Here is a 69,891-nt window from a genome sequence, read left to right as displayed (position 1 = left end):
CCCTCTTTCCATCAAAACTTTTAGTGCACTGGTTAGGCTCATATAGAGAGGGGTAAAAGTTCTACCTTGAGCTCGGGTCGGGCCAGCTGTTTGTAGGGTTGGTTTTGAAAAAGGGTCAGCTGTGGCGACTATATTGATTCCAGTGGGTTCAGGAATAGTGCTACTACCAACATTGGTACTCCCTGCAAAAACCCTCCTTATCGGTTCACTTGTTCTGGGAATGATCCCACTGTTGAATGCATTCTCGACTTGAACCCCCAGTTCATGCAAACTTTTGAAAGTGAATAGTGGAGCGACTATCAACTTTTGCAACATATCATGCTCGAGGTTTCGCACCACTATCTACACTTGATCCCTCTTAGAGGGGCGATCTGTCATCTGTGCTGCCTTTGCTCTCCACCTCGCAACAAATTCCACAAAAGGTTCTGTAAGATTCTGGTGGGTAACTTCTAGCTCTTGAGTGGTCATTTCAACTTGGGTATTGTAAGAATACTGATCAACAAAGGCCTCAGCTAACTCTTCCCAGTTCTATTTCACTGTATTCTCCAACTTGGTATACGAAGCGGCTGCTACACCCGATAGGGTTCTTTCATACAGAGAGAGTTTCTGTGGCTTAGTCAGACCCATCGGCTTGAAGACATCCAAGGAAAGCCAGATATGTACCATAGGATCTCCAGACCCGTCAAAACGGTCAATACGTGGCATTTTGAATCTTTCTGGGAGCCGTACGACAGCCTCAGTGTACCCTTCCTCAATGTCGGGAATGGTATTAAGGCCCTGTGCCTTTTTGAATTGCTTCTCAAGGTTCGCAATTTTCACTGTAGTGGAATTGAGCTCATTAACATCAAGGGGATAAAGCCTCTCATTAGGATGGACTAGGGGTCTGAACCCCTGAGCTTGAGTCAACCTTTTTCGGGGATTTGGACCCCGCAAATCTTCAACGGGCGGAAGTGGGTCAAAGTTCGGCTGGGGTCCCGAAGCTGGATGTGAGGCAGATGCCCCAAATGGGCGTTGCGCTTGAGCATTGGTCTCATCCTGTATAGAAGTTCCCTAATTTAATGCCGCTGTCATGGCCACAACTTCTTTCGAACTCTGTGCCATCATGGTTTGCTGAGTTAGAACAAAGGTGATGTGGCTGGTGACTGTCGGATCAGTTGAACCGATGAGCTCTGACTGGCATTTCTTTGCCTTGCCTTTGGCGAAGGTAACACCAGTTGCCCTTGAACTGAATCTCTGATGTGACAAAGTCTATCAACACAAGTCCAATGTACTCGGGGATATCGGAGCCTTCTGAAACTATGGTTCTAGAACTACCTTGTAAAAGAGAAAACAGACAACATCTCAGCCTAATTTCACCAGAACAGATATGAGCATAACTGAATGACCGTGCTCTCTACTGAATTCTGCCCAAAATTCTGCCTGAAAACTAATACCCTCAGGCCAATACTCAGACTTGCAACTGATACATACATTCCTGTAGAGACACACACCCTAACAGCACATATCAAGCAAGTAAGAGCCAAAACACCCCTTTGGTAGGGTAAGGTTTCCCTGTGCTATTTTGTCAGGAGCTAGGGTTTCACTACGCACGCATGCGGGTTCAAACAACCTACATTCGGGTAAGCAACCTGTCCTAGTTTCAAATAGTCTCTAAAGTTTCCGATATGCACTAGATCGAATGGTCAAAAAGGGAGCCTTGGGAGAATTAAGGTTTCTGTTCCCATCGTGGCAGAACTCGTAACCGGTTAGCCTTATGTCATGCTTTTCCAAGCAAGCCTCCGGCAAACCGTTCAGGAATAGTAGATGGCAAATACTGTGACTTAAGTGCACCAATTCAAATGCAATGCAAAGAAACACATAAGTGTAGATAAAACAACATATCATGATGTTCGAGTCAAGTTCTCTAAATACCCAGCAAAGTCGCCAGAAACTATAGACCGCTCGAACTCGCTCTGCACGCCCCCCTTTTCGGAGAGGGCACAGATTGAGGTTCATGCTACTACAGTTCAGACTCCTATCACGGTTTTGAATCTAATCTCACAATGTGCAATGTAAGACTGATAAATCACCGAAGAGTCCAAATCCGGCAAATCATTTTGGAAAATAGATTTTAATCAAAAAGCGCCAAACATGGACTGCTTTGACAGATTTCAGAGTCGCCACCTAAATATTTTGTTTTGGGAAATTTAGGAAACCCTGACTCGTGCCTAAGGCCATGTGTCTGTCAACACCAAAGTTGCCTCGGCTCAAGAACATGGGTACGAGAGGGGAAGGTCCTGAAATGAGCACACCCGCTAGCCCGATCAAAGATCGGCCTCTACTAACATGATATGCTGTTTTTGGAAACACATGTGTTCTTATTCCAGTTATCAACTAACATTACTACGTGATGCGCACAGTACACAAGTATAGACTCAATCGCAAGAATTGGAACGAAACATCTCATGTTTGTTTTTCGAAAATGGTTTGAAAGATGCTAGCGTCAAGTAGGCTAAGACGCGGATTTGCCACCCTCAAGTGGGCTTAGAAACATGATTTGCCACTCTCAAGTGGGCTTACAACGCACATTTTGATGAATTGTTCCAATTCAAGCAATGAAGCCTTCACCCACAGGCATTCATGCAGTTAAACACTTAAGCAGTTAGCCCCATGGGAAGTATGCTATCATGGCAGTCACATACACACATACAAGGATGCTAAAGCATAAACACTCACAGTGTACTCCAAGCCAAAACTGAAGCTAATTAGTAATCAATGCATGATCCTAGCTATACAAGATGCCTAATGCAACACATGCAAAATGCAACTAAATAGGTTCAGCTATCTAAGATGGCATATTAATGTAACTCTCGATAACATGCTTTGAAACACATATTCAAGTAAGTATTAAAATACAATGCAGTTTGAATGATGCGCCGAGCCCCGTACATGCAATACGAATGAATGATGCACACATGCAAGCCTAAGGATGCTAATTGAAATATGCCCTAAACTAACCATTAAAAACTGATAAGTAAATGGGAGAAAGAAATGGGGGTTGGAAGACATGCACACACACATGCACCCTTATTACAACAACGTGCCCTCTCGACCGAGGGTCCGAATGAAATGAAAGCTAACTAGCTATGCTAATTAAGCTAACTATTACAAACCAACTAATTAACTAACTATTCCTAGTTAACTAATTTTTACAAAACAAATCGATTAATTAAGCACATTAACTAATTAAGTACAAAATTGACGAATTAGCTAACTAAGTAAAGCAGCTAAAGTAGTTAAAAGAGGTCATCGGGGCGAGGGGTGCATGCATGCTGGATCGCCTCGCTCGAAAATTCATTGCTACGTCCAGAATTGCCTCTGTTTGCATCTGATTTGATCTTTGAAAAGTGCACTAACTTCCAGATTGATTCTGCTCTAGCATGGGGACCTCCTGGAGGGCTGTCGACTAGAAAAGGGGGCTGTAGACTAGAAAAAATGGTTGTAGACCAGAAAAAGTGGTTGGTCGACCATCCCTACTGGTCGGCCGACCAGTAAATTTGCCAAGCTCTAGTTTTGCTGCAAGAGAGAACAACAAAGGGCATAGTAGTGCATTGCAAGATATGTGTGCACAACCACCCTCCCTATCATTTCTCAAGCTCAAGGGAGTGCGGTACTTGACTCTCGGGTCACCAACCGAGCATCGCAACGCACAATGGATGAGAAGCCAAGTTTGCATAAGTCAATGTGTACGAATGCACAAATAACACATAAGAGCCTCCACCTCTATCATGCTTGATCAAGAGGGTCGGCGACCAAGAAATGCTGCACGTTTCATCACTTTAAGTATGAAACGTGCGACATTCCTCGTGTTTGGATTAACGTCCAATCCAAACACATGCAACGCAAAAAAGATGATCAACTTCCAATGCTAAAGTGAGATGCGCAAGACTCTATAATGTAAGCAATGCATGCGAGACATGTTTAGAAGCTAAGGCATCAAAGCTAATGAAGTAAATTACACATGAGGGATGCACTACAATGCTTAAATGATCAAACCACATATGGACAGACCTAAGATGCTCCAAAACAATGACCAATACACACCAAAACTTAGGCACAAAGGCAAGGAATGCATGCTCATCCATTTGCCCGCAAGCCAGGCACAAAACTTAACTTTCAAAAGCATCAAAAGAGTGACATATTTGGGAGCATGGCAGAGGTACAAGCACTGAAATCATATATCAAATGATGTTATGTCACACAAATGTCAGAAATAAGGCATGCTAGGGGTCTCAAAACACAAGACTAGCAAAGCCATTTGCACTATAGCCCTACAAGGCAAGCAATACATGACCAAGACCACTTAAAACAGACCTCAAGCATGTTAAATCAGTGGCAAGAATGTACTGGAGCAAAGCTAACACATGCTAGAATGATGAAGAAAAGCATGACGCATGTTAGGCCAACAAGCAAGATTGCACTACAAGTACCAAAAGCATGCAAGAGGTGACCAAATCAGCTAAAAACAGAGTTATGGCATGGCAAATAATGGCTGAAAACATGCTTGAACTAAGCAAATTCAAGGCACAAAGACATGGTACTTTGCAAGGCTACAAGTAGGATTAAACTACAAGTACAAGAAGTATGCAAGAGGTGACCAAACTAGCCCAAAATAGAGTTATGGAAGGCCTAAAAAGTCACAAAAAAGTGCTTGAACAAAGCTACAAAGAAATAGAAACACATGCTCATTTGGTGGGCCATTAACACAAGCAAGCAAGACAAGAGGAGGGGGACCACCCTCTCCTATTTGAATCCTCAAAACAAGCTTTCTTCCACTAAAATTGCTTCGGAATTCAGTGGTTTTAAGGCCAAAAGGACCTCATTTGAAAATCTTGAAAGTTAGCTTAAAAGGCCTTACAAGCCAAGAAGCAAAAGGGAGGAAACACCCCCTAGCCAAACAAGGCTTAAACCACCATTTTAGAACCTCAAAAACAGAGTTCCTAATAGTTCAAAACCAGCCCCAAAATAGTCCAAAACAATGGAAAAAGGATGGCGAAGCAAGCATGCAAAATAAGCTAAAAGGGAGAGAGTTCTTACCCTTGAAGCATAGCTCCAAAACAGGTCTAAATTCTGACCTAAAACCACCTTAGGAGCTCCAAATGATCCTCAAAGAACCTCAGCCCAATGGTGGTTAAGTTTGATCAAGGGTCTCTTTGCAAAAGTGTAAAGGATTCTAAGCTTAAGGCTCAAAACAAGAAGAGAGAGAGGCTTCTAGAGGAAGAGAGAGTTTTCAGCTCTAAAGTTTCTAGAGAGAGAGAACTTTTAGTGTGAGAAGCTCCCGCAATTACTAACCTTTTCAAAATTAGAGATAAGGCTCAATATATAGCAATATATGAGCATTGGTTGAAATATCTCAATTCAAAAATATCGAGAACAGCTTGGAATAGGCAAAATATCTGCAAATTCTGGGCTTTCTGGAAATTTCTGGCCGACCGGCCACCTCAACTGGCTGACCGGCCACTTTTTCTGGTCAGCAAGGATCATTTTTGGTTGGCATATGGTCGGCATGCTCAAAAAGTGGCCGGCACACTCCCATAGGGGCCGGCAGCCAAAATCAGTCTTGGTCCCCGACTTGAAGCAAGCTTAACTCCTTCATCTGGATTCCTTTTTAGGTCATTCTTCCGTCCAGAATCAAGCCCTGGAAGTAAGCTTTCCATTGGTGGAAGCCTCACATCAAAATTCCAAGTGTGATCAGAGATATCCCTCTTTTAGTGAAGACTACTTAGTGTCGATTCAACCGGATTGATGCCTAACTTCAACCGACTATACCTCTCCTGTCCGGACTCGGCTTCAGGATATTTTTTAGTGCAAAATGAAGCCCCAGAAGTCTTCTTTCCAATGGTTGTAGCCTCATAGCTGAAATCCAAGAGTACAAACGAATAGGCCTGATTCAGCGAGGGCTGCTCGACTCTCTCTTAACGATTTACGCCCAACTCCTTCCCCAACTGGGTTTCTTCCCTCTCCTTTTCGTTTCTTTAACTCCAAACCCCTAAGCAAGGTGTTTTGAAATATTTTTCAGAGATTTCACCTCTCTTTCATTCATTTCCACTTTGTCCTGGCTCGGTTTACCGAAAAGCGCAACATTTAACGAAATGTGAGCCTCGGAGTATCGCAAAAACCTTTTTAAAATTTTTTTGAAAGAGAGGGTTTTAAGATCTAAAATCTTTTGATCAAGAAATGGGGTGTGAGGTTTGGATTTGGAGTTCTCCTTGTCGAGGAAATCGAACCTTTGTGTAGCATAGCCTGCATCACTAAGTAAGCAATCAGTGGCGCCCAAGTGTTAAGGGCGGTCAAAAATGGGGTGTCTATACATATACAGAAAAACTAAACTTTTGCCACCAGGATTCTCAAATTTTTCTCTTTATTTTTTATTTATTTATTTATAGACTGTGAAATGTCCTAATCCATTAAGCTTTCTAATCAACCCATGTAGCAAGCATTGGGCCAATGACTCCATACCAGACCGTTTTAGGGCACTAGGTGATGAAGACACCCCTATGGGCTTAATAACTTGAGCTGAAAAGGCTATGGATCTAAATAAGTCATTATTTTTCCTTAATTGTGCAATGTCTAGGTCTCGTAAGCATTCTAATTGACCCATATAGCAAGTATTGGGCCAATGACTCCCAAACCAGACGGTTTTAAGGCACTAGATGTTGAGACACCCCTACGGGCTTACTAACTCGAGTTAAAGAGGCTACGAATCCAAACATGTCAGGTTTGCTTTGTTTTTTTTTGTTTTTTTTTTCTTTTTGTTTTTGTTTTTGTTTTTGTTCTTGTTTTTGTTCTTGTTTTTGTTTTTGTTTTTGTTTTTTTTTTTTTTTTGTTGAGAATCAAGGCTACTCATTTTTTTTTTTTTGCAACACTAGTAATTATCAATTATGTATACCAAGGATTAGAATAGAGAGGTCACTGCAATGATAGTGTGTTCTTGTGAATCAAGGCATAGTCATGACAAGTGCACTGATACCACAAATCTAGTGCATACATCACATGCGAGTATTTACATAATAAACCATTTTCATACAAGTCTACCATGTTCTCCAATTAACATATGCTTATATCACCACCATACTGGCAAAAAGCTAACATCAAGTGAAGTGATGCAATATAGTTCAGCAAGTACAAACATGAACTGTAAGTATAAATACCCTCATCCCCTAACTGGAATACCACATTGTCCTCAATGTAAGAAATTGCAACGTAGATAGTAAAATGAGAGAGAGAGAATCTTACCATACAGCGTTGGCGCACATCTAGGAAGGCAGGGACGAACCAAACACACACACACACACAAACATTGTTTATTTTTTTAATTTTTTTGTTTTTGTTTTCATTTTTGTTTTTTTGTTTTTGTTTTTTTTTTTTTTGTTTTGACTGTATAGTATAAAAGGAAAATAAAAATAAAATACATAAATAAATAAATAAATAAAACAAAGAAAATAAACTGTATATCACTGATTTGGATCCGGCAGTGGTGGAAATTGCTACTCGAATAAGGCATGCATTAGCGTCCGAGTCTTGAATTCCTCATCATGATCCCTAGTGCCAAGCTTATCAAAATGCTGCTAGCTGGACTCTCGGTATGCGTAGAAGTCAGTTTGCAAAGATGCAACTGATTGCTGATATTCGAGCTGACGGGCACTAACTTGGTCAATTGTCGTCTATGAGTAATCCCAATATGCCTGATAGTCTGTCTGGAGATCAACCATAGATTGCTGAATGGTGGCTTGATTATCCAAAATAGTATGATATTGCATGAGCGCCATACGGAATGGCAGTGGCGCTGGCGTGATGGCGGGCTTTGCTGGAACATCATTAGAATTGGCCGAGGCATTAAGGAGAACTAGTGGAGGTGACAAGCGAGCAGTGGTTTGGCACCATTGGGTTTTGGCATAGTGTGTTAGCAGTTGAAGCTGCATCTCATTAGGGTCAAACGGATAAGTCCCTTGGCCTTTGATGAGTACTGTAATAAGGTTGGCGAAGGGGAGGGTCCATCTAGAACCTCCTCGGGTGTTGCGCAATTTGACTTCGTTCAATGAAGGGATGTCAACCCAAAACCTAAAATCAAATGGATACAAGGTGCGGAGGAAGTCCTCTCGCCGCTCTTCCTTGTGATCTAAAAGTATGACATTCTTTTTGAGAACCACATCAAAGAAGAGGAGGCGGCGTGGTAAGTTAGCCCGACGGATGCTGGTGCGATTGTTATCATCCTGTCGCCCCTCATAAAATTCAGTCACTAATGCCGGGATTGTGAGTTTCTAAGTGAACATCGGGAATTGCTCCGCATTGATAGTGTCCATTGAGCAGTTTAGAACCTCAACAATGGAAGCTAGTGTGACCGCTAACTCTATCCTATCAACATTGGAAAGAAGGGCTCTCGGGGCCTCGTCACTGATATACATGTTCTGGTAAAAGACTTGCACAATATGAGGATATGCAGGTTCAGTGACGTTGCAAACGCCAGGTAGACCCTGGTCTTCGAGTTGTTGCACACTCCACGTAGTGGGTTGTGGCATTGGAAGAAGGCTAGGTCAAAGGGTGTGTTAGAGGCAATTTGTTTGCCGGTCTAGACGGTAGTTGGCATATGTTGGCATGTTGCTAGCTGCTATGTTGGCATTGCGAAGCTCTTTGGGTGCTCAACGGGACGATGAAGCCATACATGCACAAAATAATACAACGAACACAATAAAAAATGTAGAACTATTATATCAAAACTCATCAAATATCGCATGCATGCACGAATCACTCAAAACCTCATTGTCATCACACCACTCGATTTTTATTTTTATTTTTATTTTTAATACTACCCTAAATTAATTTAGACTAAGTTAGGAAGAAAAAATTGACAAACGAAAATATGAAATACAAGGAATAAATAAATAAGTTAGTAGAGGAAAAGAGAAGAAAATTAAATTAAAAATAAATTAAAAAATACAGAAAATAAAAACAAAAATTAAAATTAAATCACTAACCAATTAAACTAACAATTAAATTAAAGTTAAAGAAATAAGAACCACTAACTAAATAACTAAACTAAACAACTACATTATACAAAATATAGGCAACCACGAGCTATATTACTATTATTATTATTTGTTTTTTTTTTTTCTAGGCTACACGTGCGTCGGAGATGGCCGCATGTGTAGTGGTCGGTTTCTTTGATGCCCAGAATTTTTTTTTTATTTTTTTTTATTTTAAGGGTAGGCCGCACGTGCGGTGGTTGATTTTGGGGTTCCAGCAAATTCTTTTTTTTTTTTTTTCACACGGGAGGATGATGATGATGAACAATGCTCAAAAACTACCATTAAACTACCAATGTACTGATATTACAAGTCAAAACTAGGAAATCTTAACAAAAAAAGGGTGATTACCTTGAAAAAGTACGAAGAAAAATGATGAAGAAGAGAAGACGCAAGATCCACCGGAAAAAATGGTCGCCGAAAGGTTGCTGGTCAGAGAAGATGGTCATACTTTGGTGGGAAGGTGGTGGTGGAAAAAAAATTGAGTGAAGGTTGAAGGAAGAATGGTTGGTGATGGTGGGGTTTGGTGGGTTTCTGGAGTTTATAGATAGAGAGAGAGAGAGAGAGAGAGAGAGAGAGAGAGAGAACAAAGAAGATGATAAGAGGCAAAGGCAAAGTGTTTGGAAATAGATAATCAAAAGAGGGCTAGGGTTTGGTTTAAAGTTTTTTTTTTTTTTTGAAGAAAGAGAAATAAAATAACTAAATAAAAATAAATAAATAAATAAATTTGCAAGATGTTTTTTTTTTTTGGAAAAAAAATAAAATACGTAAATAAAAATATCAGCATGATTTATTTATTTATTTTTTTTGTTTTTTGAAAAGACTACTCGTGTGCCTTTGTCGTCCACACATGCGGTGAATTACAAGCTACACCAGCGGCAAAATTAGGTCGCTCCCGCGACAGTGAAGCAGAATGGTTTGGGGCCTGGGCCGCTTCTCGTGTGCCCTTTTTTTTTTTGTGGATGGATGGATCGCTCGTGTACCCATGTGGATAGCACATGCAGTGAATATTAGACCTCTCTAGTGGCAGAATTGGGCCACTCAAGCAGCGCTCAAGCAGTATACTTTTGAGCTTGGGCCGCTTGTGCGGCCTGGTCCTCCGCTCATGTGCTCTATGTGGGATTGGTTGCTCGTGCGCCCACGTGGACCGCATGTGCAGTATGCTTGTGTTTTTTTTTATTTTTGTCTTCTTTTTACAAACCCAATTACAACCCCCCCCCCCCGGAAAAAAAAAGGGGAAAGAATTCAAACCATTTCTACCTTCATTGCACATCTAAAATAAAAATAGCACTTCGAAAACATCTAAATGCTCAACAAAGGTATAATCTTCACGCAAAAACCACGGGTACTACTTTCCTCCCTAAAAATGTTTTTAACTTTCCCTATTCTCCAATAGGGTGACAGACTAGGTTGATTTGGTATCTATAATCGAGGTGCATAAAGCTAACTCGACCTGTGGGGCTACCACACAGAGTTCAAGCCAGGATGGTTTTGAAGCAATCTCCACACCCTTGGGTATTTAAACCAGACTTTGGTCTTGGAAATTCAAAACGTTTATGTTCTAGGCTTTGCTATTCGAACTCTAGTTTCCACCGTCTTAGTTGGACTTTGCCATTTGAACTCTGGTTTCCACTGTCTTAGTTGGTCTCCTAGGAACTCACTACAAACACAGTTAGGTGGCTATGACTAACCCCAAAGGAATTACATGTTTAGAGGATTTAAAGTCTTCTAGACTCAAAATAATTACGATGGAAGATATATTAGGTCCGTCAAGTGGACAACCTCAGTCATCTCCCATTTCTCAATACCATCCAGATAATGTTTCAATCTTTGGCCATTTAGCTTGAAGGTCACACCATCTTGTGGATTTTTAATCTCAACTACCCCATGCGGAAATACTTCAATAACCTCATATGGGCCATCCCACCGTGACCAAAGTTTACCAGGAAACAACCGTAATTTGGCATTAAACAGCCAAACTTTTTGGTGAGGCTCGAAGGACTTACGAGAAATGTGTTTATTATGAAATGCTTTAGTCCTAGCCATGTAAATTTTGGAGCTCTCATATGCATCATTGCAAAGCTTCTCTAACTCATTAAGTTGGAGTTTTTGATGGTCATTGGCTTTGGCCATATCAAAATTGAATTTCTTAATGGCCCACAAAGCTCGGTGTTCTAACTCAACAGGGAGATGACACGCTTTCCCGAACACAATCCTAGATGGGTGCCTTATATGCAGTGCGATAGACCCAAAGTGCATTAACCAACCTAGTGGACCAATCTTTCCTATAGGGCTTCACAGTTTTCTCAAGGATGTGTTTAACTTCTCTATTAGAAAACCTCTACTTGACCACTAGTCTGGGCGTGATAAGGAATGCTAACTTTGTGAGTGATCATGTATTTGCGCATCAATGCCTCGATGAATTGGTTACAAAAATGTTTGCCACAGTCACTAATTATGGCACGTGGGAACCCAAAATGATAGAAAATTGTCTCATGGAGGAATTTAACCACAACTTTGTGGTCATTTGTTCTGGTGGCCACTGCCTCAACCCACTTGGAGACATAGTCCATGGTCACCAAAATGTATTCAAATCCAAAAGATGGCAGAAAGGGAAGCATAAAGTCTACGCCCCAAACATCAAAAATCTCAACAATCAAAATAGGAGTCATCAGAATCATATCTCGTCGTGACATAAAGCTATGCGTTGACAACACAGATAAGCTCTACAGAAGTTATGTGCATCTTTGAAGATAGAGGGCCACTAGAACCCACATTGTAAAACCTTGGCAGCCGTTTTCTGCCCACTGAAATGGCCACGACATGCATGAGAGTGACAAATGCTGAGAATGTTATGGGTTTCACTCTTAGGCACACAACACTGAATCACTTGTTTCGGACAATACTTGAACAATTCTGGGTGTTCCCAGAAATAGGGCTTGACTTATGAGAAAAATCGGTCTTTGTATTGCTTAGACCAAGTTTTAGGAATTTGACCAACCACCAAGTAATTCACTATGTGAGCAAACCATGGGAAGGTCACTTGTGACACCGCAAAAAGTTTCTCGTCCGAAAATGAGTTGTGCAAGGCTAAGGGATCACTCATGTGCTCAATAAGGATTCAGGATAGATGATCCGCAATGACATTCTCGGATCGTTTCGTGTCCTAGATTTCTAGGTCAAACTCCTGGAGTAGAATCCACCTAATCAACCTAGGTTTGGTCTATTTTTTGGACAATAAGTATCGCAAAGCAACGTGGTCAGTGAATACAATAACTTTAGATTGTAGAAGTTAGGAATGGAACTTATCAAGTGCAAAGACAACAACTAGTAACTCTTTCTCACTGGTAGTGTAGTTTAATTGAGCATCAGAAAGAGTACGACTAGTATAGTATATAACATGGGACACTTTATTCATCCTTTGGCCCAAGACAGCACCGAGGGCATAATTAGATACATCACACATAATCTCGAAAGGAAGGGACCACTCAAGGGATTGCATGATGGGGCAATAGAAAGTGTAGCTCGAAGTGTTTCAAAAGCTTTCAAACATGCATCATCAAAGATAAAAGGTGCATCCTTAGCAAGTAAACTACACAAAGGACAGGATATTTTGCTAAAGTCTTTGATGAATCGATGGTAAAAACCTGCATACCCTAGGAAAGGCCTAACTTGACGCACAGAAGTGGGTGGAGAAAGGCCTACAATGAGGTCAACCTTAGCTTTGTTTACCTCTATACCTTGAGGGGACACAATGTGTCTTAACACTATACCCTCGTGAACCATAAAATGGCTCTTCTCCCAACTCAAAACAAGGTTTGTCTCCATACAACGAGTAAGGACTTTAGTTATGTTTTGGAGACATTCCTCAAAATATGGCCCAAACATGGAGAAGTCATCCATGAAGACCTCTAAGAATTTCTCCACCATGTCAGAGAAGATGGCCATCATGCACCATTGAAAGGTCGTTGATGCATTGCAAAGCCCAAAGGGCATTCAGCGATAGGCAAAAATGCTAAAAAGACAAGTGAATGTGGTGTTTTCCTAGTCACCAGAATACATAGGAACTTGATTGTAACCAAAATAGCCATCAAGGAAACAATAGTATCTCTACCCTGCTAATCGCTCTAGAATTTGGTCAATAAATGGCAATGGAAAATGGTCCTTCCTAGTTATGGAATTCAGTCTCCTATAATCAATGCACACTCGCCACCCAATAGTAGTTCGTGTGGGGACTAACTCTCTTTGCTCATTTTCAACAAGAGTGATGCCCGATTTCTTGGGCACCACTCGTGTAGGACTCACCCATTTACTATCCGAGATGGGGTATATAATACTCACATCCAGCAATTTCAACACCTCTTTTTTTACAACCTCTTTCAGGTTGGGATAAAGCCTCCGTTGCATTTCACACGAACGTTTGGTGTTCTCCTCTAGATGTATATAATGCATGCACACGGAGGGATCTATCCCTTTCAAATCAGCCAACAACCACCCTATAACACTCTGATGTGCCACGAGAACACTCATTAATTGACTTTCCTACTCTGCAGTTAAGTTCGATGCAATTATGACTGGTAAAGTATCCTGAGGCCCTAAAAAAACATACTTGAATGTGGTCGGAAGTGGCTTTAACTCAAGAATAGGTGGTGTGACTAGAGATGGTATGGTAGGGTCCCTAGACAGAAGAGGAAAGGAATTAAATCGGGTTTTCCACAGAGGAAAATCTGGTGTAGGGGAAGAATCAAGTAAAACATTCACTTCCTCAACTGACTTGTCAATATCAAAATCCTCAAATCCAAAATGAGCTAAAGAAGCCTCTAATAGGTGTCCTCTACAAGGATGGAGGGTAAAGCCTCCTTTACTATCTCATCCACAACATCCACAAATAAGCACTATTGTAGACCGCCCAAACTTCCTTTGCACGCCCCCCTTTCGGAGAGGGCGCGAATTAGGTTCTAGCTACTACAGTTCGGACTCCTGTCACAGTTCTGAATCTAATCTCACAAAGTGCAATGTAAGACTGATAAATCACCAAAGAGTCCAAATCTGAAAAATCGTTTTGGAAAATCAATTTTAATCAAAAAGCGCCAAACATGGACTGCTTTGCTAGATTTCATTGTCGCCACCTAAATTTTTTTTTTTGGGAAATTTAGGAAACCCTGACTCATGCCTAAGGCCACGTGCCCGTCGTCACCAAAGTTGCTTCGGCTCGGGAACTTGGGTATGAGGGGGAAGTTCATGAAATGAGCACCCCTGCTTGCCCGATCAAAGGATTGGCCTCTACTAATCGTGATATGTTGTTTTGAAAACACATGTGTTCTTATTCCGATTATTAGCTAATTTACTATGTGATACACAGCATACAAGTATAAACTAAATCACTCAATTTGGAACAAAACATCTCATGTTTGTTTTTGGAAAATGGTTTGAAATTGCTACCCTCAAGTAGGCTAAAGTGCGGATTTTGCCACCCTCAAGTGGGCTTAAAACATGATGATTTGCCACTTCAAGTGGGCTTAAAACTCAAAATTGATGGATTTTTCCAATTCAAGTAATAAAGCCTTCATCTACAGGCATTCATACAGTTGATCATTTAAGCAAATAGGCTCATGGCAAGCATGCTATCATGGCAGTCACTTACACACATGCAAGGATGCTAAAGCGGAAACAGTTACAGTGTACTCCAAGCCCAAAACAGAAAACCAGCTAGAAATCAATGCATGATCCTAGCTATGTTAAGATGCCTAATGCAACACATGCAAAATGCAACTAAGTTGGCTCGACTACCTAATCATGACATATGAATGCGACATTTGATACATGTATTCAAATAGTTATTGAAATACAATGCAGTTTGAATGATGCGCGGAGCCTGGTGCATGCAAGACAAATGAATGATGCACGCATGCAAGCATAAGGATGCTAATCAAAACATGCCCTAAAACTAACCATCGAAAGCTGATAAGTAAAAGGGGGGAAGAAATGGGGTTGGAAGACATGCACACACACACACGCACCCTTATTATAACATTTTGCCCTCTTGACGGAGGGTCTGAATAAAAGCTAAGCTAATCCAAGCTAAGCTAATCAACTAAATTGAATAATAAGCAATCTACTTACTAATTATTACATCACTTAACTAATTAACAAATTAGCTAATTAAATTACAAACACAGATGCTAACTAAACATGTAAAGTTGTAACCAATGTTGCCTTAGCTCTGATTGAAGATGTTGAACATGCATGCCTCGGTTTTCGTCATGAAAAGCTCTCCGGTTGCTCTTTAGAGGCTCTGTTTACAGGGTGTCTCCAAGAACCTTCTGCTGAATCTTACCAAACCAATGCTGGGGAGCGCACCAGTGGCCTGCCGGCCATGAGGAGCTTCTGTCAGCCACCTGCTGGCCAAAGATAGGCCTTTGCCGGCCAACAATGCAAGGGTGCCGGCCACCAATGTGGCACTGCTGGCCACTGGTGTGCTGTGACACCAGACTACAACAGAGCACAAAACAGAGGAAATGGAGGGTCTCCCTAGCGCATGTGTGTACTGTGCCACTCCATATCATCTGAAAACATCAAAGGAGAGGCACCATTGGTTCCAAAACCATCAATCAAGCATCTCAATGCACGATGGCCAAAGATCCAACTTGCACAAATTCAATAAATGCACAAATAAGGCTCAAAGGTCCACAACCCTGTCATGAATGCTCTAGGGCAATGGAGACAAAGGAGATTGGCTCATTTTCATCCCTTCAAGTATGAAATGGGCCAATCTACCTTGTGTTCAATATAACGTCCGATTGAACACAATGCAATGCACACAAAACATGTTTATCTTGACATGTTTTACTTAGCTCAATTCTTGTTTACACATCCTACATTACCAATCCATTCATTAGTTGGTTAAGTCTAGTGTGAATGTCCTCTAATGAGAGAGAGGTCTATCAAAGAGAATGGTTTAAGGCTTGGGAGAGACCAATGCCTTTGACTAGGAGGAACCCTCAGAAGAGGGTTAACTCCATTAAAGCATAGGTCTCAATCCCAAGCATTAAACACAATCTTAAGACTAACCAATCTTCAAAACAAATCAAAAGTGAAGAAAGGAGGGAGATGGCAGACTTTTTTGTGCTAAGGTGGCATGAAAAACAAGACTCTAACACACAAACACTTCAAGTATAACATGCTAGAAGGCTTAAACATTGAAACTAGTGAAGGACACAACACTAGAACTATGCAATACAATGCTCAACGGACTAAACCAGCCCTAAACAGACCTCGTGCGTGCCAAAACAGTGGCCAAAATGATATGAAATGATAGCATGAAAGGCAAGAAAATGATGTTGATGTATTGGTTCACAAACAAGGCACCATGCTCAACTCTCAAAAGCATTGAAAGAGTGATAAACATGGAAGTGTGACAACACTATATGCTTTGAAATAATATGCTAAATGATGCCAAAACATGCAAATACCTGAAGCCAAGCATGCAAGATACCTCAAAACTCAAAGCTAGTCAAGGCTATTGCACTACAAGCATCATACGACCGAGAAGCCTCAAAACAGAGCTAAATAATGTTAAAACATGAGCAAAAACTTGCTAAAGTGCAGCCAAAATAAGCTAGAATAACAGGCCAAAACACCAAGTATGCTAGGCTAGTGAGCAAGATTGCACTACAAGTGCAAAAACCAAGCAAGAGGTGACCCCACCAACCAAAATCAGAGTTAAAGCATGTTAAATAATGGCCAAAAACGTGCTGGAGTGGAGCCAATACATGCTAGAATTATAGGCTAAGACATGAAGCATGTTAGGCTAACAAGTAGAATTACACTACAAGTGTCTGAAGCATGTAAGAGGTGACTAAACTAGCCAAAAACAGAGTTATAGGAGGTCCAAAAAGTCACAAAAAACATGCTCAAACTAAGCCTCAAGAGGATAGAAACACATGCTCATTTGATAGGCCAACAACACATGCTAACAAGACAAGAGGAGGGGGGACCACCCCCTCCTATTTTGGACCTCAAAACCACCTTTCCACCACTGAAATTCCTCTAGAATTCAGTGGTAAAAAGGTCCAAAATGTTTGGCTTGAAAGCCTTGAAAGATGGCACAAAAGGCTATACAAGCTAAGGAACAAAAGGGAGAGACAACCCCTTAACACAAAATAGGCTTAAATCATCATTTTTAGAACTAAAAAATAGAGTTTTATTCAGTTCAAAACCAAGCCAAAAACAGTTTGCAAATATGGTAAAACAAGCGTGCAAAACAAAGCTTTAAAGGGACAAATGCTTACCCATGAAGCACAGCAGCAAAATAGGTGAAAATCTGAGCCAAAACCAGCTTAAGAAGCTCCAAGAAGGCTCCAATCAAGCTTCAAGCAACCTTAACCCATAGATGAACCACTTTCATCAAGGATGTCTAGGCAAAAGAGAGGTATTTCTCTACTTGCATGCACAAAAGGCAAGAGCGAGAGAACTCCAGAGAGAGAAGCAGAGATTTTTGATCCAAAGTTGTAGAGAGAGAGACTCCCCAAACTTCTTAACCTTCAAAATGAGAGACATAGCCTCCATGTATAGCAAAAACAAGAGCTTGGTCGAAATATGTGAGCTGGGGCTTATGCAGAACAGCTAGAGGGAAAATATCTACAAAATATCTGATTTTTGGCATTGTTGGCCTGCCGGCCATCACTAGTGCCCGGCAGGGGATCATTGATGGCCGGCACCCTTCATCAGTGGCCTGCAGAAAATTTTGCTTTCCAAGTCTAATTTCAAATGGGCATAACTCCTACATCTGGACTCCTTTGCAAATCATTCTATGTCCAAATTGAATTCCCATAAGTAAGCTTTCCAATGGCGGTACCCTTATATCAAAATTCCAAGTGTGCTAAGAGTTATGCCTATTTTGGTGAAGCCGTTTAGTTTCGATCCTACCCGGATTCATGCCAAACTTCTCCTCAACTAGTTTTCTCCTCTCCTCTCCTCTTTTGTTCAACTCCAAAACCCTAAACAAGGTGTTTTGAAAGACTTTTCAAAGATTTCATCTCTCCTTCATTCATTTCCACTTTATCCTTGCTCGGTTTACCGAAAAGCTTTACATTTAACAAAATGCGAGCGTCGGAACATCGAAAGAACTTTTTCAAAAGTATTTTGAAAGAGAGAGTTTTAAGGTCTAAAATCTTTTAGATCAAAAAGATTTGGCCCAAAAATGGGGTGTAAGGTTGGGATTTGACTCTCTCCTTGCTAAAGAAATTGATCCTTTGCACTACACATCTTTCAACACCAAGTAAGCCATCAGTGGCGCCCAAGTCTTACGGGCAGTCAAAAATTTCTCTTTCATGAAGCTGTTGGGATGCCTGGAAAAGATTGAGTTTCACTTGCATATTCCCAAATGAAATATCCATAACCCCAATATGACAATTAATACAGGTATTGGCTGTAGCCAAAAAAGGTCGACCTAAGATCACCGAGATTTGTTTCCTAGAGCTGGCTATCGACTCCAAATCTAAAACCAAAAAATCAACAGCAAAATAAAACCTATCGACCTTTACTAGCACATCCTCAATCATGCCACGTGGCATTTTAAGGGAGCAGTCAGCCAACTGGAGTGTGACAATAGTGGGCTTCAACTCGCCAAGCCCAAGTTCCTCGTACACAAAGTACAACAACAAATTGACACTAGCCCCTAAATCTAACAAGGCCTTATCAATGAAATGGTCCCCTATAATGCATGCAATGGTTGGGCACCTAGGGGTGTGTCACTCTATAAGATGGAGCTTACTTGCTCCGTGAGTGTGACCTTTTGGGACACGTGTGTCCTAGATTTACACTTTTACGTACAAAGGTCCTTCAAAAATTTGGCATAGGAGGGTTTACTTGCTTAATCGCCTTCAACAGGGGGAGGTTGATTTTAACTTGTTTGAAAACCTCCATCATCGTTTCCATGGATGACGCTTTCTTATTAAAAGGGGACGGTGCATTAAGGAATTGGGAAAAGGGTATCTTAGGCCCATATGGTGCCTTAGACTCCTATGAAGAACTAGGGACTAACTCATCCCCCTTATGTGTCTCTCCCTTACCCTTGCTCTCGTTGGGTTTACCACCGTGGTCAACTTCTTAGCCCTAGTTGCATCAGACGCAATTGGTTGAGGCTCTAACTCCTTTCTACTCCCCAAAGTAATCACCGCTTGTACCTGTTCATGGTGCTTTCCATTTCCACTCGTCCCCTCTGCCATAGTCTGACTTGGTAATTTTTCCTCATCTCTCCTATTCATATTATTGGCCATTTGACCTAATTGGCCCTTTAGCTTGGCAATGGAGTGAGTATGGGAGTGAACTACTGGTGCCAATGCCTTAAGTTCTAAAAGAACTTCCAATACCTTGAGGAACAGGCAGGGGTTGTGGTTGCCTATAAGGTTGTGGTAGGCGGTAGGAAGATTGGTTGGCAAAATTATTAAAATTATGCCTTGGTAGTGGACGATTGTAAGAAGTTCCTTGTGAATGAGGTCTCCATGAAAAGTTAGGGTGGTTCCTCCATCTAGGATTATATGTGTTGGAACATGGGTCATTACCTGGGTTGCAGAAACCTTGTGCCACATTCACATGCTCTTTGACTAATTCTGAAAATTGTGATGCCGAAGGGCACTCACTCAAGTCATGAATAGGGCTCTCACAAGTAAGACATTGAAGCTGTAGTTGCTGTGTAGGGACATGTCTCGAAGCTAATAATTGATCCATTTTAGAGGAGAATGGTTCTACTTGTTCTAGGTTTTTCTTTACCTCATAATTGCCCCCTCTTTTTAGGGCACTAACTACCGTTTGCTAGACTTGCCGGGATGCGGAGGCATGGTAAAGGAAATTATCACTTAGGCTTTCAAATAATTGCCATGCCTCGGTGTCATTTTTGGACACGAATGTCCCACCATAAGAAGAATCCACCATTTGGCAGTGAGGCTTAATTAAGCCATAGTAAAATGTTTGAAAAAGTTGCCAATCAAGAACTTGGTGGTGGGAAAATTGTTGGAGAAGGTCACAAAGTCTGTCCCATGTTTCATGAAACTGCTCGCCATCAATTTGAGCAAAATTGGTGATGGATTGCATGAGTTGGTTGGTTTTACCAATGGGAAAGTACTTCTCCAAAAACTTCAGTTGTAATATTCCCATGTTGTGACAGAGTTAGTAGGTAAGGAGTTCAGCCAATGTTTGGCTTTGTCCTTCAGTGAAAATGGAAACAGTTGCAACATTAAGGCCTCATTGGCGAAATTATGGATCCTCACTATAGAGCAAATTTCTAGTTCAAGGTCAAAACCCCACAATTGAGGGTGACAAGAACAGGGCACATGCATACATCACTCACACACACATACTAAGTTCTGACTCTTGTGCAATAAGTTATGAAAGCAAAATACCAAAGGGAAAAACACTCACAGCGATTTCACGAAAACTCTTTACTCGTCTTGTGGGTGCTTGACGTGTAGACTGTAGTATCTAATCTCCACTTGAGTTTTTTATGTTTAGCACTTTCGTGCTTTGCTTACGAGTATTTGCTTCTTCTTTTTTTTCTTTTTCTTTTTTTTAACACTTTAGTGCTGCTGTTTGTTTTTAAAGCTTGGTTGCACTCTGCTTGCACTTCAATGATAGCTCCACTTGCCAAAACTCTGCACACTTAGAAACACGAAGGTATAAAATCCTAAACTAAAAATTAAAATAAGACTGTAACTTTAAATTAATTAGTTTCGCTAGAAGTCTCCGGCAACAGGGCCAAAATTTGATTGGCCGTTTCACACACCAAAAATAAACACTAAACTATACCAAATTCCTTAGAATAACGGTAAGCCCAGGTATCGATCTATAGAGACAAATGAGAAATTAAACTAATTTAATTGTTAAATTCCGAAATTAATTTTGATGAAAAAGATGATTGTTCATAACCTAATGATAATTAAATTAACAAAGCGAATAAGCTAGCAATTATAAATAAAGATGAAATTTACTGATTTTGGGAAAAACCTAGGGTAATGAATTCACCACTAGTTATATAAATACAGTTTTAATTTGAAAATCAATTATGTTATGGTTCGAACGAAATAATACTTTGCAACTACAAGCTCGAAGCATATATCAAGAGAATTAACACGTTCAATGTATAGGCACGAACCATCTCAAGTAGTACGAGTCGTTCGCTCTAAACTAGGAAAATTATATTAGAAAACTTCTTAAGAACCATACAACTATTCAAACCATTACATAAAAGAAAACCAAAAAGAAAACCTATTTACTTGGCTAGGTGTAGACACCTCATTTTTGACCGTTCTCAAGACTTGGACGTCATCGTTTGAACACTCGATGATCATCCATGCTCATGTTCGTTTTGAGTTCTCAGGGGTCTCGGTCGCGCGCCTTGCCTCAAGATCTTTCAACTTGTCTATTTTGTGCTTGGTTGTGGACCAAGCACTTGTGTTCTGCTTCTGAGGGAAGAAGGTGGCTTGTTGGCCATCCCCTTAACCCATCGGCTAAGGCATGATGCCATCGGCCTTGTTTTCTTGCCATCGGCCAAAAGTGTTGGCCGATCGACACTTTTTTTGGTCGGTTGGCCCTTATGTTGGTCGATCGGCCATATTTTCTAGCCAAACCTTGTTCATCTACTTTTTGTAGATATTTTATACCAGCTGTCACAGCCGGCATGCACAATTTTCCCTCTCCATACACGTGTATGGAGGGATTTTCCCCATGGCTTAGCTTCTCCAAGAAGCTTTGGAATTGAATTCTATAAGAAGGGAGGCCCTCCTCCCTTCTCAGAGGTTCAAAAAATTTAGGGTTGAGTGATACATATAGTTTTGTATCTATATCTTCTTTTTTGTTCTTATTTTATGCTTAAAAGTGTCATTTTGTCTTACTATTGTACACAAACACACACTAGAACACCATCCTCTTGGAGCTGAGGTCCCTTGAGGTTGATTTTAGTGTTCTTGGGTTGGTTTTGATCAAAGAAGGCTGCTGGAGCATTGTTCTTGAAGGTGGTCTTCAAGGGTGAGTTCCTTGCTTTCAAACCCCATTCTAGTTTTAGCTTTTAGACCTACTTGCTTATTGTTTTGAGCTTAACTCTTAACTGATAAAAGTTCTATTTTTACATGCTTTAAATCTTTGGCTAGGGTCACTTTTTGGTTGGGGGTCATCTCCTCCCTCCAAGGCCTTGTTAGGCCTTGTTTTAGGCCATCCCTTTTGGCCCTTGTTCTTGGCTTTGCATGACCTTTCTACCATTGAAATCCAAAGGATTTTCAGTAGCGGAAAGGTGGTTTTGAGGTCTTAAATAGGAGAGGGTCATCCCTTCTTCTTGTTGTCTTGTATGCTTGCATAAGTGGCTTATATTGGTAGCATGTTGGCTTAGCTTGTTTTAGCTTCATTTCAGTATGTATTAGGCTTTGTTTTGCCATGATGCAACACTATTTTTTCTTGGTTTTGTCACTCCATGCATGCCTAATATAATTGTAGTGTAAATCACACAAACTAGTCTTATATGCTTCATGTTTGAGCATGTCTTTCTAGCTTATGTTGACTCCATTTCAGTGGGTTTTTGGTGTTATTTTAGCATGCCATGAGTCTATTTCAGGTGGGTTTACTTGGCTCTTACATGCTTCATGTACTTGTCTTGCAATCCTCTCATTTGCCTTAACATGCATCTTGCGTTTAGACTACCATTCTTGAATGTTTTGGCTCAACTCAAAGAAACTTTCGGTCTTGTTTTACCGTGCTTGAGCTCGGTTTTGTGTTGTTTTGAACATATATGCCACGCTTTGTATAGCCATAAGGCATTCTAGCTTGTTAGCTTTGAGTGTCCAAGTCACTAGCATGTTTTATTTGGACTATTATCGTGATTTGGCATCATTTGAAATGTTATTTCAGTTCATGTTTCATGCTCATATACTACACTTATCACTCCTTCAATGCTTTAAAGAGTTGATGTCTTATGCCTCATGAATGGACCATTGTGTATGCCTCTGTGCTTAGGTCTTTTGGATGCCATCTAAGTGGATTTTTGGACTTATTTTGATATGCCCTAACTCTGTTTTTCATTGGATAATTCATGCCATGTTTGGTTTTGGTAGGTGTAGTGTAACACCCCTTTGTAGCCTTGCATGCCTCATGCCTTTTGGAGTTGTATTCTAGCTTGTGTTGGCTAGTTTTGAGCATGTTTTTGGTCTTGTCTTGACCTGCCTTGGGACTATTTTGAGTGCCCTAGGCCCTTTGGGGCTTGATTCTTGTGGCCATGGTATGAGTCCCTTGGCTAGCCTTAAGCTTTGGGCTTTCTTGTATGCTTTTCTTGCTTTGTTTGGTTGGTTTGACACCTTTCCATGCATGATTTCAGAGCTTATAATGTTTGTCACATGTCCATATTTGTCCCCTTTTAAGTGCTATTGAAAGTTGCCCTCCTATGCCTAGGTGTTGGACCATTTACATGTGGATGTTTTTTTGCATTTTCATGCTTCCAATTCATAACTTTGGCCAGTGATTTTTGGCATGGCTGAGGTCTGTCTATCTTTAGTTTAAGTCCATTTACCATGTTGTTCAAAGTTGCTACTTTACATCATGTTTACATGCTTGTTGCATGCTTGTCATATTGCATGTTGTCACATGCTTGCTAATTGACATGTTGTTGCATGCTCATCCATCTTGCTTTGCATGTTGTCGCATGCTTGTTACATATTTAGTACATTACATGTTGTTGCGTATTAGTTCCATTGCATGTTGTTGCATGCTTAGGTTGCATAGCATTGTGTGTGCATTGCCTTTCCTCTTGATCACAAATGATAGAGGTTAAGGTCCCTTATGTGTTTTGTGCATTTCATTTGACATTGAATTGCACACTTGACTCTTTTGGCCATCATGCATTGAAATGCGCGATTAATGGTCCGAGAGTTGAGAACTACATTCCTTTGAGTCTTAAACATGATAAGGGGTGTAGTTGCAAACATTGTCTTGTAAATGCATTGCAATACTCTGTTTGTCCTCTACTGCAGCAAAAGGAGTAGTCTACAGGAATAGATGGCCAATCGGCTATCTTCAGTGCCGCTCGTCTACAAGTGTTTGGCCGATGGCTTCATATTTGGTCGATGATCTGTTTATCTTAGCTGATGACCATGATTTTTGGCCAATGGCCTCCCACAGTGCCCATGGGGTGAATCAGAAGTGTGTTGGGATTTTTCATACTTTGTAGAGGTACATAGTAGTGCAAATAGAGGCAACACGAGGCATGGCAATGGATTTTCGAGCGAAACCGACCGAGCATGCATTTGTCCTTTTTCTCGAGGCCTCTTTACTATTTTTCGCAGCTTAATTAATTTGTTAATTATTTAAGTGTTGTAATAATTAGTTGTAGCTAGTTATTCATTTGATTATGTAATAATTAATTAGCTTGTTAGTTAGTTAATTAGATGGTTTGTATTATTCTTTCGGTCTCTCCCTCGAGAGAGCCAATTGGTGTAATCAGCGTGCGTGTGTGTGATGCATGTCTTCCAACCCCTATTTCTTTCTCCCTTTTACTTAACCACATACGATGGTTAGTTTTAGGGCATATTTCATTTAGCATACCTTGTGCTCACATGCGTGCATCCATTCATCTGTATTGCATGCACTAGGCTCGGCTCACCATACTAACTGCATCGTATTTTGATTCCAAGTTGAACACATGTATCGAATTGTCGTATTTCATATGCCATCTTAGAATAGCCGAGCCTATTTCTAATTACATCTTTGCATGTGTTGCATTAGCCATCTTAACATGAACTAGGATCACGCATGATTTCTAACTAGTTCTTTGTTTTGGCTCGGAGTACACTATGAGTGTTTACGCTTTAGCATATTGCATGTGTATATGTTGCCATGACAGCATGCTTGCCATGAGGCTAATTGCTTATGTGATATAACTACCTGAATGCCTGTGGGCGAAGGTTGGATTGCCTGAATTGGAATAATTCATTGAAATTCGCATTTTAGCCTACTTGCGAGTAGCAATCTTCAAACCATTTTCAAACAAATATGCAATGTTTCATTCCAAATTAGGCAATCTAGTCTATACTTGTTTGCTGTACGCATCACGTAGTAAGATTAGCTAATTAACCAGAATAAGTACGTATGTGTTTTCAAAAACAAGATATCATGCTTAGTACAGGCCGATCTTTGATCGGGCGAGTGGGGGTGCTCATTACATGACCTTCCCCAATCGTACCCAAGTTCCTAAGCCGAGGCAACTTTGGTGATGACGGACACGTGGCCTTAGGCACAAGTCAGGGTTTCCTAAATTCCTCAGAACAAAATATTTAGGTGGCGACTCTGTATCTGACAAAGTAGTCCATGTTTGGCACTTCTTTACAAAAAATCAGTTTTCCAAAATGATTTGTCGGATGTGGACTCTTTGGTGACTTATTGGTCTTACATTGCACTTTGCAAGACTAGATTCAGAACCGTGACATTTGAGTCCGAACTATAGTATGCTAGAGAACAAACGAGATTTTCTCGGGAGGTCTCCAGGCGATCCACACTAGGGTTTTATCAAAACCCTAGAAAGAGGAGCCTAACCACTCATGGAGGCATGCGAAGAAGTAGAAGAAGAAGAAGAAGAAGAAGAAGAAGCCTGCATGAAATTATCCTTGAAGTTGGAGAATTCCTTTTCTTCAAACCCTAGCCCCTCATTTTCTCTAAAACAGCCTCTTTTCTTCCTTTTATTCCCAGTAGAACAGACTTCAATTTTAGCACACGCAACCCTAGATGGGCCGCTCAAGCGGTGGTGGGCCGTACGTGTAGTGGAGCTTGGCCGCACGTGCGGTGAGGTGATGGGTCGAGAATTTTCACTACTCGCATAGAGATTCTACTTTTGTGCCACTTTTTGCTTGAATTTGCGTGTTACCTGCCAAATCTGTACAAGTGCACAAAACACATCGTCTCCACCAAATAAACAAAATTCAAAGACTATAAATATAACTTTAGCAGCCTTAATGTGGTGCCTTTCGACCTACATTAATTGGTTAAAATTCCGGTGGTTATTCGTTTGATTTAAATTTTGGGGATGAAATTTCTTAAGGGGGAAGATTATAACGGTTCCAATTTAGACTAGACTCATTTAATGCGTTTAGATCCGGGATTCAGTACTTTTAATCATTATACCTATCCTTTATCATCTTGTAATGGTCGAGTTGAGTTGTTGGTTGTGTTTGAAATAAGTTGGGAATTAGTTTCTCGAAAGAGTTACTATCTAGTTTTTTTTTTGTTCACTCAAGTAGTGTTTTGGTTGCTTGAGCGGTCTTTGAGATCTTCTAGTATTTTTGCAGGTTTGCAAAACTTCTGGGAATATGGTGATCTTTGCTCGAGTGGTCATTCTTGCGCTCAAGCAGTCTTCTGCTGACTTCTGGGAAGGGGCCATTGTGCACTCGAGCAGTGTTTTGGTCACATGAGCAATTTCACTTATTGTTTTGGTCGCTCGAGTGGTCTGCGTATCTATCAGTTCAGGAAAACGAGTTTTGAGTCACTTTTTTATTCCCTCTCTCTCTCTCTCTCTCTAAAACCTTCCAAACCCTAATTTCTTCACTTTCTCTCTCTAGTTCTTGCTTAAAACCTCAAGTACACCATCATCCATTGATTTCTCCCCATTGTTGTTTAGAGAAAATGATAGAGGTTATCGAAAGCTTCAATCTAATCGGAAAGGATCTTGTTTTCGGCTCCGTCAAAGTTTCACACTTCCTCTTCTACTCTTAAGGTATTGATTTCTTCATCTTCTTCTATGATTTTTAGCTTAGTTATTTGCTTCAAGAAAGTGTTTACTAATTTTGAAGTTTTGGGTTAAATCCGGGGCTTCATTGTTGAAATATAAAAGAGAGGTTTTGAAATGGGTGTTGGAAAAAGGTTATGGGAATGTGTTTATGGTTGAGATTTGTTAAAATGTTAGAATTTCTTTACCTAAATGTGATTTTGAAATTAAAATAGATTTTGTTCAAGAATCATAGATATTTGGTTCATGGAAGAAAAGGAGAAAAGATGTTGGGTTTTAGAAAGATGAAATGAATGTATTTGTTGATGATGAGGGTGGAGTTGGATATGTAATATCACTCATATTTTGAAAATGATGAGATTATATCTTTTAATAGAAAATTATATGTTGAGTAGAAATATCTGTTTTAGGTTATCGGTGGAGGATAGTCTTGATTGTTGTAGAAATTGCACAATGATTAGGTTTAATTGAAAGTTATTTCTCCTACATTGTGCATCGGGCATTATTTCATACTTGAATATTGAAAATGTATTTTTTTTTTGCAAAAAATGGGTGTATACGTTGGTGAATCTGGTTAGGGGTGTGGTCGTAATTTATATTGTTGGCCTGTGTCTCCTTGGTGAAGGTCCAGAAGTCTGCGCGGTTAGGTTCTGATTCTTCCGGTTAGTATCGATAAAATGGCTTTGGTAGTGCTTGTACAACCTACTGGTAGACACATACCTAGAGATTTCTAGTGTTTTGTATCCATTGCCCTATTTCTGATATGAAGTGTATTTTCTTGAATTGAAATGTTTGGATAAAGGCATTACATTGTTTTCAGATAGAAAAGTATAATGTTTGACAAATGGCATGCATGTGCATTCTCCTTGTGACTTTGCTAAGTTCCATACATTGTGTTAAAAAATCTCTACTGGGCTTTAGCTCACCTATGTGGAAAGCAAGTTTCAGGTTTTGATGATGTGCCTCCACTGAGGAGTTAGCTTGGAAGGATCGTAAAGCTGAAGGCTCATTTTTGTTTCTTCTAGTAATTATTTTTGTACAAGCCTTGGGCTTTAACTGTGTTGAGTTGAACTTGCTTTTGTTATACCCAAGCATTGTCTTGGAAAGATGTAGTCATTACGACATTAGCTTATCGGTATATCCTTTTACTTTCAATTCACTCACATGTGGTATATACTATAGATTCAGGATCAATGCTTAATGTATACTCGCATATGTCATATTTTGTACGGTAAAAGAATATAAATGACAAGTTGTTATTTTGCATATTATGTTTTCCTTTTGATTATCATGAGGTGGGTTGTTGTTATTATTTTGGGGCATTACACAACTGCACATAAGTTAATCGACACTTTAATTTATATTTTTTACTTTGCCTAACTTTAATTTCATTTTCAAATAATATACATGCAGATAGTACACCGTAGAAATTGATCTCAAATTTTCTCAAATTTTTTGCTTCAATCCATGGACACTACCTACTACAATTGGTAAAAAAATAAGTTTGACGAAAATAACCACATGTGTTGCATGTGTACTTTAACCAGGTATGATAAAAATGGTTGAAATTTAATGAATGAAAATTAGCTTTCTTGTACATTTAAAATAAAATTTATGTTATTATTTAATTTTAAAATTAATTTTTGATTATTTAGTTATTATGCTTGTATTACTAAATGGATATATATATATATATATATATATATATATTTCCAACACAAATTGCCTTACTAGAAGAGTTGATATCAAGGGCAAACAGTAAGCCACCTAAGGTGTTCACATTAGCCAGTAAGAGTCCATATCAGGACCAAACAATAAGCCATCTAAAGCTAATCTCATGAGACGGTAAACATACAGGGTAAAATATCATAAATAAATAATGAAGTAACTAATTAATAGGAAACCAAACCACAACACCACACTTGAATTAGACCAGAAAATTGGCCAACCAAAAATATCTATTCATTATCAACGTGGGCTAGCAGCCAAGAAGAAGAAGAAGAAGAAGTAAGCATTCTGCATGAAGGTCAGTTCAGTGAGGGAAATAGATTCAAGGCATTAGCTGGGCAATAGAAATAAAACTAAAGAGAAGAAGCTATTCAAAAGCTGTATTTACTGAAGTCATACCATATCCAATTAGAAACTTGCAATTCCAATATGAAAGAGGGCGATAAAGATCAAATTTTAAGTGTTTTGTCTCAATTCATCAAACGACTACCATAGGAATTAAGAATATGAGTAAACAAATATAAATGAAACAATATGAGTAAAGTTGTATCATTTATTTATATAATGAATTATACTATGTAAAATGTTGAAAATCTCAAATAAGCATTGACTAGTGTGTAAGATTATTACTATTACTAATCAAAAATAAAAAGAAACAAAAAATTGAGAGCATACATTTAATGATGATAATAATAATAATAATAATAATAATAATAATAATAATAATAATAATAATAATAATAATAATAATATTAATAATAATAATAATGTTATTTAATTTCTCATATTAGGCCTTGCTGAAGCTGAAGTTGAAGCATGTCTCATGACTTAATGCAACTGTTACGCATGCAAATCAAACTTTTACTATGGTTGCAGCTAATGATGTTTTGCTGGATTCTTCAGTTATGAAGTACATCCCTGCAGACTACCGAGGCCAGAAGTTTTAAACAAAAATTTGGTGGAAGGAAACATTCTTCTTTGTGGCTATTCCTTTAATTTTGTTGTTGGTACTTCATCAATCAAAAAGGTCACTGAAACAACCAAGAGTCTTGGTGCAATTGGCTTTGCTCTTGCAGTAGAAAACATTTCTCCAGGAACAAAATTTGATCTCGTTCCTGTTAGAATTCCTAGGATTCTGATCACAGATGTTAGCAAATCAATGGTAAATATTATGACTTTCCCCTTCAGTATATGATTTCTGGAAGTTCAGGGTGAGTCACAGTTCTCAACTTGTGGTTACTTTTTATTTTATTTTTATCATTTTTTTTCTTCCTAAAATTGGATTCCATTGGCCAATACTATTGCTATTAAGCAACAATTTGGGTTGTGGAACAATTTTTTGGTGATTTGAAAAATTGATTTCTCTTGTGTGTGCCGTAAAAAAGCATTATTCCTGTTGTGATTATATTGAATTAATTCCTATTGAGCTCTTGTATGTGTTAAATTTGGATTAGATTAAACAGGACACTTCCAAGAAACAAGAGAAGTGCTTTTTAAAGTTTCCTGCCTCCTTGTCCCCAAAACTCAATTTTGCTATGTCTGATCTGCATGTTAGCTTGAACGTCCATCATAATCACCACGTATAATTAGTTTAGGTTGGTTCTTGAATTTGGTACATGCAAGCAATTTTTGGTTTTTGGAGTTCTTTCATTCATTTATTTTCCATTTGTGTATAGCTCATACTCATGGTTATTTCTTTGGGATTTGCTGCATGGGATTCCATGATTTTAGGAGCTTATTGATTACTACAACATTTCCATATCAAGTATAACAACCCTCATTTTTCCATAGCCAATTCTTGAAGATTTACATGATTTTGGTTTGTTAAGCTTGCATTTTGTGAACTTTAATATTTTGTCTAAGTATGGGAGCATGTCTTGTTTTGTGCTGTTGTCTTTTTTTTAAGTATAAGATTCATGCTTTGTTCCTTATTTTGTGTGCTAAACCTATGCCATCTATCTTTGTTGCCTCACACGTAGGTCACACCTTTGAACCTCTTACACCTAGGCCGTTTAGCGTCAACACCTAGGATCATCTTGGAACCATCTTGGTTGACCTCCACCTTCACCCTGGCATCTTGGCCTATGGGTTCATCATCTAGGCCAATGTGTGCATCACCTAGGTCAAGATATGCATCATCTAGGCCAAGATGTGTATTATCTAGGCATCTGAGATCTTTGACCCTTGAACCTTGAAACCTTATGCACCTTAGCCAACACCTAGCAATCTTGTTCCTTGACTTGTACAACCCAAGCCGAGGTGTGTCACACCTAGGCCAAGTTTTACCTTTCCTAGCCGAGGTCAAAGAGACCTTACCTGTCTGAAGCCTATGTTTTGATCCAGGATCCTTGTCCATGCCACCTTACCTGTTGTATACACCTTGACTTACCCTTGTCTTTTCATTCTGGCACCTTTTTAAGGAGATTGATCAGATGATGCCACGTGTCCCAGTAGTGAGTTTAAGTCAGTTAGCAGTTGAGAAACCCATATCTTTTGCCATATCTTTGTCTTGATGGGAGAGAAGCTCTAAGAAGAGGAAGAAGAAGAAGAAGATCTTGGAGGGAGCTAGATTTACCAAGCTTGATTATTAGAGCTTGAACCTTTGGATTTGTGTTTTGAGGTTAGATTCTTGATCTACTTTTGTTGTTCTTTATGTTAATCTAATCACATTGCATGGTTTAGTATGATTCATGAGCCATGCATTGATTTAAAGTTTTGTTTTAGAGAGAGAAAGTGATGTTCTTGTGCTCTTGAAGAAAAATCATGTTTTGATCCAAAAGTTTTTATCAAGTTCCATGTTTTTGTATTTGTTTTCTTGAAATCTTCAAGTATGGGTACTTAGGTCCATGTCTTCGACCTCATACATGAAATCTCAGATTTTGAATAAGAAGTTATGATTTTAGCATTCATGCTAATTATGTTCATGTTCTTCATGTTCTTCAAGAGGAAACCTAGATTTCCATACTTCACTATATCCCTAAGAGTGGTAACTGGGACCACTCTTGTCCAGACCTCACACCTAGGCCAAGCATTGCATCTCACCTTGGCCTATCTTACATGATCACGTGTGCCTTGGTCTATCTTGCATACACACCTAGGCTGATCACTGTACACCTTTGCCGACACTTGGTAACATCCCGGGCAGGTAGCCCATATCTTGGCCAAGGAGACCACACCTTGGCCAAAGGGTGTGGAACCTTGGCCAAGGCCTCTTGGGTTCACCCTGCTAGGCCATTTCAGCCTAACTCATCTTTGTGCATCCATTCCGAGACCTGGTTTGTACCCAACATGCTTTTCCAATAAGAAAAACATTGATTTAACTCCCAGCACATGTTTTGACTTGGTTTTGGAAAGAAATGTCAGGATCTATTTTACTCATTTGAAGCTTGTTTTGGGAGTGCATTTCATAACAATCTTTGAGCATATCTTCTTACCTTCTTGAAGTGCATTCAATGGAATTACTATGTGATTTTAGGTCTTGGATCTTTGCTTTAATTCCCTCGACCGAAGAGCTATTGTGAGTGGTATTTTTAATAAAGTTATGTTATAACGCTTTGATAAAAGCTTTGCTTTGTTTTGAAAATGTATTTGATCAAGCATGAATGATTATCCTTTAGTTCTTGTATCAAACATTATGTTTGTTTTCATGACATTCTTGAAAGGTCCTTTTGTGCTAGGAGACTTTAATATAACTAGTACCCTTGTTTGAGATATCTTCCTTGCCACCGAGAGGTGGGCTTGTCTAACTGATTCTAGGTTGGTTATTCCCTTGTTTTGTCAATGAATGACATCCCTTGTATTATGTAGATGCTAGTAAACATCGCTTAAAGCTTTGAAAGACTATGATTGATGGACTTGGTTCCTCCCTTGTTTTGTTACAAGTTATGATACGTATTATTTTGGCAAAATCTCAGATATCATTCATTCAAACCTTTATTACTTATATCATTCACTGAGTTTTTAGCTCACCCATCTCCCTTATATATATGTAGGTGATAGTCAAGAAGGCGACGTTGCCTAAGCTTTGTGGAAGATTTGGTTTGTTTTATATTTTGTATTCATCTTGACAATCATGCTTCTTAGCTTTATAGTTCATTTCTTCTGTATGTTTTGACTTGAGAAGCCTTTTGATCAAGATGTAATTTCAAGTTTTAGTTGCTTGTATCCAAGTTGTAAAACCATATTAATATGTATGTCATTTCATTTAATCCATGCACAGCTCTTATGGACTAGTTAGTTTTAAATTTATTGCTTTTGCACATGTATGCCCCATATGTATACTCTGTTGCGCGAATCTTTGTAAGTTGGACTTAGGTAATCTCGGATTACTGGCCATCATGTCATCATTCTAGTAGGGGTGAAATAGGGCTGTGACATCAAGGGATTAGACTGGACATGTAAAAAGCTTCAAAGCAACATGCATCATTGGAAATGGGCTGATGCCCATATTCTACAAATCATCACCACAAGTAGCATTGTTCTCCTCACGAGGGCCCAACATAAAAGATTATAGTTTTCAGGATGCAGATATCCTGAAACCAGATATTTTACCTACTGGTTCTCTAATTTGGGTTGCCTAGTCTTCAAATGGAACAAACGAGCCTAATTACATTGCTACAGAATTAACAGCTCCCTTCAAGCACTCCTGCCTTATTCTTTAGATGTCTCATGGCAGGTTGTTCAAATTTGCCCCTTTATTTCTCTCTTTTTTAATTTAAATTATTGATTTGGAGATGGAAATAGGGCCATATGATATAGAGACCTGATGGACAAAAGAAGTATGGGAAACTAGAAATATAGCCTTAGGAGTTGCTATATAACTTTTTTAGGAAAATAACATAACGAGAATCTGATGTCACAAGGTAGAGTACTAGGAAAATATATAGGAAAAATGAACCTTTTGACATTTAAACTGGGTATTGGTATCTTGTTTTTCTGAAAATTTGAGAATGTTTGGTATACGGGTGCATTGGATTTGAATGGTTAAATAGCTATATCGGGAATGATCATGAGAGGATAATTTCAAATCAATTAAGTTTCCCTTTCTTGTTAATCTGTTTTGTAGGTTATGAGGATTATTTGGGGTTCTCATGCACTGCACCTGGAATTGATGCTCATGAGATAAAAAATTACACAAACTCACCTTTCAACTACACTCTGGTCCACCCATCTAACTTGAATACCCCCTCAATCACAATTTCCCATCTTATAGGGACTAAAACTGTAACACGCACAATAACAAATGTTGCTGAGGAAGAAACCTATGTCATCACAGCAAGAATGGCACAAGCAGTTGCCATTGAAACCAACCCTACTACAATGACTCTAAGATCTGGTGACACAAGGAAATTCACTGTGACTCTCACAATTCGATCAATAAAAGGAAACCTACAGTTTTGGAGTGGTTTATATGAAAGGAAGCAAAGGGCACAAAGTTATGGGTTACAACCTGTAACTTCTGTTTATTCTCTTGATTGAGTCTTACGATTGTGATATTACAAAAGTGATATTCTTTGTAATATGTGGGAATAAGAAACATAATATGTCTAGATGTAATGGTCTAATATTGGTCTAGTATGTATAAAGGTGACTTAGTATATAGGTAGAGGTGATTTAGTAAGATGTGTTGATATAATGTGCTTGTTTAATTTTGCATTGAAACAATCACTTATGCTCATTTAATTCTAGTTATGTTTTGGGTTGGGTTTTGTTAATTAGAGTTAATATATGTGGAGGAAATTTGTCCAGATGTTTTATTGGTACTTGGGTTGATATGATTTCATATATAAAGCTTGTAAGGGAAGCTAAAATTTAATAGAAAATCTGCTAAAGGGGTTGTTCAACTGTGACCCCTCTTCTCCCCTATTTTGCTCTTCTTCTTCTCTATTTTCTGCAGGAAAAATTAGATTTGATTTTGTGTGTTTTTAGATTGATTTCTTTGTAGTTTAAACACACTTGCTTCCAAAACACCCAACATAAAGTGGTATCAGAGCCAAGTTTGAAGTGGAAGCTTGGATTTGAAAAAGAGGGCTGAAAATAGAAGGTGTGTGAAGAAGAAAAGTGGGTTTTGTAGAAAATCTCCATGGCTAACTCAAGCAACCAATATATAGGTATCCAGCAATTATCTATGCCCATTTTTACTAGAGAAAATTATGATTATTGGTGTGTGAGGATGAAGACCTTATTTCAGTCCCAAGGTTTATGGAACTTGGTACAAAATGGGCATGATGAACCCGATTCAATAACTACATTAACTTCAGCACAAGAACAACAGCTAAAGAAAACCAGAAAAAAAAAAATGATGCTAAAGCACTCTTTTTTATCCAACAATCACTCTCTGATGAGTTGTTTCCAATAATCGTCGAAGTCAAGAAATCAAAGGAAGCATGGGACATTTTACAACAAGAATTTCAAGGAGACAAAAAAGGTAAGAATCATCAAACTCCAACTCTTAGAAGGGAGTTAGAATATTTGAAGATGAAAGAATCTAAAACTTTAACTGATTATTTTTCTAAACTGATGGAAATTATCAATCAAATGAAATCATATGGTGAAAGAGTTGAACAAAAAAGAATTGTTGAGAAAATTCTAGTTAGTTTACCAGACAAATATAACACAATGGTGGGCTTAATTGAAGAAACAAAGGATATCTCTGAAATGAGTGTCCAAGAATTGATGGGTTCTTTGAAAGGTCATGAACAAAGATTGTTAAAACAATTAGAGAAGCCCTTGGAGAGTGCATTCCAATCAAAAGTTAATTTGAATTCTGAAAGTCGTGGAGAATCATCAAGTAATGAACAAACAACAGGGGAATCATCAAGAGGTGGTAGACAATGAAGAGGAAGAAATTCATCATGGGGAAGAGGTAGAAGCAACATTCATAGAAGTTCAAGTCTGGAAGAAAATACAAGAAAGTGCAGAATTTGTGAAAGGGGAAATCATCTAGAGAAGGATTGTTAGTTCCGAGGGAAACCACAATGTTATAAATGGAAGAATGTTGGCCACCTCCAAAAGGATTGGAAAGTCAAGAGCAATCAACAAGCTAATTTTTTAGAGGAGAAAGATGGAGAAGGAAACTTATTTTATGCTTGTCAAGCAGCTTCAGAACACAAAAATGATGTTTGGTACCTTGATAGTGGGTGTAGCAATCATATGACAAGTGATAAGTCTATTTTCTTGGACATGGACACTTCAATTTGCTCTCAAGTTAAAATGGGAAATGGAGTGTTAGTAAATACAAAGGGAAAAGGAACCATAAGAGTTGAAACAAAGAAGGGGACTAAGTTTAATCATGATGTGTTACTTGTTCTAGACTTAGAGCAAAATTTGCTAAGTGTAGGACAACTTGTGGAACATAGATATGCAATCCATTTTAAAGCTAACAGCTGCACCATTCATGACAAAAATGCAAAGCAAGTGGTGGCGAAAATTCAAATGGAAAAAAATTGAAGCTTCCCACTCACATTTAACTATGCTAGAAATGTTGCTTTGAAAGCTCATACAAATGATGAGTCATGGTTATGGCATAGAAGACTTGAGCATTTGAATTTTCATTGTCTCAAAGTGCTTCACCAAAAGAATATGGTCCAAGGACTTCCAAGTATTAAGGAAATACATGATGTTTGTGAGGGGTGTGCACTTGGGAACCATCATTGGCAACCTTTTCCTAAAGGAGTTGCTTGGGGAGCCAAAGAAATGTTAGAGTTAGTTCATACGGATGTTTGTGGGCCTATGAGAACTCCCTCCCATGCCCAAAACAAGTACTTTATTCTCTTTGTTGATGACTATATAAGGATAACATGCGTGTATTTCATGAGGGAAAGATCCGAAGTGTTCATTATTTTCAAGAGGTTCAAGAGCATGGTGGAAAAGCAAAGTGGGCACTACATAAAGACTTTGAGAAGTGATAATGGCAAGGAATACAACTCTAAGGAGTTTGACAAATTTTGTGAAAAAGAAGGTGTAGAAAGACAACTAACAGTGGGTTATACTCCATAACAAAATCTATGATGCATGAAAACGGGCTATCAATGAGTTTTTGGATTGAAGCTGTTTACACAGCAGTGTACTTGATAAATAGGTGTCCTACCAAATCTGTTTGGAATGAAACTCCCATAGAAGTTTGGAGTGGAGAAAGCCATTAGTAAAATATCTCAAAGTATTTGGATGTGTTTGCTATGCTCAAATTCCAAAGGAAAGAATAAGCAAATTAGATGAAACAAGTGAGAAATATATCTTTGTCAGATGTAGCAAGGGTTATTGATTGTATAGCTTGAAGAAAAATCAGATAATAATCAACTGGGATGTATTATTTGATGAGAATGCTTCTGTGATAACCCTGATCCGTAATTACGTATTATGCTAATTAACCTCTATTATGAATGTTATTATGTGTTTGATATGATTTTGAGTGCCATGTATATGAATATATGTAGTTTTGAATTTCTATCTGTTCACCGTAGGAATATCTGTTTGATTACCTGCTTTAAAATTCAAATTGAAGGCCCAACCAGCCACAGAAACCGAAATTGACTACGCCATTGTGATTGGCGTATTTTTAGAGCCTACGGTGAGATTTAATTGAAAATTGATTTTTATCAAAATAATTAGATTCAGAACGATTAATTAAGCTTTATTATTTAACTCTAATCAAATGTGATTAGTGAGACGCTATAAAAGGACCTTTATTATACTTATTCACCTATTTTTTGAGCTCAAAGCCGGAAATTACACACTAGTGAGAGTGAGGGGCCGGCTCTAGAGAGGGAGAAAGAAGGAGAATTGTGTGTTTGGCTCAAGTTTGTGAAATTGGAAGGTTGGACTCAAGATTCAACTAGAATTTGTGAAGATTAAAGCTCCTAGGTGAGTAAATTCATGAGTTTGAACTTTTGATTTTGTGAGTTCAAGTGATTTGGTAGCTCATGGCAAAGATTTAGTTGAAAATGAAGCTAGAATGTACATGCATGCATAGAATTATCATAAATAAGCAAGGATTGTATAATCTATCATGTAGCTTGTTAATCATGAAAAATTGAGTTGTAGGATCATACATGCAAGCATGATTTGGATGAATTTCATGTGTATAAACATCACTTGACCCATTTGAAATGGAATTGGAGTTAAAAGATTGCATGCATGTTTGATTATTGAAGATATGGAGCTCATATGAGATTTGAAAGCATGAGCCATGATTATACAAAAATGTTGATTGATTTTGAAGAATTGAACCATGATTTTGAGCAATTGGCCTCATATTGTTTGTGTACTCATGATGCATAATGTATTTGCATGTTTGGGAACCAAAATTATGAGTTTTGAACCTTTGGAGGTCGAGTTTGAACATGAAGAACAATTCTGGATTTTCCAGAATTTGGCTTGTCTGCTCGAGCAGGGAGGGCACCGCTCGAGCGGGAAATACGAGCTCCCAGAACGTTTTGCAGACATAATGTCCGCTCGAGCGGGGAAGTTCACGCTTGAGCGAGGAGCTATGTAGAACGACTTTCAGCTCGAGCGCCCGACCTCACACTCGAGGCAACCAGTACTTTTGCGAACCTAATGGGTCTGCTCGAGTAGGGAAAGTCCACGCTCGAGTGGGGACCCCTGTTTCTGAAAATTTGGAAATCTGTTCTGTGTTTCATTTTCCGTTCTCTTTCATTTCTAAGGACTCTTAGGCATGCATTAAGCATTGTAAATGAGTTAAAAGGATAAGAATGAAGCCTAAAGGGGAATATGCAAATTAAGAACAGATTGAATTGTTTGTGACCCACTGTGTTCATGGAATGTGCAGGGTCGAGCTCCAGGGCAAATCATCCAGCTGATCACTGTGAGTAATATCTTAATAAAGATATCTGAAGTATGTTATTTGTCCAATTGCTTACTTCTATGTAAGTCTTATAAGTTCATTAATTGGAATGGTGGACAATGTTTCCTATGCCAAATGAATGGGTCGGAGGCCAGTTTGACATGAATGATAGAATGAATGAGCCTGAGGCCGGTCTGACGTGAATAAAAGAATGAATAGACCAGAGGCTAGTCTGACATGAATGATTGAATGAATGGGCCAGAGGCCAGTCTGACATGAATGAAAGAATGGATGGGCCAAATGAATAGGCCAGAGGCCAGTTTGACCTGAATGATAGAATGAATAGACCAGAGGCTAGTTTGACATGAATGATAGAATGAATGGGCCAGAGGCCGGCCTGACATGAATGAAAGAATGAATGGGCCAGAGGCCAATCTAACATGAATGAAAGAATGAATGGGCCAAAGGCCAGACTGACATGAATGAAAGATAAATGGGCCAAAGGCCGTTTGACATGAATGAATTGGGCCCGAGGCCATTTGGTGCATGTCGTTCTAAATATTGTTCGTGTATCTTCCTTATTTGATGTTATTCACTGGGCTTTCGCTCACGCTCATTCATGTGTTTGTAGGTGAGCCAAGAGAGGTCCAAACCCAGCCACAGTGAGTTTTGTGTGGAACAATCAAGGTTTTGAAGAGTCAGCCCCTACGTCTCACGCATGAGACTCGTCTTCACCCTTTTGTTATCTTGTTATATTTTGTCATGTTGGCGAGGACTTTGGATTACGACTGTATGTAGTTTTGATTGGCTGACCTAGACTTGAATGATCCTGTATGTACAGAACTTTGTGTTAGTACATATTTTGATGTGAGTTATTAACATGTACATATATGGATTGTTTTGATGTGCCATGTAAGCACAGCTCTATGGACAAAAGTTTGAATTTGCTTCTGTTTGGCCCCTTTTCTCTGATGAGTTATGTCTGTTTAATTTGAGGTCGTAGGTAATCCCCTGATTACTGGCCGATTATGTCCTTAAGCCATAGGGGCTGGTTCGGGCCATGACAGCTTTATGGAATTGGGAAGAAGGTAAAATTGAGAAAATCTGTCCTAGTTGATGAGAAGTAAGAAATTTTAACACTCGAAGATGAAAATAATGAAGATTCACATCAATCCTCACCAAGGGCAAGTTCATCATCATCTTCCAAATCTTCTCCAAGTTCAAGCTCAAATTCTAATTCATCCTCACCTAGCTCATCTCTGGAAAAAAAAAATGAGGAGTTTGAGTGATTTGTATGCTAGATACAATTTTTGTGTAACGGAACCCATAAGTTTTGAAGAAGCAATTAAAGAGGAAGCTTGGAAGAAAGCAATGGAAGAAGAAATTGAAGTCATTGAGAAGAACAACACATGGGAATTGGTTGAAAGACCACAAGGCAAGGAAATCATTGAGGTGAAGTGGATTTATAAAGTAAAGTTGAATTCAGATGGTTCATTCAAAAGAAACAAGTCAAGGCTGGTCGCTAAAGGGTACACACAACAGCCTGGAATCGATTTTCGAGAAAAATTTGCACCGGTTGCACGACTTGGCACCATTCGAGCTCTCATTGCTTTAGCAGCCCAAAAAGGTTGGTCATCGTACCAACTTGATGTTAAATCTTTGTTTTTAAATTCAGAATTGAAAGAGGAAGTGTATGTTGAAAAACCCAAGGGTTTTTAATGAAAGGAGATAAAGACAAGATGTATAAATTGAAGAAAGCATTGTATGGGCTAAAGCAAGCTCTAAGAGCATGGTATAGCCAAATTGATTTCTATTTCACCAACAAGGGTTTCAAGAAGAGCAAGAGTGAGCCAAACTCATATGTGAAAAATCAAGGTATGCCAATTCTTATTGTTGCCTTGTATGTTGTTGATTTGTTATTTTCCGGTAATGATGAGATAATGATTGAAGAATTTAGAAATGACATGATGAGAAGATATGAAATGAGTGACATGGGTTTGTTGAATCATTTTCTAGGAATTGAGATCTATCAATTTGAAGATGGAGTACTTATTTCTCAAAAGAAATATGACGAAAATATTTTAATGAAATTTGGCATGAGTGGTTGTAAACCAATAGCCACACCACTAGTTGTGAATGAAAAACTTACAAAGGAAGATGAAGAGAAAAAATTCGATGGTTCGTTGTATAGAAGCTTGGTTGGAAATTTGTTGTATCTTACAGCTACAAGGCCGGATATAATGTATGCTACAAGTTTACTTTCAAGATTTATGAATAATCTCAGCCAAAAGCATCTTCGTGCTGCAAAACAAGTTTTGATGTATATTCGAGGCATAACCAGCTATGGTATCAAGTATTGCAAAGATTCAACTGTGAAATTGTTCGGTTTTTGTGATAGTGATTAGGGTGGCTGCACTGATGATATGAAAAACACCTCCGGATATGCATTTTCCTTGGCTTCTGGAGTAATTCCTTGGGCATCAAAGAAGCAACAGACTGTGATACAATCATTTGCAGAAGCTAAATATGTTTTAGCAGGTTTGGCAATTTCCCAAGCAATTTGGTTAAGGACAATACTTGATGTTTGCGAAAAGTAAGAAGATCGTACATAAATTTTTTATGACAATAAATCAGCCATTTCCATGGCTAAGAATCCTATTTTTCATAGTCACACTCGTCATATTGCAATTAAACATCATTTTATTCGGGAAGCAATTGAAGAAAGTGAAGTGCAACTCAAATTTTGCAAGTCAAATGAACAAATTGTAGATATATTCACTAAGGCTCTTCCCAAAGAAACGTTCTAGCATTTCAGAGAGTTGCTTGGAGTTATGGAGCAGCACATTAGGGGAGGGCAATGTTGATATAATGTGCTTGTTTAATTTTATATCAAAATAATCACTTATGCTTATTTAATTCTAGTTATGTTTTGGGTTCGGTTTTGTTAATTAGAGTTAACGTATGTGGAGGAAATTTGTCCAAATGTTTTACTGGTACTTGGGTTGATATAATTTCAAATATAAAGCTTGTAAGGGAAGCTAAAAAGTTAATAGAAAATATGCTAAAGGGGCTTTTCAACTGTGACCCCTCTTCTCCCATTTTTTGCTCTTCTTCTTCCCTATTTTCTACAGGAAAAATCATATCTAATTTTGTGTGTTTTTAGATTGATTTCTTTGTAGTTTAAACACACACTTGCTTCCAAAATGCCCAACAAGATGTTCTGTAATATGGTGGAATGCCTCTGTATTCCCTCTTTACTTAGGCTTAAAGAGCCATAAAGAGCCTTTGGTTATTGGGTATTAGATGTTGGGTGAGAAGAAACATAGATCGGGGATTTTATGTAACTTGACTATTGCATTCTTGACTCTTGTAATGATAAAATTATAGTTTGCCACCATTTAATGTGGATCCCAATGTGATATAGGTACTAGCGTTTGATCCGTGCTACACACAAATTAAAGTAATAAATTATTCATAAAAAATAATGAGCTTGTTTGGTTTTGTAGACACCCCATTTTGGACTGTCCTCAAGACTTGGACGTCACCATTGGAACACTTGGTGATTACCCTTGTTTGTGTTCGTCTTGAGTTCCCGGAGGTCCCGGTTGCGCGTCTTGCCTCAGAACACCTCGACTCGACCGTGTTGTGTCTGGTTTTGCACCAAACACTTTTGTTTTGCCTTGGAGGGGCAGGGAATGCCTTGTGAGGCAACCCCACACATCACCGGCCATACCTTGAGGCCACCGGCCAGTGATTTTATGCCATCGGCAATGTATATTGCCGGTCGACACTCTTTGTTGCCGGTCGGCCATTTATTTTTCCAAAATGGCAATTTTGAAGGGCCGATCACTGTTCGTCTACTTTTAGTAGATATTTTGTGCTAGCTAGCTGTGATAGCTGGCACCCACTCTGTTCCCCTCCATACACGTGTATGGAGGGATTTCTCTCTAAGCAAGCTTGTTTGGTAAGCTTTGCAAGGGGGAACTTCTATAAGAGGAGAGCTCTCCTCCTTCTTCTAGGTTGGTGATTTTGAAAGAAAAACCAGAGCTTACACATATACATACACACTCTCTCTCTATATTTCCCTCTCTCTCCTCCCTTGTGTGTGTTTTGTGGCCTAAAAGTGCATTTTTACCTTAGTTTTGCACTAACACACACACTACCACACCTTACTTCGACTTTGAGGGTTGTTTGTTGAGGTTTTGGACTGATTTTGGTCAGTAGAGGGTGGCTGGACCAACTGTTCTTCAAGGGTTCTTCAAGGGTAATCACTTTACTTTAGTTTCCCCAATCTTGCGTTGGCTTTTGACCTATCTTGCTTTCTGTTTTACACTTTGTATATAACTGAAAAAAGCTTTGTTTTTTCATGCTTAAGATATCTCATTGAGGTCATTTTAGCATTGGGGGTCGAACTCCCCCTCTTAGGCCTCTTTTGGCCTCTTTTGGTGCCTTTTCTTTAAGCCTTGTTGACTTTGTTGTATTGCTCTTTTCACGACTGAAATCCAGTGGATTTTCAGTGGTGAAGAAGATGGTTTGAGGTCTTGCATAGGGGAGGGACACCCCTCTCCCCTTTTGTCTCTCTTTTATCGTTGTTTTGGCTTAAAGGGCAACATGCATGCTTGACTGATTTTGGCCCTATTTTAGAGGTTTTTAGGTGTCTTTTGATCATAATATATCTCTATCTTTGGTTGGGTTTGTGGTCTTTTGCATGCATAATACCCTTGCTTTGTATCCCTCCCCTTTGCATAGAAATGCATCTTCTATTTAGGCTTCCATGCTTGCATGATTTAGCTCAGCTTGTTGAAGTTTTCGATCATGATTTGTCAAGCTTAAGGTCTGTTGGCCACTGTTTTGGTCATATTTGGCATGCTTGATGTAGTTGCTTTGCATTTCGGCTTGTAGGCCTTGAGTATTTTGGCTTCTAGCATGCTTAACTTAGACTATCCTCATGATTTGGCATTATTTAAGATCATATTTCAATCCATGTAAGGTGGTCTTATATTGTCATTTGTGTCCCTTCCCATGCTTTAAGGTGTTGTAGTTTTGTGCCTTGAAATGGGCATTGTGCATGCTTGTATGTTTAAGAAATTTTGGGGCTGCCATATCAGCGGGTTTTTTGGTGTATCTTACTACATTGAACATCTGTTTTGGTTGCTTAGTCCATGCCATGAGTGGTCATGATAGTTGTAGTAGAATGCCCCTTGTTTGTGCCTTAGCTTTGGGCCCTTTCGGCTTGCATTTTGGCATGAGTGCTTATTCACCATTTTGGACACTTTTTGGTCACTGTTTTGGGGTGGACTGAGGTCTGCCCTTCATGGTTTAGCACCACCATTGCATGACCATGTTGCATTGTTTTGGTCCTCATGCTTACATTTTATCATACTTGCATGTTGGCATGGCGTTTATCTAGTTGCATCTCATATACATTGTACCATACCTGGCACATTTAGAATGCACTAACTTAGTCCGCATGTTTAGGTTGCATTACATTTGGCATGTTTTGCATTTTAACCTCATGTTGTGCATTTGAGCCAAGTTTGTATATATGCATTGCATTGCTTGGTTTGGGGTGTCAAACCGGGCATGGGGATTGAGGAGTGTTTGTACTTCAAGTGACAAAACACGCCTCAACCCTCGGTCGCCAATCCCCTTGACTCCAACATGATAGGGTGTTGGTATTCACGTGTTTTGTTTGCATGCATTTTACATTGAATTCCAACCTCGGCTCCTTAGGCCATCATACATCAAAATGTATGATTGATGGCCCGAGGGTCGAGGGTCACGCTCCCTTGAGTCTCTTGCATGATTGGGAGTGTGACCAAGCTCACATTAGCTCAAAATTCCATGCCATGTACTGCTTTGCCCTCTGCTGCTGTCAACTGCAGGTCCCAGCAGGAATTTGTGGCCGATCGGCCGTGTTTAGTGCCAACCGGCAAAGAATATGTGGCCGATAGACTTAAAAGCAGCCGATGGAGATTTTCCATGGCCGGTGGTTATTTCCCTTAGCCGATGGTGTTCTACAGTGTTCAGAGAACATATTCCAAGACTTTGGAAATTTTCAGAGGAGCAGGGCAGCATTAACAGAGGCAACAGTGGCATGGTACGGGTTTCCGAGCAAGATGGATCGAGTATGCATCATTCGCGTATCCCGCGGCAAGGCTGCGGCCATCTCTATTCTGCATTTAATTTGTTAAATTAGAGGATCTGTAATAATTAATTAGCTAGGATAGGTAATTCATTATTCGGATTGTATTATTCTTTCGGTCCCTCCGAGCGAGGGCAAACTTGTAATAAGTGTGGGTGCGTGTGTGCATGTCTTCCAATCCCACGTCTTTCTTCCCTTTTATTTACCTGCTTATGATGGTAGACTAGGGCATATTTAAATTAGCATAACAGCATGGCAGCATGTTTGCATTCATTCATCCGTTTCGCATGCACCGGGCTCGGCTCATCATTCTAACTGCATTTGTATTTCAAATTCCAAATTGAATACGTGTTAGTTGTAGCATTTCACATGTCATTGTAGGTTAGCCGAGCCTATCTTAGTTGCATCTTGCATGTGTTGCATTAGCCATCCAAACATGAACTAGGATCATGCATATGATTACTAACTAGTTTTTGTTTTGGCACGGAGTACGATGTAAGTATTTATGCTTTAGCATCCTTGCATGCGTGTGAGTGTTGCCATGATAGCATGATTACCATGAGGCTAGCTTCTTGTGTGATATAAACTGCTTGAATGCCTGTAGGTGAAGGTCGGATTGTCTGAGTTGGAATAGCTCATTGAAATCCGTGTTTTAGCCTACTTGCGAGTAGCAAATTCCAAAACATTTTTCCAAAACAAACGGATATGCAATGCTTATTCCCAATTCAGGCGATCCAATCTATACTTGTATGCTGTGCGCATCACATAGTAAATCTAGGCTAATAACCAGAATAAGAACGCATAATGTTTTCAAAAATAGATATCACGCTTAGTAGAGGCCGATCTTTGATCGGGCGAGCGGGGGTGCTCACGAAGTGACCTTCCCCAATCGTACCCAAGTTCCTGAGCCAAGGCAACTTTTGTGGTGACGGACACGTGGCCTTAGGCAAACGAGTCAGGGTTTCCTAAATTTCCCCAAAATAAAACATTTAGGTGGCGACTCTGTATCTGGCAAAGCAGTCCATGTTTGGCACTTCTTTCAAAAATCTGTTTTCTCAAAACGATTTGCCGGATTTGGACTCTTTGGTTCAGATTTAGAACCGTGACAATTTTAGAGTCCTGAACTGTAGTGAGCCCAATATCGAATAGAACGGGGGACTTGTTCCTCCCGGGGCGTTCGGGGACGCCTACAGTTTCTGTCGACTCTGCTGGGGATTTTAGAGAGCTTGACTTGAACTCGTGATATCCTATTTTGATTTCATTTATGTGTCTCTTTGCATTGCATGTGCATTAGTGCGCCTAGGACACCGTGTTTGCCATCTGCCATTCGTGAACGGTTTGCCGGAGGCTTGTCTTGTCAAGGCATGACCATAAAGCTGACCGATTATGGGCTCTGACAGTATGGGAACACAAACCCCGGTTTTTACCGGGGCACCCTTTTCGACCATTCGACCTAGTGCATATTCGGATCCATAGTGACCATTCCAAGTTAGGACAGGTTGCTTACCCGATTATAGGTTGTTTGAAACCGCTGCGTGCGTAGTGAAACCCTAGCTCCTGACAAAATAGGACAGGGAAACCCTACCCCTCTATAGGGGTGTTTTGGCTCTCACTTATCTGCTATGTGCTTTAGAGTATATCTCTACAGGAACGTACATACCAGTTTGCAAGATTTAGTATTAGGCCCGAGGGCACCAGTATCAGTGTTGTTGAGAAATCGGTTATCTGCGAATATCAAGTTCAGTTTTGGGAATGGTGATTTGAGAACAATGATCAGTATCGAGGAACAATGTGTTCAGCTTACCAACTGTGTATTATGAATACCCAATTGTGCGTTGTATGTGTTTATTTTACGCCGTTATGCTGTCCAATTGCCTGGTTATTTATTGCTTTATTTATCTTTTTGCTAGGTAGTTTAGCACAATTGCTTCCAACCCGGTAGATGTTCCCCAAGCACTCTGGATTAGAGGTCGTCAGCTCCATCGATCTGAGGATCTGGTAGACGGACAACCAGTGTACCACTCTCTACCCCCGGTTACTAGACGGAGGACAGCTAGGCAGAGGGCATCAGTTCAACAGTCAGTACAAAGGGCTTTATCTACCCCACCTGTGTACAATAGGGATTAGGGTTTTGTTTCACCCACAGAGAGGGAACATATACCGATAATTCAGTCAGAACAGAACAGTATGGCTAGTTTAGAGGAGATGGTGCGCCAACTCTAAGAAAGCATGAAAGTGATGCAGTAGGATGCTGTCCGACAAGCAGAGTTCGCCAAACAGCAGGCCACGGTTATGAATGAACAAGTAGAGTTAATCATGAGGTTACAGCAGCAAACCGGAGCATCTGTTTCACAGCAAGTCCCTCCCTTACTAAGGGTTCCGATACTCGAAGAAACAAGAATGTCCAAGAGAATACAGACCTTCCAGCGGGGCCAGCTCTGCCCCCGATTCCACCACAACTATCCAAGGCGCCCACGCCTGTCAATATACCGGACTCTCCTTTCGAGTTCGAAGTGGACCCCACAGCCTAAAATTTAAGCAAGTTGGAAAAGATGTTTAAGAAGTCCCAGGGAGTCAAGACCATCCCTGACATCGAAGATGGATACACCGACACAGCTGTGACGCTGCCTGACAGATTCAAAATGCCGCACATTGATCGATTTGATGGGTCCGGGGACCCCATGGTGCACCTGAGGTTGTTTTCAGATATCCTACGGCCAATGGGCCTCACTAGACTGCAAAAGCTATCTCTATTTGGCCGGACCCTGTCGGGTGTAGCGGCCATATGGTATGCCAAATTGGAGGATGACGTCAAGAGAAGCTGGGACGAAATGGCTGAGGCCTTCATCTTGCAGTACTCATACAATACACAAATCGAGATTACGACCCGGGATCTCGAGACAACGAGGCAAGAACCCAAAGAGAGCTTCTCAGAATTCGTGACCAGATGGCGGGCTAAGGCTTCGATGATGACCTTAAGGCCCACAGACAAAGACCAGATTCGGATGATTGTGCGCAATCTTCAGCCAAAGTTGATGCAAAAGATGATTGTACTTCCCTTCCTTACCTTTTCTGATCTACATGAAATGGGGGTGCAGATTGAAGATGCCTTAAAGCAAGGCTTAATTGATAATGGCCGGGAGCAACCCCGCAGAACTTTTAATCGTAACACTAATACAGGCCCGAGTGGCGCTACAACTACCAGGACCTCCGAAGTGAGTATGGTCACCACCAACCCTCCCCCAAGAACTATGGCGGCCGCACCATTCTCCGGTGCGTCCGAAAGCAATCCACAAACAGTCAAATACCCACCCAAAAACACCAGAACCTTCGCTCCGCTTTATATGCCCCTGTCCAAAGCTTTGGGGGTTTTAATCAGAAAAGGGCATCTGAAGCCCCTAGAGCCGCAGCCCTTACCAGAAAGACTCCCCGCTGCCCACAACCCAGCCAAATATTGTGCATTTCACCAACAGCACGGTCATGACACTGATCTGTGCTTCCGATTACGTCATGAGATTCAAGATCTCATTGATAGCAGGGTGATTTTGCCTCCTGAGAAACCCAACGTTACTACGAACCCTCTCCCCACACATAACCATGCTCCACCGCCCAAAAGAGTCAACTTCATCCAAACTGGGGTCATGCCTTACGATCCTAGCATCTATATCACTCCTTCCCACCTGCCTAATCCGGAAGTGTTCCTTCCCGATTGCACCGCTTTGTGCATGATGGACATCTCCATAACCCGACCTAAGCCAGTGGTGGTGACTATCGAGAACATGAGAGAGAAGATTCCAAAGGAGAAGGGGGTTGTTGAGCCAGAGTCTGCGGAATCTGGGAGTGGTGTTGGGAATGCTTATAGTCCAGGTGACTACATTTTGTCAATAGGCCAAGATAGGCCAGATATGGAACTACCAACAGAGGGGGAGCTGTCTGTGATCCAAGGGGACAGTCTGGGACAAGGAACGGATGATTTAATGGCTGTGGAAGAGGACCTTGCCAAGCTCCGGTTTTACAATAACCAAGATCCAGGAGACTCAGTCGTCAACTGGTTCGATTATGAGGAATCAACAGAGGCTATGGGATGTGGTTGGACGATCAACCAGATGTGGTAGAAGAGTCTCAGCCACAACAAGGCCTGGTAGGGGCAAGAATATCAGTGACAGCCGGAAGGGTTGAAGAACAGAGTGCATCGCCGGGGAGCGCCGGTGTCAAGAATTTCGCTCGGGATTGGAGCATTTCTAGTACGGGGATTATTGAATAGTCGGCTGCATCGACACAGTCGGAACAGGAAAGATTCAAAGATTCCGAGAGAATCAGGAAGGCATAAGCCCATGTGGGGACTAAGACTGCTGTGAGCACAGAAACGGAGAATGCCGCGAGCATAGGGATAGAAGGTACTGTGAGTATGAGAATAGTCATGCCAGAGCCGGACAGGTGCCTGTCGGCTGCAGAAGGAATGTGGTGGGAGGACGATGATCTATGTCTTGCCCACACAGACGAAGATTGGGGGAGTAACCAACCAGATGATACCTGGTATATCGGCGAAGTCGATCACATGACTAGGAGTGGACGGTATTTCAAGCCTCCACACCTAGATCAACCAGAGGCGTCTGGAAAAGATAGGGAGGCAGAGAAGCAAAAAGAAAACAACTCGAGGATGAGGCCGTATTGAGACAATTGAAAAAGATACAAGCAGACATCTCCATCTGGGGGCTGTTTATGGCTTCTCGAGTACATAGACAGGCTGTCCTTTCAGCCATGGACAAGGCCAAACTCTCGATAGAGACTACGCCAGAGAAGTTGGTTGGATTGGTTTTTCCAGGAGGAGCTACCCCGATGCTGACATTTTCCGACAAGGAATTACCACCCGAGGGGGCAAACCATAACAAGCCACTCTACATCTCCGTGGAGTGTAGGAATAAAGGGATACCAGTGGTTCTTGTTGACACAGGGTCCGCCATCAACGTCTACCCGGCAAGGACAGCCTATGCGATCGGTTTGAAAATCGCGGACTTTGTGCCAACAGCCCAGGTGATTTGGGCGTATGACAACACAAGCCGGGAAGTAATGGGAACAGTTAAGATTCAAACAAAGGTTGGGCCGGGACAGCATGAGATAGATTTCTATGTCTTGGAGGTTCCTGCAACTTTCAACCTGCTTTTGGGGCGGCCGTGGCTGCACCAAGTCAAGGCAGTTTCTTCTACCTTGCATCAAATGGTGAAATACCCCTATGCAAAGGGAGTAGCCATTGTCTTCGAAAATTCATCGATTCATCCGCCGCCGGAGGTATCCACTCCTGTTCTAGAAATCGAGCATGGCATGGAGGATGTGTTCATATCAGGTTTCACCCTAGCTGAGGCTCAGGTTGTACAGAGCATCATGGCAGCTAATGAAGGGATATATGTCAGTGCTCAAGCAGTCTATCTCATGAACAAACTCCAACACATCCCCAGGATGGGATTGGGAAGGAGCGGCCGGAAAGGCGTCACAGCATTGGCCGAAGTGCCACACAACCCTCATGCCTTTGGATTGGGTTATCTACCCACCAAAGAGGAATGGATAAGGAAGGGAAAAGAAATGGCTGGAAGAGCCAGAGCAAAGCAGGCTGGGAAGCCTTTTGAGTTGATGCATAGGCCCATTCAGGGTACCCTAAACTGACGCTTCGTCCGGGAGGGGGAGGATTTTCCGTTTTGCGGCTTCCCAGAACCGTGGCTGAACGCGGAAAGAAGCGCGTGCCAGGTTTCGAGATCTTCTTCGACCTGTAAATATCCGGGGATGACGTTGCCAAAGAGCAGACAGACCCGTCAGCTGAGTTTGAGCAGTGTAAGGAAGCAGATTCCGAAGGCGCTGAGATTGAAATGGGGGTAGCACTGGCATGTCTACTTTCAGATCCTCCGATCGTACAGAAGTGCTTGAGGGATAACTCCTCGGTATGCATGATCGGGAATGAAACGGCTGCGGGCCTACCATCAACTATTTTGGATGCATCCATCGCACCCTCTCTCGTTTGGCAATACGAAGAGGGATTTTTATCAAGCAGCACCGGGTCAGGTAGTGAGCCGGAATCTGATTCTACCGAGTCTTGTAAGTCGGAATCAGGTTCCAGCTCAACTGAGTCTAAGTCCGGTATTCTTGGCGGTGATAACCCGGATGCCACAGTCCTGTCTAGGTCATCATTTTTTTTTCTCTTTTGAGTCTGTTGTAACAAAAGAATCGGACGGCTTGGAAGTTTTTAATGAGAATGATGTGGATGTGGTTTCTGAGTATTTTTCTGTGCCTTTGATTTATTGCTTAAATCAGGATTTTCAAAATTTTGATGAAAACGACGAGGAAGAAATTCCCCCGATTTTGCAACGGTTAATTGACCAAGAGCTGGAAAGATTTGTTAAACCCTTAATGGATGAAATCACTACTGTGAATGTTGGTACTGAGAAGGACCCGCAGCTGGTCCAGATCGGGTCCACGTTGTCTTCGGAGGAACGCGAGCGCTTAGTCGCTTTATTAAAAGATTTCAAAGATGTTTTTGCGTGGTCCTACGAAGACATGCCTGGAATCGATCCTGAGATTGTATAACACTGAATCCCTCTTGACCCCGAGGCCCGACCGATCAAACAAAAGCTCAGAAGGATTCATCCGGACTGGGCCATCAAAATTAAGGAAGAGGTCACCAAGCAGATCGATGCAGGCTTCCTGCTGGTATCCGAATACCCGACTTGGTTGGCCAACATTGTTCCAGTACCGAAGAAAGATGGCAAGATTCGAGTATGCGTGGATTTCAAGGATTTGAACAGAGCTAGTCCGAAGGACGACTTTCCCTTGCCGCATATTGATGAGTTGGTGGATTTTACAGCGGGGCATGCGTTGCTCTCGTTTATGGATGGTTTCTCATGCTACAATCAGATAGTGATGGCACCAGAAGATAGGGAAAAGACTGCTTTCACCACTCCGTGGGGGACTTACTGCTACAGAGTGATGCCGTTTGGATTAAAGAATGCTGGAGCTACATATCAACGGGCCGCGACTACAATATTGCATGATATGATCCACAAAGAGATTGAGGTGTACGTGGATGACATGATTGTCAAGTCCAAGGAAAGAGAGGGCCACTACACCGCCTTGCAAAAGTTCTTTCAATGGATCAGAGAATTTCAGTTGCGGCTAAATCCTCAGAAGTGTACATTCGGTGTTACAGCGGGAAAAATGCTGGGATTTCTGATTACACAAAGGGGCATCAAGGTCGACCCTTCAAAAATCAAGGCTATCTTAGAAATGCCACCACCAAGGACTGAAAAGGAGGTACGAGGCTTTTTGGGTAAAGTGCAATTCATAAGACGGTTTATCTCGAACTTAACCTTGACCTGTGAACCACTTTTTGGTCTCCTGAAGAAAGGCAAAAAATTCCAATGGGACAGCCGATGCCAAGCTGCTTTTGAACAAATCAAAGAATATTTACAGAACCCGCCCGTGTTATCTCCGCCAGAGCAGGGGAGACCGTTGATATTGTATCTTTCAGTGGCTGAGACCACGATGGGTTGCATGCTTGCGCAAGAATCAGAGGACAAGGTGGAGAGGGCTATCTACTATCTGAGCAAAAAGATGCTAGAGTATGAGACTCGCTACACACCATTAGAGAAGGCTTGCTTAGCTCTGGTATGGGCTACTAGGAAGCTGCGACACTACCTGTTAGCTCACTCCGTAATGTTGGTTTCACGACTTGATCCCATCAAATATCTTTTCGAGAAACCGGCACTTACGGGTAGGCTAGCTCGTTGGTTGCTGTTGCTTTCCGAATTCGATCTAAAATATGTGACGTGCAAGTCAGTCAAGGGAAGAGCAGTGGCAGAGTTCTTAGCCGATCATCCAGTAGAAGGGGGTGAAGCAGTTGAGTACTTATTCCCAAATGAAGCCATTTTGCACATCGACGACGAATATTGGACGATGTACTTTGACGGAGCGTCAAATCATTACGGGTATGGGATAAGATTGTTGCTGATAGCACCCAACAATTCCCGTATCCCTCTAGCCTTCAAGCTCCAGTTCAAAGTCTCGAACAACGAAGCAGAATATGAGGCATGCATTGCCGGTCTAGAAGCAGCCTTAGAATTAGGGGCAAGACGGTTGGACGTCATCGGTTACTCGAACATTGTTGTGTCTCAAGCAAAAGGAGACTGGAAAGTCAAAGAAGAAAAGATGATGATGTATCACCAGACCTTGGACTTGTTAATTCCTAGGTTCGAGAAGCTAAACTTTGCTCATCTTCCAAGAGAGAACAACAGGTTCGCAGATTCTTTAGCAACTCTATCTTCCATGATAGACATTTCGTTTGGAGTCCGGATGCGTCCAGTCATCATTGACCATAAATTTGCGCCAGCCTATGAGTCGATTGCTGCTATAGATGAGGTTCAGGACGAAAACCCCTGGTATTACGACGTTTGGAACTTCTTGGAGAAGGAAGCATATCCGCCAGGGGTAAATGCCAAGGATAAAAGGGCAATCAGAAGAATGGCCATTCAGTTCATCATCTGTGGGGGAAAGCTGTATAAGAGAGGTCATCTGGGAGTGCACAAGCTGTGTGTCGAAGCTAAAGAATCGAAGCGTCTGATGGAGGCCATCCATGGAGGGGAGTGCGGTGCACACATGAACGGAGTAATGCTAGCACAGAAGATCCTCCGACAGGGTTACTACTGGTCCACCATGGAGGAGGATTGTATCAGTTTTGTTCGACAATGCCACAAATTTCAGATCCATGCGAATCGCATGAATATTCCACCGTCAAAGCTGTACAACATGACTTCACCATGGCCATTTTCAGTTTGGGGAATTGATGTGATCGGGGCTGTTACTCCAAAAGGGTTGAATGGGCATGAGTTTATCTTGGTCGCGATAGATTATTTCACAAAGTGGGTCGAGGCCCAATCATACGCGGTGTTGAAGGCGTCGCACGTCGCAAAGTTCATCAGAAACAACATCATCTGCCGCTATGGAGTCCCAAACGAGGTCATTTCAGATAACGGTTCCCACTTCAAGAAGGAAGTGATTGACTTGTTGGAGAAATATAACGTGGCTTTTCATAAGTCATCCACATACCGGCCGCAAACCAACGGAGCAGTTGAGGCCGCCAACAAGAACATCAAGCATATACTGCAGAAGATGGTGGGTACCTACCGGGATTGGCCAGATAAGCTGCCATTTGCTCTGTGGGGCTACAGGACTTCAATTAGAACTTCTACCGGAGGGACTCCGTATTCATTGGTTTATGGGATGGAGGCCGTTCTACCTATCGAGATTGAGGTTCCGTCATTGCTAGTATTGGCTGAATGTCAAATAGCCGAAGCAGATTGGCAGCAGAGCAAGTTTGAGGAACTCATGCTCTTTGATGAGAGAAGACTGAAAGCACTGTACCGTGTTCAAGGTTATCAGCGCAGAATTGCCCGGGCTTTCAACAAGAAAGTCAAGTCCAGGAATCTAAAGGAAGGAGATTTGGTGCTCAAGGACAACCGAGCTCCCATCCACGACCCAAGGGGCAAGTTCAGACCCAATTGGACTGGTCCCTACATCATCAAAGCTATCTGGTCAGGTGGAGCTATGGTTCCGATGGATCTAGATGGCCTAGAGTTCTCCCAACCGATCAACATTGACAAGTTGAAGAAATATTACCCTTGAGAGGCTCGCTAGGCTGAAAACCCAAAAGGGCGACCTAGGCAAAAATTAGAGCATAGAAAATTGGAAAATATAAAAACTGAGCTTGCAAGGTTGAAAACCCACAAAGGGCGGCCTTGGCAAAAGTTAGAGCGTAAAAGGAGAGTGAAAATACTCGAGTGAACCTAAGCCTGAACTACGTAAGGCTTGATTCCGATCCTTGGGATACGTAGGCAACTTCATCCTGGAGTTCAGCCATAAACTTTTCCCCGATCAACTTTGTCCAGTTGATCATCTCGGTCATCTTTGTCTATTCGGCATTCAAGAGTTCAGTTAAGGTCTCCGGTACAGTGCTTTGCAGACTAGGGGCAACTTTCCATTGCTATGCAGTGTCGCGGTACTCTTCACACTAGGGGCAACTTTCCAGTTGCAGGGATCCGGGGTTATGCATCTCGGTGACAGATTTAAGGCGTGTCCAGTTCTGATCCACATCAAAAATGTTTTGGAAAAGTTTTAATGAAAGTTGACTTTGTTCAAATTAATCTCTCTACAACTAAGACCATTTTTGGACCAAAGCGGAAAATTTTCAGTACCACAACCTTCAATTTCATTGATTTCAAAACAGAGTTCTCCTGCTCTTGTATACAATCGAAGTTACTTTTTATTACATTCATGAAGAAAACTTGAAAGTACTAATAAAGCAATAAATCCGGGGCATAGTCAAGTCAGGTGCTCCTGCGCTCCCTCCCAGAGCTGGTCGAAACCTCTGATGCCAAGATGGGCCCGACCTGTGCCTCCTCATTAAACCAATCCAAGCACTCATCAGACAAAGTGCAACTGAAAGTAGGAGCGGGGGCCAGGAGTTCTCTCGTTCTCCACGCAGTGGCCTGCTGAGCAAGCTGTGTGCCTCAGGCTGGGAATGCAGCAGGATACTCTATCCCCTCCGGCGGGCAGGTCTGATCATGGCCAAATTGGCGTCAAATCCGGAATGGGAAGTAGAATACACAGTGAGTGAGACCAATCAATTGAATCCCAGTCTGCCGGGACATATTGTAACTCATTGCCGAAAGGCTCAGCCAAGGGCACCGCCAAGCAATACGGTCTACGGACAAGCGACACATCCAAGTGAACCACCATCCCTCATCAAGGGCATTGACTAGACGGTGCCGGAAGAAGTAGCCGCGAGCTAAATATGCTGGGCAAGAGTCCACAACCTGCAGTTTGTCCATCAACCATACCTGGGAAGGGATGAAAAATGAGAGAATAAAGAATAGAGAGATGTACGATGAGAGAAAAGTGAGAATAGGGTTTTGTGAGAAAAAAAAAAGACCTTGAGGGCCGAGTGATGTGAGCAATATATATGCGAGATTGGGTGGGAAACATTACCTGTAGTAGTAGTGGACTCCCTGCTAATCTGGTCGTCTCACGACGGTAAAAGGCGTCTAAGCCCATCAACATCTCAGCCAGAGTCATGGCAATACAGCTCTTGCCCTCCTTCAAGCCTTGGGCAACCTCGGTCAGCCGGACACTAGACCCTCCGGAGCCTGAGAAAAATAGAAAATGAGATAGCATGCACAAACAGAGGGCGTGTCGCCGGAAGCCTTGCCAATGATGGTTGTTGCGATCACCGGCATCAGAAAACCGATCGATCAAACTCGAAATATCCAGCATCCCGTCACAAATCAGAGACCGAGCCATACTGAGTCCACACATTTGCCCTAAGGATTGGGCATGGCCAAAATTAAGTTGGGGGCAGGAGCTCCTCGTCACGCTCGGACTCCATTAAGGCTCGAAAATCTTAGAAGGTAGGACATATCTCTTGCCCAGCGAAGCTAAAGACATGCATCACAGGGTTCCAAAACCTCGCCGCAGTGTGGAGAAACGGAAGATGCAACAGGGTACGACCCAGAGTGAATAGTGCATTTATGTCGAAACCCTGGAAATTCAACTTTTCTGAGCCATCCAAGCTAGCAATCCAAGCTGTGAGATTTTGAGCAAGAAACTCTTCCATTAGAGCAAATCAGTGTGGAATTGAGAAAAACTATGAAGTTGAGGTCTTTTGTAGGAGATGAGGGTGGGTGGAGGACAGGTGCCAACAATCTGGTGGTTGCTTCATTCATGGCCGACTCGCCAAATATTGTGCCGACCGGCCATCACTTTTTGCCGACCGAACAAATTTCTAGCCGGTGGCCATTTCTTGTGGCCGATGGCCTCTACCCCTGGCCGATGGTCTTCCTCCTTGTTCCCTGAGCTGTTTATGCTAGGGATTGGGGAACTCCACCACCTCCAATCCCCCCCCCCAGTGATCGATTCTTGCAGAGTCACACATGTCTGCTTATCGAGTTATTGTACATTTGCTTATCGAGTTGTATTTCACTCTCTTTAAGTCTTTGATTTGTTTATCGAGTTGTACTCACATTTGTTTGGTTATATCATGCCTTTGTTTTGCTTATTGAGTTGTAAGTCGGTTCACTACCAGATTATTACGATGCAAGTACTCAATGTTCAAAACAGGTTCAATTTCGTTCACATTGTGGTGTGATACCTTGCGATGCGATGCATAGAAAGTTTACAAATGCAACATCTTTTGAACAGAATGGTCGTTTCATTTCCATCACGTGTTTTGCAAAATATGTAATTTTGAGAAAGAATAAAACCTGCCCGAGGTAGTGCAATGTGCTTAAACTACCAGTAAAAAGGAGAGTAAAGCATAGAATGGCAGGGTAGCAAAGTGTCGGAATTGATACAAGTAAAACTCCCCTTGCGGTCATAGCACCTTCCGCACCTTTGTTCGGGTCAACTACATGGTTTGGCACCTTCATCACTTGAGGCAATGCGGGAAAGCGCACTTTTGAAACGTGAACCTTCAAGTTGACCTCAGGCCACAACTCCTGCGAGCGATGCTTGGTACGTACGAAGAACGTCCCTTCCCGTATCCTTTTCATGTCCTGTGGATTCCACAAATCGTTTCAATCATGCTGTGTTACAGTACTTTACATTCCAGCATCGTAAATAACATGTTTTTACTTACATGTGTGCATACAACTCTTCTCATACATACTACTTGCGTAGATCGCATGTTTTGCTTGCGTAGACCGCATGTTTGTTCAAACTCATTACTTGCGTAGACCGCATGTTTTCCTTGCATAGACCGCATGTTTTACTTGCGTAGACCGCATGTTTGTTCAAATTCACTACTTGCGTAGACTGCATGTTTTGCTTGCGTAGACCGCATATTTGTTCAAATTCATTACTTGCATAGACCACATGTTTTGCTTGCGTGGACCGCATGTTTGTTCAAATTCATTACTTGCGTAGACCGCATGTTTTGCTTGCGTGGACCGCATTCTTATGTTCAAATTCATTACTTGCGTGGACCGCACGTTTATGATTAATTACGTTGCTTGCGTAGACCGCATGTTTGTAATCAATTTCATTACTTGCGTAGACCGCATGTTTTGCTTGCGTGGACCGCATTCTTATGTTCAAATTTATTACTTGCGTAAGCCGCATGTTTTGCTTGCGTAGACCGCATGTTTGTAATCAATTTCATTACTTGCGTAGACCGCATGTTTTGCTTGCGTGGACCGCATTCTTATGTTCAAATTCATTACTTGCGTGGACCGCACGTTTATGATTAATTACGTTGCTTGCGTAGACTGCATGTTTGTAATCAATTTCATTACTTGCGTAGACCGCATGTTTTGCTTGCGTGGACCGCATTCTTATGTTCAAATTCATTACTTGCATGGACCGCACATTTATGATTAATTACGTTGCTTGCGTAGACCGCATGTTTGTAATCAATTTCATTACTTGCATAGACCGCATGTTTTGCTTGCGTAGACTGCATGTTTGTAATCAATTTTATTACTTTCGTAGACCGCATGTTTTTCTTGCGTAGACCGCATGTTCTACTTGCGTAGACCGCATGCTTATGTTCAATTTCATTGCTTGCGTAGTCCGCATGCTTATGATCAATTTCGTTGCCTGCATAGACCGCGTGCTCCACTTACATCATTGTGCCTTCACAGCATTGTTATGCTTCCCACTTGCTTTGCGTTGTCACGCATTTTCAAGTACATTAATGTGCATGTTGTTAATCACATTGTACCTGTTCAGTTTTTTTTCTTTGCAGGCACGATATTGTATGTACGGTTCATTTAAGGCTGGTGCAACCAGACGAACCGGACAGGCACGATATTGTATGTACGGTTCATTTGAGGCTAGTGCAACCAGACGAACCTCACAGGTATTGTATCCTCCGAGTGAGACGTATTGAGAATTGCATAATTCTCTTACATCCTTTCTGCATTTGTAATGTAGTTGCATTGGTGTATGCTAGCTTAAAACTGTCGCATGTGTGCTTCATTACAACTTTCTTTGCATGATCATAAGTTATGTTCGGCTCTGTGCATTGTCTTGCATCTTGCCCCCGCCTTCGGGCGCACCTCTTGTTTGTCTTGCATGATTATCTGAGTCTTCGGCCTTGTCAAAAATGGGTCGTCTCTGGGCTTTGACATTCACTCCCGTCATTGTTATGACTTTCGAGTTCTGTCAAAGAGGGGCAACTGTAGACACCCCATTTTTGACTGTCCTCAAGACTTGGACGTCACCATTGGAACACTTGGTGATTACCCTTGTTTGTGTTCGTCTTGAGTTCCCGGAGGTCTCGGTTGTGCGCCTTGCCTCAGGACCCCTCGACTCGACCGTGTTGTGTCTGGTTTTGTACCAAACACTTTTGTTTTGCCTTGGAGGGGCAAGGAATGCCTTGTGAGGCACCCCCACACATCACCGGCCATAGCTTGAGGCCACCGGCCAGTGATTTTATGCCATCGGCAATGTATATTGCCGGTCGGCACTCTTTGTTGCCGGTCGGCCATTTATTTTTCCAAAATGGCAATTTTGAAGGGCCGATCACTGTTCATCTACTTTTAGTAGATATTTTGTGCCAGCTGTGATAGCTGGCACCCACTCTGTTCCCCTCCATACACGTGTATGGAGGGATTTCCCTCTAAGCAAGCTTGTTTGGTAAGCTTTGCAAGGGGGAACTTCTATAAGAGGAGAGCTCTCCTCCTTCTTCCAGGTTAGTGATTTTGAAAGAAAAACCAGAGCTTACACATATACATACACACTCTCTCTCTATATTTCCCTCTCTCTCCTCCCTTACGTGTGTTTTGTGGCCTAAAAGTGCATTTTTACCTTAGTTTTGCACTAACACACACACTACCACACCTTACTTCGACTTTGAGGGACTTTGAGGGTTGTTTGTTGAGGTTTTGGACTGATTTTGGTCAGTAGAGGGTGGCTGGACCAACTGTTCATCAAGGGTTCTTCAAGGGTAATCACTTTACTTTAGTTTCCCCAATCTTGCGTTGACTTTTGACCTATCTTTCTTTCTGTTTTAGACTTTGTGTATAACTCAAAAAAGCTTTGTTTTTTCATGCTTAAGACATCTCATTGAGGTCATTTTAGCATTGGGGATCGAACTCCTCTTAGGCCTCTTTTGGCCTCTTTTGGTGCCTTTTCTTTAAGCCTTGTTGACTTTGTTGTATTGCTCTTTTCACCACTGAAATCCAGTGGATTTTCAGTGGTAAAGAAGATGATTTGAGGTCTTGCATAGGGGAGGGACACCCCTCTCCCCTTTTGTCTCTCTTTTATCCTTGTTTTGGCTTAAAGGGCAACATGCATGCTTGACTGATTTTGGCCCTATTTCAGAGGTTTTTAGGTGTCTTTTGATCATAATATATCTCTATCTTTGGTCGGGTTTGTGGTCTTTTGCATGCATAATACCCTTGCTTTGTATCCCTCCCCTTTGCATAGAAATGCATCTTCTATTTAGGCTTCCATGCTTGCATGATTTAGCTCAGCTTGTTGAAGCTTTCGGTCATGATTTGTCATGCTTAAGGTCTGTTGGCCACTATTTTGGTCATATTTGGCATGCTTGTTGTAGTTGCTTTGCATTTCGGCTTGTAGGCCTTGAGTATTTTGGCTTCTAGCATGCTTAACTTAGACTATCCTCATGATTTGGCATTATTTAAGATCATATTTCAGTCCGTGTAAGGTGGTCTTATATTGTCATTTGTGTCCCTTCCCATGCTTTAAGGTGTTGTAGTTTTGTGCCTTGAAATGGGCATTGTGCATGCTTGTATGTTTAAGACATTTTGGGGCTGCCATATCAGTAGGTTTTTGGGTGTATCTTACTGCATTGAACATCTATTTTGGTTGCTTAGTCCATGCCATGGGTGGTCATGATGGTTGTAGTAGAATGCCCCTTGTTTGTGCCTTAGCTTTGGGCCCTTTCGGCTTGCATTTTGGCATGAGTGCTTATTCACCATTTTGGACACTTTTTGGTCACTGTTTTGGGGTGGACTGAGGTCTGCCCTTCATGGTTTAGCACCACCATTGCATGACCATGTTGCATTGTTTTGGTCCTCATGCTTACATTGTATCATACTTGCATGTTGGCATGGCGTTTATCTAGTTGCATCTCATATACATTGTACCATACTTGGCACATTTAGAATGCACTAACTTAGTCTGCATGTTTAGGTTGCATTACATTTGGCATGTTTTGGATTTTAACCTCATGTTGTGCATTTGAGCCAAGTTTGTATATATGCATTGCATTGCTTGGTTTGGGGTGTCAAACCGGGCATGGGGATTGAGGAGTGTTTGTACTTCAAGTGACAAGACACGCCTCAACCCTCGGTCGCCAATCCCCTTGACTCCAACATGATAGGGTGTTGGTATTCACGTGTTTTGTTTGCATGCATTTTACATTGAATTGCAACCTCGGCTCCTTAGGCCATCATACATCAAAATGTATGATTGATGGCCCGAGGGTCGAGGGTCACGCTCCCTTGTGTCTCTTGCATGATTGGGAGTGTGACCAAGCTCACATTAGCTCAAATTCCATGCCATGTACTGCTTTGCCCTCTGCTGCTGTCAACTGCAGGTCCTAGCAGGAATTTGTGGCCAATCGGCAGTGTTTAGTGCCGACCGGCAAAGAATATGTGGCCGATAGACTTAAAAGCAGCCGATGGAGATTTCCCATGGTCGGTGGTTATTTCCCTTAGCCGATGGTGTTCTACAGTGTTCAGAGAACATATTCCAAGACTTTGGAAATTTTCGGAGGAGCAGGGCAACATTAACAGAGGCAGCAGTGGCATGGTACGGGTTTCCGGGCAAGATGGATCGAGCATGCATCATTCGTGTATCCCGGGGCAGGGCTGCGGCCATCTCTATTCTGCATTTAATTTGTTAAATTAGAGGGTCTGTAATAATTAATTAGCTAGGATAGGTAATTCATTATTCGGATTGTATTATTCTTTCGGTCCCTCCGAGCGAGGGCAAACTTGTAATAAGTGTGGGTGCGTGTGTGCATGTCTTCCAATCCCACGTCTTTCTTCCCTTTTATTTACCTGCTTATGATGGTAGACTAGGGCATATTTAAATTAGCATAACAGCATGGCAACATGTTTGCATTCATTCATCCGTTTCGCATGCACCGGGCTCGGCTCATCATTCTAACTGCATTTGTATTTCAAATTCCAAATTGAATACGTGTTAGTTGTAGCATTTCACATGTCATTGTAGGTTAGCCGAGCCTATCTTAGTTGCATCTTGCATGTGTTGCATTAGCCATCCAAACATGAACTAGGATCATGCATATGATTACTAACTAGTTTTTGTTTTGGCACGGAGTACGATGTAAGTATTTATGCTTTAGCATCCTTGCATGCGTGTGAGTGTTGCCATGATAGCATGATTACCATGAGGCTAGCTGCTTGTGTGATATAAACTGCTTGAATGCCTGTGGGTGAAGGTCGGATTGTCTGAGTTGGAATAGCTCATTGAAATCCGTGTTTTAGCCTACTTGCGAGTAGCAAATTCCAAAACATTTTTCCAAAACAAACAGATATGCAATGCTTATTCCCAATTCAGGCGATCCAGTCTATACTTGTATGTTGTGCGCATCACATAGTAAATCTAGGCTAATAACCGGAATAAGAACGCATAATGTTTTCAAAAATAGATATCACGGTTAGTAGAGGCCGATCTTTGATCGGGCGAGCGGGGGTGCTCACGAAGTGACCTTCCCCAATCGTACCCAAGTTCCCGAGCCGAGCCAACTTTGGTGATGACGGACACGTGGCCTTAGGCAAACGAGTCAGGGTTTCCTAAATTTCCCCAAAATAAAACATTTAGGTGGCGACTCTATATCTGGTAAAGCAGTCCATGTTTGGGACTTCTTTCAAAAATCTGTTTTCTCAAAACGATTTGCCGGATTTGGACTCTTTGGTTCAAATTTAGAACCGTGACAATTTTAGAGTCCTGAACTGTAGTGAGCCCAATATCGAATGAAACGGGGGATTCGTTCCTCCCGGGGCGTTCGGGGACGTTTACAGGTTTTGGTTTTCAGAAAACACTTTTAAGAAAATTCTACTTTTTTATTTTCTATATTTTTTGTTTTTTAATGAATTTTTTTAATATTTTAAGTAATGTTTTTAATTTTTAAACAGACTTAACATAAATACACTTAAAAAGTATAATATTTGTGAATTTTAGTTTTTTAAAAAATTCATTAAATACCAAAAATATAAAAAAAATTCAAAAATTTATATATTTTTCATATTTTTGTGTATTTATTAATTTTTTAAAATATTTTTCGCAAATATTTTACTATTTAGATACATCTAAGGAAGGTGCATCTAAAAGAGTAAAAGAAATTGCTTAAATTATTTAAAATATTCACTAAAAATAAAAAAGTACAAAAAACAAAAAATTCATTTTTCAGAAAATTGAAACCAAACACACTAAATAATTATGACACTCATTTTTTATTATTTTATTTCTCAGTAATAAAATTTTATTTGTAAATCTAAAAATATAGAATTATAAAAGAAAAGAAACGAAATCAATGAACAAAGAGCAATGTTACAAATATTACTAAAAAAAGATGTGTGCAAGCATTATTGGGTGACTAAGTATTATTATTATTTTTGGCATCCAATTATATTTAGCCTCTTGTACTTTTCATAATAGTGTTAGTAATTACAGAATTATTCATGAATAAATAGTTTAACTTCTTTTTATTGTGTCTTCAGCCTTGGTTGTCCCACTATCCTTCCTTAAGTTCAAGATAACTTGAACAATCCTTGATTTGGAGGAGGTTTTCCCTTTTAGCAGAGTTCTTCAATTGAAATCCCAAAATTTTATTCAATTCACCAAAATTATCATTTTTTTTGTCAATATGGACTTAAACCTCTATTTGGAATTAAAATCATCAATAATTACGAAAATACATTAAAACATGTGCATCATCAATGTATAACGTATGCATTCAATCATATATATTATTAAAAGTAGTGTTTTTTTTCATTCTTAGGTTGCACGTTATAAATGCTTACTTTTTTTCTAGGAGAACCACGTCAGCATGTATTTTTCTTAACTACATATAGAGTTCTATACAAATTTAAACATAATTTAAATTATATTAACTTTACTTATTTTATATCAACTCTATTTGACAAATATTTTTTCTCATATATTTTTCATGGTAAATTAAGATAATCCACAAACCCAATACTAATTTTTTGTTTAACATTTTTTTCTTAATTTTTTCAAGGGTAATAATAGGATTTTTTTAATGCTGAATTGCCTTCGGTTTTTTTTTTCCAGTGCATTATTCTATATTTAAATTTTATATTCACTATATATATAAAATTATATGTCCTTTCCCACCTTATTTATTTATTTTTTCTTTTATTTTTTCTTTTTTTTCACTTTGTTGGCTTCACGTTTTGGCTCACAGTCTATTACAGAGAAAGGGTGGAGCAGAAGGTTCAGACTTGAAGTCAAGAAATTGGAGCTTTGGTGGTCTAAACTAAAGCCCACTGATTTTAATTACATCTAGCCATTGTAGCTTCAAATTGGTGGATCTTGACAGAGTTGATTTGTCTTGATGAAGTTGATGTAAATGTGATGACCAGTGCGTATTTTGCTTTGCTCTTTTGGGCTATGTTGGGATTCTCGTTGTTAAATGCCGGGTTTTAAAAGTGCGGTACTGTCAATGGTAGGATCCGTTATTTCTGAGAACTTCTCCTCAAAAAATTTCGCTCTTGCTTGTTCCAATTACGAGTTTTTACTCGTTGCGGAGGGTACGGGGTTGGTCCCGATGTGTCAGGGGTGAAGTAGGAGTTTTTTCCCAGATAGGAGGGCCAGGGCCGCACATGCGGGAAGGGGGCCACACGTTAGGCCGCACATGCGGGGAGGGGGCCACACGTTAGGCCGCACGTGCGGGAAGCTGGGTTCTGTACTGGGAGCACCCAGCTAAATAAGCAAGTGCGTGACCTGAGGTGCGGGAGAAGCCGCAGGTGCGGGGGTGGGAGCCGCATGTGTGGGAGGCCGCTCCGCACGTGCGGCCAGGCGTGTTTTCTGCTCCGTTTTTTGAGCTTTTCAGCTATATTTTTGCACTTTTGGGCCCTTTTCGCTCATTTGCTGATATATCACTCTCTCTCTCTCTATAATATTTCCTTTTTTTTCCTCTCATCTCTCTCTACCCAAACCCTCAAGGTTTTACTTCTTCTTTGATCTCAATAAATCTGCAGAGATTTTGATGTTAGTTCCTTATTTCAAAATTATGAGCGTGTCGGGGGCTTCGTATTGACCGGTGAAAATCATTTTTCCGGCGAGGTTGATTTTCGAGCTTCTTCTCCTCTTCTCCCTTGAGGTAGGGTTTTCTTGAGTTATATATACTTGTTGTGCCATATAAATGTTGATTGATGAGTTTTCTAGTGGTTCTCATGTTAGATTTCTATTTTTGAGCAAAATCTAGAGGGTTTTGCACGTGGGTTTTCAATCTCAACTCCATGCTAATCCTAAGAGGTTTTCCTTTTCATTAATTATATAAAGGATGTTTTTCGTGAGGTTTTTCACTACTTGAATGAGAGATGTTTTGTCTTGATGAAAAACCCAAAATTTGGGAATTTTGGCAAATAAGAAATATACCTATAAAAGTCTTTATTCTTTTTTGTCAAGAGGATGAATGAAAGTAAATTTCATTAATGTTTAGAGAAATGACTATCTAGGTGAGGCAAGAGAAACGAGATGTTATTTTTATATAATTGTTAAACACTGGAATATGGATTTGTTGGATAATGATAAATGGTGATGTGCCTTGAATTTTAAGAATTGTAAATATTGGAGAATTATGTTGAGAACATAATAGATATGTATATTCTTGAAGAGGTGGACTTGCTACAAGTTGAGTATGGAAAGTAATTGTGGTTGTTACTATAAATGGAGGGCATGTGGTTATGTTGTGAAATAACATAGCAAGAGAAGAAATGAGAAATTGAAAGTTATGGATCTTGTTGTAGAGATATTTGAAAATGAAGAAATGTTATGAGATATTAATTATTGTGTCGCATTCTCAATTGATATATTGTCATTAATGTGCATGAAATGTTAGATGGGTACGAATGTCTGCATATATAATTATATATATATATATATACGTAGATGTAACCCTTTTTACTGACGAAGAAAAACAAGTTATACTACAAAAGATTTTGAGAGTAGAGATTAGCATCTACATGTTGCATTGGCTTAAATGGAAGTAAATGTTGAAAGAGCATGGATTGTGGGTGTATAGTTGCACATGGTCAAATGTTAAAAATCTCTTGATTGTTGGGTGGAAGAACATGGAAACGATGAATGGAATTGTTTGGTAATGTTGTTGGAATGACATGGAAATTTTCCATGAGACATGGAGAAATGGTTGCATTGCATGCTCATTCGATTTACTATTATGCATGGTGTTTTTAGATTGATATCATTTACTTCATGAAAGGGAAATGTATTGTAATAAGAACTATGGAAATGTGAAAGGGGTAAATACGTTGGTAAGTCCAGTTAGGGGGTGTAGATGACTTTGATAAGTTGGCCTGAGTGTCCATGGTGAAACACCAGAAAACTGCACGGATAGGTGTCAAGCCTTCCGGTTAATACTTCTTTAAAAGAGCATGGGATAAAATACGTTGGTACGTCCAGTTAGGGGGTGTATATTTCAAACTTCTTTAAAGGAGCATGGCATGGCATCGACATTTGCACCTTTATTGAGAATTGCGTAACTATATATACTTTGTTAGAATTCTTTACTGGGCTTTATGCTCACCCCTATGGGAGTGGAAATGTTTTGGGGAAGAGTAGTTTAACTCTTATTTTGTTGTGATATTTTTTTTGTAAGCCAAGGTCTAAAGTGTTTGGGTCCGAGAGACCATTTTGTGTAACCGGGCTATTGCCTTGGAAGATGTAAGCCCACAAGGACATTTTATTGTTTTGAGATTTGATGCTTCACATGCTATAGATTCTTGTATTTCTTTACCATGTGAAGGTATATTTGCATGTGGAACCCTTGTAATAACTATGAATGTTTGGATATCAGTGATGGAGTACGGTTGAAATGGATGATTGTACGTGGTTGATGATTTATTCATGTGGGGTTTATTTTGGGGCGTTACAGCTTGGTATCAGAGTTATCGGGTTTTAATACTTGGAGCTCGTGAGAAGTGGTTGCTATACCACAATGGGTTCATTTCGTATGATTAGGAAATGTTTTGCCTATGTGATTATGTGATAGCATGCTTATGTGACTATATGGGTATGAGATTAGACTTTTGCGATGTTATTTGCGCCTATTAGATTCCTTGAGATCTTATTAGAAGGGCGCCTGATCAATACTCATTCTACTAAGAATTCGTGGTTTCTCATGGGACGAATCTCATCACTAAAGGATAATTCGTATGTGTTTATGTGACTACGTGCTTATGTGGAGTGAATTGAATTGTTTGTGTGTTAGAATGTATAAAATTGTATTAGTTTAACGTGTTAGGCAAGTTGCGATGCACATTTCGAATTATGTGCTGAGTATCTATTTTGTTCCCGAATTGGGATGTCGGGAAGGATTCGAACCCGAGAAATAAAGGACGGATGAGTAATAGGAATGTCGGTAGGGGCATGGCAGTTCCCCTAGCACTTGTTGTTACAGCATCGGCTGTCGGCGATGAAGTTGCATGCGAGGTTATGAGAGCGGTGCAAGAAGCTCTAGCTCGCAATGAGGGGGGACAACGGGCGTACCCTCAAGTTTGTTAAGGAGTTTCTTCGCTCCAATCTACCAGAGTTTTTTTGGGCGAGGCGAAACCGCTAGAGGCAGAGAGTTGGTTGGAACAGATCACCAAGACTCTTGACACACTCAGAGTCGAGGATGAGGGGTTGAGGATTTCTTTGGCGACCTTTCAATTGAAAGGAGATACGAATAATTGGTGGAAATATACAAAGGGTATAGTAGGAGCCACGTGGTTGCGTTGATCGAGGCTTTCTTGGCCAAGTATTTCCCTCCTTCTGCTCGGGAAAGGTTGAGGGAACAGTTTGTTGAGTTACGCCAGGGAGTTGTTCCTTTGGCTCAGTTTGAGATGAGGTTCACTAGTTTGTTGAGGTTTGCCCCAGAGTTAGTGGCAACTGAGGAGCGTCGTTGTTATGAGTTTGAAAGGCGGTTACATGATGGTGTCCGAGAGAAGGTGGAAGAATTATTTTACTTTAGTTGAGGCGGCAGCCCTTGGGGAGGCCATGGTTAGCAGTGTTGGTTGGGTGAGATAGAAGGCCACTTCAGTAACTCCTACGGTTCATAAGCACTCTAGGCTTAGCAAGAGGTGGAGGCAAGCGCATGCTCACTCCCGAACCCAGTCCTTGTCTTCGTCGGGGGTTTCAAACACGTCTGTTGGAGGACCTAGTGAGGTTAGGGCCCTAAGTCAGGTTTAGAATTGGGAAACTGTTCTTTATTTTGATTGTGGTCAGCGGGGCCATGTTAGACGTTTTTACCCTTTCCATCTGAACTCTCCGAGAGTCCCAGGATATATCGAACTCTATCCCATCAGTCTAGTTGGGGATGTTATCGGTATCAGGCCCGGAGAAGCCAAGCTTCGAGAGCTTTGCGAGGGTCACTTTTTCAACCAGCACAGTAGTACCACCCTTGAGGGGGAACTTTTGTTTTCAAGATCTATGTTGTTAGCTGTGAAGCTTTTGTTATTGGTCGGTGTTCTGTAGGGTGCTACGGCACCATGGTTGTGCGTTGTATATGTATATGCATTGTTGTTTGTAGACCCATTATGTGTTGGACATGCAATGAGCCTTGAATGCTCTTTTCTGTATGTGTACTGAAAGGTTGTTAAGGATATTGATGATCCTAGTGTTGTTGCATAATGGATGTTAAAATTTTGTGTTGGTCGTGTGAGGGCCTCTAGATTCTTAATTAGTTTGGAACTTGTTTGTGGAAAGTGAGAGATTCGTAGAAAATCTTTGTGACTAGCGTAGTGTTGGAATGAGGGCCAAAGCTTTATTTTAAAGCCTTTTATTTTGTTAAGTTTGAGGAAATGTGAGACCTTAGAGCCTAGTGAAGGTTGGTGGAAGTGATGTGGGGATGTCTAAGGGAGTGTGAGATCCATATGTTGGTGTAGTGAGGAGAGCACTTGTGTGTGTCGCTTAGTGTATCAAGTTGTTGATTTGTGAATTTTTGGTGGTCTTGTCGACCGTAAGTGGGGTCACTATTATGCCTTGGTCAGCTCTGAGTTGCGGACATTATTAGATTGTGGGTAGAGAGTTGAGTGAGAAAAGAATTTCATGAATAGATGCTTGAAGTATTATTAGTGTGGCGAATGGTTTGTGTTCTCAAGTGATGAGTGTACCATTGGTGAGAATTGTCTTGGGTCCCCAGGATCGTGTGATCGCCTTTGACCTATTCGGTCTCGTGTTGAATGTAATAGTCTGTTTCCCATCTAGTCGTATGGGTAGAATTTCTAGGGGAACAATAGTGGAGTAGTCTGTTTTAGGGAGGCCGAAAAGACCCTAGAAGTATGTGGAATGGTGTTTGAAAACTTGTCTCTAGGTGAATGGAGTGGGAGTGGAAAATTCTTGGGTGATCAGTTAAGTTGATCGGCATCAAGGTGAGTGACACATCATCACTTTAGAATGGATTAGATAAGGAGTGTAAGGTTGAACCTTTTTAGGGATGTTGAGCCTTGCTTGTGCAGGTAATGGTCGGTGTGCACTTCTTGAAGAGAGTTTTGAAACCCAAGAGTCGGGGTAAAGTGTAAAGTCCTCGTGTATTGATGGTCTTCTTGGTTAGTGTTGTGTTGGTATGAAACCTTCGAAGTTTGGAAAGTTATGCGTGTTGCATAGTTCTTTTGGCATCGTGCTTACTTGCTAACTTTTGTTGTCATGGGAATGTAATTATTGCATTGTAGAAATTGTTATGAGTGTGATGGATGTGATTGGGTGATGGTCAGGATTCACCGGTTATTTATTGAGAAGATAAAATGAGGGGTGGTTTCCAGCTTTTGAAAACTTTCATGACAATTCTATTTTAACTAAAACCCTAGGGGAGAGATTTTAAGACTTGTTTTGGGAAAATGTTTACAAAATATATGAGTTTTACTCTATATTTATGACATGAAATTTGGTTGGAAAACGGTATGAATCTAAACGAATTTTGATAAAAACATATAAATAAGGAAAGGAGTTTTCATTCGAGATGATGTAAGCAATTTTTGTTGAAACTAGTTTATGTGTCCTTTTCGCTATCTTGTATGGATGATAAATTACATAGTAAACATGACGATATTGGTTGAACGGAATGGCGTGATTGTGGTAATCTGTGTTGATAATAGTGTGGAAATATTAATGAACATTGCGGAAA

General features: G+C 40.7%; 3 pseudogenes; all 3 read left to right on the top strand.

Moving 5' to 3' along the window:
* The first annotated feature begins 29,393 nt into the window (after window positions 1–29,393).
* On the top strand, window positions 29,394–33,206 carry LOC145821812 (subtilisin-like protease SBT2.5 pseudogene; annotated as a pseudogene).
* A 230-nt stretch (window positions 33,207–33,436) lies between these two features.
* LOC145821811 (subtilisin-like protease SBT2.6 pseudogene) lies at window positions 33,437–34,023 on the top strand (annotated as a pseudogene).
* A 5,596-nt stretch (window positions 34,024–39,619) lies between these two features.
* LOC145821810 (putative mitochondrial protein AtMg00820 pseudogene) lies at window positions 39,620–40,066 on the top strand (annotated as a pseudogene).
* Window positions 40,067–69,891: the final 29,825 nt, after the last annotated feature.

Source organism: Camellia sinensis, chromosome 3, assembly GCF_055761805.1.
Source record: "Camellia sinensis isolate YWXY chromosome 3, ASM5576180v1, whole genome shotgun sequence".
NCBI classification, from domain to species: domain Eukaryota; kingdom Viridiplantae; phylum Streptophyta; class Magnoliopsida; order Ericales; family Theaceae; genus Camellia; species Camellia sinensis.
This window is presented reverse-complemented; position numbering and strand designations above follow the sequence as displayed.